This window comes from Rhamphochromis sp. 'chilingali' (assembly GCF_963969265.1).
Source record: "Rhamphochromis sp. 'chilingali' genome assembly, chromosome: 17".
NCBI lineage: Eukaryota > Metazoa > Chordata > Actinopteri > Cichliformes > Cichlidae > Rhamphochromis > Rhamphochromis sp. 'chilingali'.
The window spans coordinates 3,569,900-3,628,655 of record NC_137944.1 but is presented as its reverse complement, the minus strand read 5'-3'; the positions used below and the strand labels follow the sequence as shown (position 1 = coordinate 3,628,655).

The following is a 58,756-nucleotide window of genomic DNA, read 5'->3' as shown; positions in this document are numbered from 1 at the left end:
ATTGGTGGCACAGCTGTGGATGCATATAAGGCAAAACACAGAGCCTGTTTCTTTGACATGGGAAAATCCAGAGATATCAACCAAAACACCTGGAAAAGAATTGTGGAGCTCCATAAGTGTGGCTCAGTTTGAATACAATTTGGTGCCATTTGCAATTAAGAAATACAGATAGTTTCTCTCTTTACTCTTAAAGTTAACAAATATGTTTTTATATTTATCAATCTAAAAAAATAAACCTTTAGTCTGATTTGATGTTACAATTAAAAAAGTGTTTTTGTTTTTATCTGAAGAGTAAATATGTGGTTTCAACTGTATATTTGATGATGTTGGTGTTTGGCTTGATTGTCAGAACAAAGAGGGAGAGAGAGGAACAGAGAGAGAGAGGAGAATGAGGACAGAACAGAGATGAACAAGAGCAGGTGAGACACACATGTTAGTCAAATGGTTGTTTGCCAAAACTCATCAGAACATGTATCTATTACCTAGTGCAGAGCTTCCCAAAATGTGGGGCCCGCCCCCTAGGGGGGGCGCAGAGCCATTGCGGGGGGGGCGGTATGAAAAGGGGGGGGACCACCTGGACACTGCTAGCACGGGGCACCCACACAAACGCAAAGCAGGAGATGAAGCATAGCTGAATATGTTTCCAAACCAACTTCATTCTAAGCCAAAGACTAGAAAATATGGTGAAGCAAATCTTCCCTCTGGCTTCACCTGCACAACAAGTGCCGAGGTAGGTCTCCCTGCAGGATTGGTTTTCCCTGCGTCGGGAGCAGCGCTGGGCTGCTGGCTGTTTAAATCACGGACAAACAGGATCCCACATCCTTGATTTTTAGTTCACAAATACTTGTTGTAATGACTAACGACTCCTGACATGTTGGAGATGTTAGCTCTTTATACAGTAAAGTTACAGTGGGATACAAATAACATCAGGCTGATCCTGCCACGATTTGTCCCCCTGTTCAAATCACAGACAAACAGGATCCCACAGCTGTTTATGTTTTTAAACCCATTTTGCACAGAGAGGCATTTTTTGACAAATGTATTCATAGTAATGTTGAATATTATTCCACAGGAAAAAAACAACTACATGTAAAATAATCACACCGTGACACCTCTGCCTTTGTAAATGGAGGGACAGTAACTGTGTGTTTATATTTAAGTGTTTAAAAACTGAAGATAGTCAGGTTAACAGTATTTTGTCTCTATCTGCCATTCTGCAATTCATCTCATGTAAACAATAACGTGGCCACAGCGTGACGTGAAAAAAGGAACATACCTTTGACATTGTGTGACAAACTCTGTATTCCTCGTCCACACGTAAACGCAAAAAACGGCGTTTTTAAAAAATCTCAGTTTTCGGTGATTTGAAACGCTGTTTACGTGGACGAAAGGTCCAAATGCATAGAAACAGCTGCATTTTCAAAAATACCCGTGTAGGTGCGGATATAGCGTAACAGAGTTAGTAGTTTATTTTATTACTACCTGTAATTTATTGCAGTTTACTTGTATTTGCTTAATTGTTTACTAAATGTTTGAGGTGTGAAATAAACCGCAATGAAGCAAAATATGTGTGTGTGTGGTTGGAGGATGTGCTTGTGCGTGCGCGTGCGGGGGGGCAACATTTTTCTTGTAAAACAAAGGGGGGCCTAGCAAAAAAAGTTTGGTAACCACTGACCTAGTATATCTTTTTAGATGCCATTTGTTACTTTTCAAATTCTATATTTATTAAGTTATGCTGGCTTGTTTGCACAACAAGGCTAAATAATTATATAAACGTTTCTCAATCTAAATATTGTACTTTGGTAGAATTAAAAAATAAGTGTAGTGGTAAATGGTAAATGGCCTGTATTTGTATAGCGCTTTACTTAGTCCCTAAGGACCCCAAAGTGCTTTACACTACATTCAGTCATTCACACACACATTCACACACTGGTGATGGCAGCTACATTGTAGCCACAGCTGCCCTGGGGCGCACTGACAGAGGCAAGTGCAGGTCTATGATGATTTTTAGTGCCACTATCATCTAGTTCTGATTGTGGTTCTGTTTTGGTTAAGTCCTAAATAGTCCTGATTTTGAACTGTTGTAGTCCTGTTTTAATTCCGGATCAGTTCTGGGTCTGGTTGAATCGGGGTTTAGTCCCTATGTCTTGATACAGCCTTGACTTTGTTCTGCCTTGCTGCTTAATTAAAAAACTAGTTTAAGGTGTCCTGCATATGTGATATATATTTTTTCCTATATGAAGTCATTCTTTTTTTAAACAAAGCTCAAAACACAGCCTAATAAATCTTTCAGTCATTTCAAAAGCATCCGCTTTAAGAGCCGTGCTTAGAGAGTGCTTTGTAGTGAATCAGAAGAGTCAGAAGCCATTGAGCGAGAGCCGGCTCCTCACTTAATTTCCTTTCGCTGCTCAGCTCTCAGTGGCTCAGCTATGCTCCAATCCCTCCATATTGTGGCCAATCACATGCGAGGATATAGGATAATATCAGTATGTGAAAAACAGAGAGGGTGAGAGACGCGACAGTCAGGTGGAGAGTGCGTCTGTCCTCTCAGTAAGTGAGTGAGACAGTAGACAGCAGTGAGGAGGGCTGTGCGAAAGCAAAAACACATGAATATGCCTGAGACCCGTAAATGAAGCAGCATCTGGCTGCAGTTTAAAGACTTTTTGTCTCTGTCCTGGTTTCGTCTCGACTTGGTCTCGGTCTTGGTCTCGGTTTAGGCGGTCTTCACTACAAGCCTACACTGTACTTATTTTCTATAATTCTGACCCATCCAGCAATGAGCTGGTTTGCTCCTCTAGATTCAGTCATTTCAACATTCTACTTGAAGAACAAGACACCCATGAGTAAAACTGGCAACTATACAAAAAACAAAAACACAAAGAGTCCTAGAACTCCACATTTTTTATTCTTTGGCAAATCAACTGCAGTACATACTCAAATGGATCCATCTTCCCCCATCATATATTACTTGGTCAGACATACAACAAAAGCCTCGTGGAAACATTTTCTGGAATATCTAATATTTAACTTAAATCAGTTTTCCATTATTATTATTAATCACTCCTGTTCTTCCTTCTTGGCTTGTTACCAATGTCATTATTGTTGTTGCTGGTTGTTATTATAATCCTTAACACAATCCAATATTTGAATTATTAATTTTTACTACAAACAGCTATGCTAAAAGAAAAGACGATGATAGTGGCAATGACAGCTTAACATTATTGCCATTTTTTTGTGTTGCTTACATATTCCATTTAGTGTTGTTGTATTATTATATATTGTCATATTGTGTCACACACACAATAGCTGATTAATTAGAATAAAGATTCTATTCAACACTGGACACAGGTAATCACAGAGGATTGATCCCTGTAAGAGAGGAGAAGCGTATTACTCCGCTGAATTTGAACAGGTAAGTCAGGAGGATATTTTTTTAAGGAGTAAACATGGCAGATTTTCTTACTTTTGAAATTTTAAGAGCAGTGATTCTGGAAGCATGCATCCAGGTGAATGTTTGGTGGAGAGGTGAAGTGAGAAGCCAAGATGTCCTATCCTTGTTCTTTTCAGAGTCCGGAGGATTCAGGAGGGCAGGTGTAGCTGAGATATAATGTACTGAGTGAGTCACAGTGAACTTTCTCAAACTTTACTATTTAAATAGAATTTTTTTAATACTAAGGGTCCACATGTCACTGTTGTTTCCAGTGGGACACTGCTGTTAAGCATGTTGCATGTGTGGGGGTTCCCAGCCAGATTGCATGGACTCCACACTGGTAAGGCACATTCTCTGTAGCTCCTTACATTTGGTGTATTTTACTTTACTAAGTATTAGTTCTTAAGGCTAAAGGTCCCCAAAGTGCTTTTGATTACTTTGAATGAGAAAAACAGCATTCAAAACTGCCATCATTGTATCATGGACAACCCCTCCCACCCCATGCATGCCTCCATGATGGACTATCAGAGCAAACGCAGCAAAAGACTCATTGCCCCGAAATGCAGAACTGACCACCACAGGAAATCCTTCGTACGGGTGGCATTAAGACTGTACAGCTCTTCCTCACTCTGTAGCGGATTTTCCTGAGGATTAATACCAAAGTTATTCTGTTCCCATAACTATTTATTTTTCAGGATATAGTCATATAGTTACTTCGTTAGAGTTATTTGATATTATATTTTGCACTATCCTACGGTATATTACTGTATACTACTAATATATTCTTATTGTATATATTGTATATCTTATTCCTCTGTCTCTCTTGCTGCATTCAGCACGTGTATGATAAAAGAATTTCCCTTGGGATAAATAAAGTTCTTATGTTATCTTATGAAGAGAGGCCTACTGCTGTGTGTGTCGGCTGATTTTGCTGCTGCATTTTGTCTTTTAGGTATGTGTAAAGATCCGAGTCACATATAGATTTTGTTTTATGTGTATAACGAGTTCGTTCTACGGCTGCATGATAAATAGTATTTAACATTTAGAGAAAGTTCTCATAGCCATCTCCCAGGCGTAATATTATGTAGAGCTTCTTTCAATACTACTGACATTTATTTAGACTCTTCTTGTCTTCAATTGATCTTTCTGAATTAGCAATTACTTCTTCTAAACCAAATGTGTCAAACTCAAGGCCTGCAGGCCACATACATTTATATCCGACCTAAAGTGTGTAACTGAGTTTGACACACCTGCCCCAAACCATCACTGTGTCCTTTAGACTCCATTCCTGCAAGACTGCACAAAGAAGTCCTGCCATTAACAAATGTTTCAATCTTAAATATGATCAACCTATCTTTATTAATAGGCTATGTACCACAGGTCTTCAAGCTGGCAGCAGTTAAAGCATTACTTAAAAGGCCATCAGTTAACCATTAGCTAATTATAGGCCAATCTCCAACCTTCCTTTCATATCAAACATCCTTGAAAGAGTAGTTGTCAAACAGCTAACAGATCATCTGCAGAGGCTTATTTGAAGAGTTTCAGTCAGGTTTCAGAGCTCATCACAGCACAGAAACAGCTTTAGTGAAGGTTACAAATGATCTTCTTATGGCCTCTGACAGTGGACTCATCTCTGTGCTTGTCCTGCTAGACCTCAGTGCAGCGTTCGATACTGTCGACCATAATATCCTATTAGAGCGATTAGAACATGCTGTAGGTATTACAGGTACTGCACTGCAGTGGTTTGTATCATATCTATCTAATAGATTTGTTCATGTAAATGGAGTCTTCTTCACACACTAATGTTAATTATAGAGTTCCACAGGGTTCAGTGCTAGGACCAAGTCTGTTTACATAATAAATGTTTTCCTTAGGCAGCATCATCAGAAGCCATAGAATTACATTTCGTGCTATGCAGGTGACACCTAACTTTATCTATTCATGAAGCCAGATAAAATACACCAATTAGTTAAAATGCAGGAAAGACCTGGATGGCCTCTAATTTTTTGCTTCAAAATTCAGATAAAACTGAGGTTATTGTACTCTGCCATAAAAATGTTACAAATATAACATCTAACCAGATGCTTACTCTGAATGGCATTGGCTTGGCTTCCAGTAACGCTGTGAGGAAACTTGGAGTAAAAACTCATCTCACAGCCCATTGTTCGCCAGTGGTGATAGTTTCAGTAATTGTGCAAAGGTATGTTTTATAAAGCTGTGGAAACCTGCAGCCAGCTGAGACTAAAGAATTCACTTGGATAAGTGAGGAAACATTTCTCCCACTGAAAACATCCAGATGAACAGAATCAACTTTTTGGGATTAAAAAGTACGCTTGTCTTGACTGCTTGGCTGTCTCAGTCCACATCCTTGGGTTGCTTTTTCTGTGCTGTGTCACAGATGTTCAAAATATTTAAGAGATAAACAAGAAAACTGCTTAGTTTCTATTAGAGCTACCAATTTAGATAAACACAAACCTAGTGCAACTAAATTAATAGTGCTACAGCAAATGTAGTAATATTTACATAGCATTTTTCTAGTCTTACTAAGCACTCAAAGAATTCGATCCTACAAGCCACATTTTCATATTCACACAAATAGACTTTAATACATCACTTTACTCTATGCCTTTTAGCACTTGTGAAAAATCTAACATTCACACTCACGACTCTGATGAACTGGGAAGAATTTAGGATTCAGTACTTTGCCCAAGGACAATTGAGGACCAAAACACTGACCCCCCCAATGAGTAGATGACCCTACTCTAAACATGCTGGAGCACATTTACGTGGCAGACATTAAGAGCTGTCTAGAGATTTTAAAGGGCAGAAAATGCTGAAGAAATGCAGGGCAAAATGCAAACGGTCACTGGACAGCTGTACTGTGATACGGCTGGATGTGGAGTGACCATTATGCTTACATTACTAGCGTGCTAATGTACTTCAGGAGGAGCATGACATCACTTTTATTTGCACCAAAAAAGGGTCACACAAAGCAACACAGAATTAGTACACAGCATTTTAACGTAATCAAATATTCTTAAAAGACTCCTTAGAGCACCACCCTTTACCTAAAGCACTCACGAGTTTAAATTCATCATAGTCATATGTTGTTTGTTTTTGTCTTCTTTCTGTCCAAGCACTGCTCTCTGGCCTGCAGCTTCACTTCCTGTCCTCTTGTATGTCAAACTGTCTTTTGGATTTGGTGGATTCCACCATGAGTTCATACAGTTGGCTGATCTGTTCATCCTGGAAATCATTGAGCTTTTTCTGTGACAATTGGTCTCCAAACTTTACTGAGTTGTATCTTTCCCCAGCTGACTCCAGAACCTGAGTCTGCAGAGTGTTCTTGTAGTTCTGCAAGGGAGATTGGGGATGAAGGAAACAAACATCAGGTTTGAGCATTTAGCATCTGCTCTCCCACACACTTATTAAACATTGTGGCTGCTAGATTTCATTTATTGCCATGAAATGAAATATATGCATTAACATGAATGGAAAAAATCTTTATTGGGAATAATTATATTCAAATGATCTGAAATCCTGTCTTCCTTTTTGAATCAGTGAGAAACGTTTCATATATTTTTTATTGTTTCTTTGGATTAGGGCCTAATTTAAATCACACTAAATAACTACTAATCATCAAATCATTGCTAAAACAGCATCCAGTGGTGTAGGAAAATGAGGAAAAGCAGTAATATTAGTCAAATGACATGTATTTAAATGTTCTTGAGCAGTAACGGATATTCATGATGCACTTTTTGCTATGCTTGAGATCCTTGAGCTCAAGGTCACAGGTCATAAGTCACCAGAGGTCGAGAGGAGATCACCCAGAGTAAGTGAAATAGTTATAGCACCTTCTGGTAACTTTTTTTTTTTTTTTAATACACGTAGAATACTGTGAGAAGACAAATTATTTCATATTTTGTCATTTTCTGTCTCTATTTTCAACAATGCGTTAACATAAGGATGATAATTTATTCTATTTGCAAATATAACCAAATGTCTATTGGACTATGAAGTAAAATGGTGAAAATCTGCAGATAAAGAAGACAGTCGGCACCTGTACCGTAATATCTGAAATATAGTGCAACAAAAGTCTAGCCGCGGCTGGCTTGACCGCCGTGACCCGCCTTACCTCCCACTCTGTCATGAAGCTCTTGACCTCCTTGGGTCCTGCACTCTTATGTCTTCTAAACTCGTCCTTCACATATTGGTCACCAAGGGCTCGGAGCTCTATGGGCAGGAAGCGGTGCAGGACCAAAATTCTCTTGTAAAGTGAACGGACTCTGGAGACGTGAGCGCACACCGCCATCAAGTGCACAGAAACCGTATCTAACACGGCAGGATTAAAGAAATAAAGGAAAACGGCGACAGACAGGACACAGTACCAGACCACAACATTCCCAAGTACAATTACTCAACTGAAGTCCGGAAATTGGTCTTCTTCGTTTAGTCAACAAAGTAGATGACTGGCGCATTTTCGCCCCCTCCTGGGTGCAGTAGACTATTTCAGCCGAAAAACCTTTTTATTGGAAAGTATTTTCATCTCTTAACTTTTAAAAATTACTTCATCAAAATGAAAACTTCATGTTTGATTATGAACGAGAGAAGCAAGCAAGATCAGCAGCCAGTGTGGCTGATTCTTTGTTGCATCATGAAAAGTCTGCTATGAGAAAACTCTTATCATCTTTCTGTAATTTGATGATTTTTTTGTTTGTTTGTGTGCGTTTCTTTATAGGCAGTCCAAATAGACATTATTCATTCTCATTTGATCAAGTCCCAGAAACTACTTTCTTGTTGTTATTTCAGTTTTGGGCATTTAAGCTTTTATGTCTACAAACATCTATGACATGTAGTTTAGGTCCCATCTTCAATTTACAAAATATGTCTCTCTTTGAATTCCTGGCTAGAGATACAAAAGACATGATCATTTTTCAGTTTCCTCCAAATGACTCTCATTAAAATCACTGTAGTCACTGTTTAGCTTTTCTATCAGCCTCTTCAATCCACTGCAGTTCTTGATAGAGATTAAAAAAAAAAAAAAGTTGAATATCAGTTGACAGCTGGATTTGAAGGAACTTAGCCTCAAAGACCTGGAAATTCATTTGATTGCGATACATTTAGAGGAGTTAGAGTTTTCACTGAGTAAATATCATCAGATTGTCCTCAGTGTCTCTATTATCAAACCAAAGGCTTTAGAAAGGTAAAAATCTTCCTCACAACTGTAAATCTCTCATATAACTGAAATTTGGGGACACATGCACACATACTCTACTGCTAAGTTTTTATTGAAAATTATGCACTTTAATGTCTCATTGCACTCTGAAATGAAAAGCATAAGCAATAAGCAATTTGAGTTCAAAAAAGAAGTAATGTAATTTATAGACCAAAATATATTCTGAACTTTTGACTCATCAAAGTAGCCACTTCTTGCAGATATAACAACTGAACACACACGTGGCATTATTTCTACAATAGAAATCAAATATTCTTTAGAAAGTTCTTCCCAAATCTGTTGCAAAGTTCCCATAAATGTGGACCTTGTAGTTTGCTTTGCTTTCACTCTGAAACTGTAAATAAAAGTCGCCACTTTCAGGGATTTAAATAAAGCTGTCAGACCAGAATATGGATCACAAGTCCCCAAAATTCATAGTTTCTCTTCATATCTTAATTTTTCCTCCATGGATAGATGAAAAGAACATTACTTTAGGGTAGGGTAGTGCGTCGGGTATGTGTCTGAAACCTATGAATAATTATATAATGCACACTAGTATTCTGAGTCTTTAATTGAGCAAATCAGACTTAGCCCTTAGCGAATACACAATACTAGGAATAACATGATTTATGGGTTTGAAGTTCAACTAAATAAAAAAAAAACATAATTTGCAGTTACGTAATATTCTGAAGATGTCACTTGGATGAGTGACGAAATGTTTCTCCCACTGAAAACGTCCAGATGAACAGAATCAACCTTTGGGATTTACTGGATGATCGATCATGCATCAAGACATTAAGACTTTTACATTTGCTTGATACAAATTGAATGCAACTTAATCATTTTACATTTTATTAACTTTGAACTCAAGAGACTTCTAGTACAACACTTAATCAATATGAACACTGTAAGTATGATTTAAAAAATTAGTAAAAACACTTCTTATGATGCAGTTAAATCAGCCCAGTTTTGGACCATGTATAGCACCACTATTTTATCTAATTAAAATCTTCTATTTATATGTTACACAATTTAAAACAGCAATAACCTTAAACCAAGAGTCATATTTAATTATTTTGAAACTAAGTTTAAGTTTCCCATAACTCTGTATTTGATACGATCAATATAAAAAGTATTTATTGTTAAGTTACAAGTAAAGTCTCAAACAACACATTTACTGCGACACATCTCATGTCAACAACCCCTCCCTCCCAACTTTAATAGCACACTGTCATACTCATCCAGTACACTTTATACACTCACACTCACCAACAGACCCACTCAAGATATCACTTTCAACAATGAGTGACGTGGGGGGGGGGGGGTGGGGGGGGGGGGGGGTGTCTTCCTGCATCCCTGTTTCATACACCCTGCCCGGGACGAAGGTCCACTGGTGGTTTGGGTGCTGCTGGACGCTGGCTGGTTATTTGAGCACCTAGTGCCCTGTTCTCAGGTTGTGCCAGGGCGGCTGGCTCTGGTCGGCTCCTTGTTATCTCTCTCACACAATTTGGCCGTGGGTGCCCTCCCTCATTTTCCTGCTGGGATTAGATGTGCAGTTGTTGCTGAGATGTACTGTTATGTTTTCAGTAGTCCTGGGGGCTGCGGATGACCCGGATCTCCTGGATCTGTCTGCCTCTGGCTCCTGGGGAGCATTATTGCAGCTTCCCATGATCATTTCCAGAAAAGGAAAAAACAAAAAACAAGGAAAAAAGAATGACAATCAAGCTGCATTAATACACTGTTGCCAAAACAATATTGCAAATTTAATACAAACAAACAATAATTCCATCCATCCATTTTCTTCCACTTATCTGTAGCCAGGTCACAAGGAGAGCAGCCTAAGCAAAGAATCCAGACCCCCTGTCCCCAGCCACCTGCTCCACTTTACCCAGGGGAACTCCAGTTTGTCCTGGGTCTCTGGGGCCTCCTCCCGGTGGAACATGCCTGGAAAACCTCACCTGGGAGGTGCCCACCCCAACTGGCTCTTTTTGACGTGGACGTGCAGCAGCTCTACTCTGAGCCAGCCAGAAGCCACCCACCCCCAGGTGAAGGAACATTTCTGCTGCTTGTATCCGCAGTCTTGTTCTTTCGATCACTACCCAAAGCATATGCCCATAGGTCTGGGTAGGGACGTAGATTAACAGGTATGGAGGTGCAAAACATTGTCCATTCTGACTCAATGTCCTAAGCCTCCCTCACTCCCTCCCTGTTGAACTTCTTTCGGAGGTGGGAGTTGAAGATTTCCTGAACTGGGGCCTCTGCTAGGCATTCCCAGCACCCTCACAATACATTTGGGTGTGCCATGTCTGTCCAGCATCCTCCCCCCCCACCTGACCCAAAAGCGTGTGAACAGAAAGCAGCTGCCAGTTTTAAACAAAAACATTAATAACACAACAGCAGCAGTGATGATGACTCTGGCAGTTTAACATGGAGCTGGAGTCTGTTTACACGCAGCAAAGAGGAGGAGCCGTTGCAGAGATGTGAGCTCAGGCTGAGTGGAAGAAAAACGTGTTTCTAGCATTCTTCCTGTGATCACCATTTAAACCTTTCAACCACATTTTAACCAATTTTCACTTGATTGTCAAAACTACAAAAATCTGAATCGCTGTCCAAATACTTACGGGTTTGAGTTTGGGTGTCATACTTGACAGTACTCTCTCATTTCAGTCTCACATCAATTACATAACCCTTTCTGCATACTATCACTTACGTAACATTAACCGACTTCGTCCCTTCCTTACTCCCCATGCTGCTGCCATCCTCATCCATAGTCTTATTACTTCCCAGATCGATTATTGCAACTCCCTCTTATTTGGTCTCCCCAGTAAGTCCCTCCATAAAATTCAACTTCTTCAGAATTCTGCAGCTCGGGTCATAACTCGTACTCCCTTAAGAGACCATATTATCCCATTTCTTCAATAGCTTCACTGGTTGCCCATAGAAGCAAGGATAAACTTTAAAATCTTACATCTCATATGTAAGTGCATCCATAACCTTACCCCTCATCTCTGTGATCTGCTTCATATCACCACTGTTTCCTGCTCTCACAGATCTTCGTCTGTCACTCATCTTGTTGTTCCTTCTGCTCGTGTCATCACTGTGGGGAACAGAGCTTTCTGTCACTCTGCTCCTCGGCTCTGAAACTCACTTCCTTCAGTCTTAAGAAATATATATTTATATATATAAATATATACCCTGAAGCTCCCAGGTCTCTGGTACAGGACCTGAGCTTGAAGGATTGACCGCCCACAGGGGTGAGCGGGGGTATATATATATATATATATATATATATATATATATATATATATATATATATATATATATATATATATATATATATATGTACACTCTTATATAAATATAGATAGAAATATAGATTTCCTTTTTAAGTCACAGCTCAAAACCTACCTGTTTAAACTGGCCTACTTGCTTTAATACTGATCTTACTTGCTGTCAAATCGGGGCTGATGGCGCGATATGGCAGCCTCGCTTCTGTCAGTCTGCCCCAGGGCAGCTGTGGCTACGACTGTGGTTTGCCTTCACCAGTGCGTGAATGTGAGTGAATGAATAGTGGAATTGTAAAGCGCTTTGAGGGCCTCGAAAAGCACTATAAATGCAATCCATTATTATTAGAACTGTTCAGAGAACAGTTGTTCTGGAACCAAACAACCAATATGTGTTCATATTACAGGTCTTCACTTTAGCTTCTATGCTCCCATCATTTGTTGCACCCAAAAAATATTTTTCAACATAACAGAACCCGTTATTTTTAGGTACTTTTGGCCCATGCCTCTGTAACACTTCTCTGTTCAGGGTAAATTCTCTGATTATACTGTCCTCTGCTGCCAAGTACGCTCATAACAGAAGTGTTTACTGTTTTTGGCTGCTGTTGGGGGGGTGGGTGGGGGGAGTGTAGAAAGAAGGCAAAAAAATATTTTATTTATCCTAGCCTAGCTTTGGAAATTTGTTACAACAGTAATTTTAGTAATAAGGAATGTAGAGCAATACAGAACTTTGCTAAAACTGAGACTAAATGTATCGCAGCAGCAAAACATTTAAAATGGCTATTCCACTCCTTTCCAATACAATTACCTCGACGCAATTTCTTTTCCTGTTAGCAACTGGGTTTGTTAAACCCAGGGGTCGGCAACCTGCGGCTCCTTAGTCCTTATACTGCGGTTCCGCGTGGTTTGGGAAAATAAATTAGAAGTAATTGGCTGTATTTTATTTATGTTAGTTCTGTTTTTTTAACTTGTAGTTCTAAACTGGAAGATTATTGTGATATTGAAATATAAAAATAAAATTATATTCTATTATTTTTTTCATCGCTCAAAATAAGCGTCACACTCGCGGAAGCCGGTGTATCCGCCGAAACGGCGTGCCTTTATCGAGACTTTCAACCCCAGGTAGGCCAGTTATGGATCTTCGGATCCACATCATGTCAGCAGCTGTTCTTCACCGTGAACTATGTTAAAAACAAACACGCTCACGCCTCACAGATGACAGCTTACAGTCCTGCGTAAAGATGAAGTGACTTCGTACAGCCCCGATTTGCAGACGCTGTGCGCAGAGGTTCAGGAGCAGAAGTCTCATTGTAAACATATCACGGCAGGCCCGACGATGTTTCCATGAACACGCTTTTCAGCATCTCTTTATTGACCACTTTTCACACACGGTTGCTGTACGCATACAGCCGGCTGTAGCTTTTCAGCTCACAGCCCGACACACACCAACACAACAGCAGAGAGAGCACAGACGTTAAGGCGACGAGGCGTGATTGCGGGTGCAGCTCAGGTGCGTCGCCTCCCCTGCAGCGGCGCTGCAGACCACGCCCCGCCACACACATTAACCAGGTAAAATACATTTTTAGGCAGAATGTTTTTTTCTTCAATTATTTTTTAAAAGTCAGGTCAAGGCTCCAAAAGCCGATATAAGGGTGGCGGCTCACAACAGTTTTTGTTTGCTGGATCATTTTAGTTCAGCTTTCCTTTTGTTATATTTCTTTCAGTTCAAAATGTGTTAATTACATAAATAAAATGTCATTTTCTCTGTAGCACTTCATGGATTTCATAAGCAGCACACCTTAGTTGTTCACACAAAGCATAAATGTAAAAAACAATATATACAGTGTTATCTTCATTTTAGATGTCAAAAAGTATTTGCGGCTCCCAGTGTTTTCTTTTGCGTGGAAACTGGCTCCAAATGGCTCTTTGGGTGTTAAAGGTTGCTGACCCCTGGTTAAGCCATTCAGCTTCTATATTTTGTCTCTACATTTAACCTTTTTATGACTCTTAGTTCTTGTGCTGCCAAGAAAATGTATTACAAATGAATTATGAAGTGTAACGCATTCTACTCTCCGATTGGTTTGAAAGCTCAGCTAAACATAATGTGAAACTAGCTGAAACTGACAAGAGTAAAATTAGCCAGCTGAACACTTCCCATTCAAGTGTCAGTGCTGTAAATTCCAGTCTGTGCCACTGTGGACATGAAATTCTGCTGTTGCTGTCACTCTATTGTGTCTTTTAAATTTGTTTATATTTGAGTACATAAAGTATTACCCACTTATTTTACAGTTTATCATAAAAAAAGAACCTTCAGTGACATGTGATTAACAAAGGTTTTCATTTTAATGCAAATATTTTGTACCACACTATTCTCTCCAACATGTAAAATGAGACACAAAAACAATGAAGCCAATCTTCATCCACTTGCAGCCACTTCAAACGGGTAGTACTGAGGAAAGTCGTGAATGACCTTCAGGGCTTCATTATACAGCTCCAAATCTGTGGGATAAGCAGACACAGCACACTGTGAGTCACAGATCAGGAACAAAACTTTACTCAATCAGTCTAGAGAGACGTACCAAAGGGAATGCCTTTGTCCTCTCGTAGGATGTTGTATGTGGTGGTGGTTATTACTCCTTTGCTGGACACCATACCAATGACCTCCACAATGCCACTCAGCTCTTCTTCAAGCTAAGAAAAGAACCAAATAGTTATTGAAAGTTTCTGAATGAAATTTTAAACCAGCCATTTTGCCAACACTCCACCTTCATTTTGCATTAATATTTTAATCCCCCCTGTGTTTATTGAAAGTCAACAATCTCTGCTCAAGACTTTCAATTCAGTTAAATTTATTTATATTTTAATATACTTTTAAAACAATATAGATGTAGGCAGATTAATATAATAAAGCAAAGCTACATCTTTAGCAATCAAGGCTTGGTCTGTACTCATTTGTCCAGTAATCCTTAATCCTCTTAATCCTTAATGCTCTAATTGAATTTCATTCTTGCCTGAAATAGGACATACTTCTTTCCCCTGCTAGAGTAGGTTTCTTAACAGAAAACTCATTGTTGCAGCCATGGGCAGCCCACACTGACCCCTGTAGACTGTTTTTTGTTTTAGTCTCCTTGACTCCACTGTTCTCTTATTAGTTAGCTAACATAAACTAATGTGAGTCTATCAACTGCAACCAACTACGGGTGGGCGGATATATCGAATATGCTTGATGTATCTTAACTGATTTGTTTGTTTGTTTCAATTTTTATATGTTATAAGCACAAAAGAGCACCCTTTTTAATTTCAGTTCTTTTATTTTGTCTCGTGAATTCTTGCTTTTTTTTATTGATATGCTCTTTGTTAAATGCAGTGTTGGGCAAGTTACTTTGCAAAGGTAATTAGTAATAGTTACTTCTTTAAAAAAGTAAGTGAATTAGTAACTCAGTTACTATATTCTAAAAGTAACTAATTACTTGGTAAAGTAACTATAGCATTACTTTTAAAAAAAAAAGTTTAACCCTGTGGGGTCCAGGGTATAATTGGCTGTTTCTGACTACTTTTCATTTACCTCTAAATTTCACCTTTAAAAACTGTTTATCTTGGCTTGTTTGGTATCATTCTTTTCAGCACAACCTCACATGTCTGAATTTACAGTTAGTTTTTCCATTTTGGCATTCTGTATTAGCACAATAATCTAAAAATCAGACTTAAAAACATAAAATCCGAGTAGAAGAGTTACGTTTTTTTACTGTTTAACAAATCATTTTCATAACTTGAAATGCAAACAGAAATTGTACATTTTAAAAACCTATGCACAGTTTTTGCAAACAACAAAGTTAAATGCAGCTATTTACCTAAAAATGCAGCCAATGCATTTTTCTAACAACCATTTCAAACTATTCAGAACAATCAGGTATTCTGCATCAAATAAGATGGGACATAAATTATTGGTGCTTCTTCAAAATATAATTTCTGTCCACTATAAGATAAAGGCCCATATGGAAAAGAAATAGTAAAAACTTATGATTTACTCATGAAAGTGGCCACTTTCTCATTACTTTCATATATTGTTTTAGTAAGTATCCAAAACATACAAGTTTCATTATATAATTTTTCAAGGGATCTTATATCTGTTTTCACTCTTGTATGCTTTTCATACAAGTTTCACACAAGACAGATACAAACTTTATAAGATTTATATATATTTTTTCTATATGGGCAAGCTTGCAGGTATCAGGCTTGTGATGTTCCCCACGCTCTTATTCCCATCACTGATTAAATGTGTAGTGTTGACCACGGAAAGAAACATACTGTGACTAACTACATAACTATGACAGAATAAAGTTATGAGTGCTGTATTTGGGAGGAAATCTATCTAGGAATTGATCATTAACACTGAAATCTCCCCTCATAATTACAGTCACAGCTGTATAGTTGAGCTTATCCGACACGTCGTTCAGAATACTGCAGCGACTCCCTGTGCGGGCAGGCATAAATAGAAGTGACTGTGTGATGACGATGCGGCGGCGAGCGAAGCTCCTACGCGGAGAATATGACCAACAACAACGGTACAAGCAAACAAGAGTGGTCCACAGACCAGTTGTACCACATACTTCGTACCACCAGCACCGCTCACCCTGAAACGTGTAGGCAAACTGATGCCATAAATTATGGCAGTACTCACAGGTTCGTTCAATTCTACCGTAGCGCTCTTTCCTTCTCCATCAGACACACTGAACGTTTTTCCTGTTGGGTGAACCTGGTCAAGAAAAGCAAAACTAATACTTTATGTCCTTGCTGTTAACAGAGTGGGCCAGTGCATATATGCAGGTGTAGGTTAATCCATATTTATAATTGTTAAAAATAGTTTAACTAGCACCAGCCAAACCCACCTTTTCAACGCGCCCAACGAAGCAGACACCTCTGCCAATGTGCTGTGACAGCATAGAGCAGTTTATTCTTGGTTTAGAAGCGTCCAGTAGACTTGCCATCTTTACAGTTAGCTTCTTTCACGTTCCTGGACCTTCGACAGCGCAACACAGCGCGGGAAACGCGTAGTCCTGACCTTTAGTACAAAGGCGCAGCTCAGGCGGGCGGCTTACCCACATTACATGAAAAAACGCGGCACTTGAAATTACGGCCAAAGGGGAATACAAAACAAGCGCCTCTCATTTTTCCAAGCCATATCCGTTGTGCTCTAACATTTTCTTCCGCGGAAACGACAACGAATCATTCCGCTACATATTGCTGACAGCACGAATTTTACAAAAAAAGAACACTGATAATTTCTACGTGGACAAGGACCGCTTTAAGGTCAGTGAATTCACCGTCATAATAACTCGGGTGATCCTAAAGGGCGAAAATATGATAGAATATTCTGATATTTTTTGTAATGCTGAGCGAAGGTAACACGAACAGGAAGTAAACGAGTGGCACCAATAACTGGCAGTAAACACTAAAGGAACAAGAACTGACTTTATTAAGGCTTTCTGAATTCGACAAGTAACGATAGTAAGAGTGCCATTTTCACTTTCTATAGAGCCATGGCTGTTGTTTGGGCTCTCAAAACACGACCGAAGGGTAGACAGCGACCAGGGTCACTTTAAAAGAAATGTATCACTAATAAGTTGTGATGCATTTCTACATTCATATGCCCATGAAAACCTTAAATACGCCCGTTTGTTTAAAGTGATTCAACGTCGTTCGCCTTGGCTTTCTCTTTGACTAAATTATGTGTAGAACGGATTTGACGTTTATCGTCAGTTTTCAGAACAAAGATGTGAAGTCTCAACAAACAAGGACGTTCTGTGAACGTTTTTTTTTTAGCGAAACTCCATTCTTGATAATATCAGGCAATAGTCCTGTAGAGCACCGAGACTGTAAATATGTAGTGAGATCTCAGCAGAATACACATTTCACAAGTCGTTAGCAGACTTCTGTGAAGTTAAAGAGATGCGTCTTTCAAAATGGGATTCCACACATTGGAGATACCGAATGAAATATACTGTGGTTCACTACGCATAATGTATTTTTATTTTTGTGGTTCCAATACAATGACTGGAAAAAAATAAACTGGATTGAGACAAAACAATGGCCCAAAGATGGGATCCAGAACCGAAATACGTTACCTGCACTCACTCTTCAGCATAAAATCATTTCTTAATATATTTGTTTAATATTTTCCTGGTTGCTTCTCTAAATGTTTGCTGCAGTTCAACCAGCATAAACTTTGAACAAATGCAAGTGCAATATTTCTGTAATTTCTATTAATGAATTTATTTGTCACTAACAGATATTCACAGCACTGATCACATGAAATGTCAGCCTATAATAGTTATGGTGTAACAACACAGTGGTTTAGTAGCACAGTGTGGCTGCTCAAGTCAAAGAATGGATGTTGATAAATTATATATATTATATAAAGGCGGGTAGAAAGATATATTCTGTGTGGCAGAACATCTAGGCATGGCAGAACGATAAGTGAATGACAGAACCGGATGCATATATCGTGGCGAAGTTACGGTGTGGTGTAGTAGATGTCTTTATGAGGAAGTATTTTTAGATGACTTGCTGAAGGACTCATTTCTATCTCGTGTTCTTCCTGTCACGCGGCTCCTTGAGATCTTCTGTAAACAGTGATATACCTGATATGTATGGGATACATAGTCAGACCTCTTCAATAGCAGACCATTTGACTTCAAAGTAGAAAAAAAGAACAATATTGGTTGCATTCCAATAAGAATGGATTCTGCTTTTTGGATCAGAGCTAGTTTTAAAGCCTGCTGTGTTAGGGTGGACAGCTACAAGTAACAGGTATAGCCTAAAAGGTAGATCAACTGAAGGTTTTCAGTTTGAATCCAGTTTCAGAGGCTAAATGAAAAAGAAAAATTGTGTTTCTTAACATTGGAATGGGTGTGACAGCAGAGGATGCTGGGTATAGAGTGAGATAGAGGCAGATGATCTGTTGTTAAAATCCCTAAAAGAGGGAGCAGCCAAAAAAAAAGAAGGCGACCATTAAGCTGGGATGAGGAATACATTTTTTTACAAGTGCAAATAGTGTACTCTGTAGTGCTATTTGTTTGCTGGAATTCATAGGTGCCAACAGAGAGACATTTATCTTTAAACAAATATTAAGGATTCTGTGCTGCTGCTCTCACACTGGTAAAAGTCACAGATAGGTACACCTTCAGGGCTGCACCAAAACACACAAAGTAAGGAACACATGACAGAATCATCAACTTGTTAAATTAGCAGCACCAAAAATAGTTAAATTTAAGCAGTTTTCCCTTAAAATGTTACCCTTGTTGTTCTGAAGGTAATGCCTGTGAACTCACATGTTGGAATTCCAGACCTGGCACATCCAAACATATTTTGAGGGTGTGCTGGGAGACCCTTTTCTAGACTAAAAATTGGTACACTACCTGACTGTGGTAGAAGTGGTAGAACTTACAGATTTAAATGTCTAGTAGCAAATTCAGTGATTTCAAACAAAGAAAAAGGGGGAAACTGTCTCCTCAGTTAACTGAGTTATTCAAAGACATGGGTATATTTTTTCATGACATTATTACATTTATCACTTGCATTTGCATACCACACAAGAAACTAAAGCACAATCCTAAAACTTTTCTCAGGTTATGTAAAAACCTGAGAACATTCCTAAGGGTTCCCTGAAGCTTCTACAAAACTAACCTTCAGATAACAACCTGAAGGTTGCTGTTTCTGTTTACTGACATTTGAACTTCGAGTGAATCAGTCTGTTGTTATGCTTTCTCGACAGTAAGCATGATAAAATGAATGAATGCGAAACGTATAATGCACTGGCTCTTCATCTAACCCAGTAGTTCCCAAACTACCGTACGCGTACCCTCGGGGGTACGCAAGTGGCTGTAGGGGGTACGCGTGGGTTGGGGTTGGAGTGGGGATCAAAAGTTTTAAAAGCCGAAATTTGCGCTAATGCAGTTTTTTTTGCCTGTCAAATACATGACTATATACCACCCTCTGGTGTTCAGCAAAAAAATAGCTCTGACAAAATACATGGGCGTGATTTGCCCAAATGACTGACACCTAACAGTTGAAGTTGCCTCCAAGCATTCAGTGCAGCGCGAAAATGGACAAGTGGTTAACAAGAAAAAAAGGCCCTACCACAGAGACACCGGCCACAACAACCAATAAGCTCATATCTGAAGATGCATTTTCCAGTGACCGCACAGGTGATTGTTCAACAACAATGTGTTCGTCAGATTTGGATGCTAGCAGTGCTAGCAGGGATGTATCTGTGGTTACTAGCCAAGTGGCTAGCATAGCTGGAGCCAGCCATGTGGAAAGTGATGAAGTGTCTGATGCGGAGCGTCAAAGTGGGAGAAAGCATGACAGCACGGACTGTAACACAACCTCATCAAAGAAGCGCAAATATGATGACAATTATATTTCGCTGGGGTTTACGTGTATAAATATTGGTGGATTTTCCCGGCCACAGTGTGTTATTTGTGCAAAAGTATTGTCTCAGAACTCAATGAAACCTTCACTTTTGCGCAGACATTTAGAGACAAATCATCCCCATTTGAAAAATAAACCAAGGGAATATTTTGAGCGACAGCTAAAATCACTTTCAACAAGTAAAACCTGCATTCAGGTGCCAGATCTTATGAATAAAAACAGACTACAAGCATCTTACATGGTCAGTTACAGAGTGGCTAAAAACAACAAACCCCACACTATTGTGGAGGACCTCATTCTCCCTGCTGCTTTAGATATGGTAGGGACAATGTTGGGGGAAAAGGCAAAAAAGACGATACAGTCCATTCCATCATCAAACAATACTGTCTTACGGCGCATCAATGCAATGTCAGAAAATGTTTTACAGCAGCTACTTCTGCACATACGCCACAGTGAATGTTATGCAATACAGCTAGATGAGTCCACGGATGTGGCTGGCCTGGCGCATCTTCTCGTATATGTGCGCTACATTCATGAAGGAACCATCAAGGAGGACATGCTGTTCTGTAAACCGCTGGAACAAAGGACAACTGCTGCAGATATTTTTCAAAAGCTGGACACATTCATGAACACACATGGACTCGTGTGGGACAGATGTGTTGGCATCTGTACTGATGGCGCACGGGCCATGACTGGGAGACACGGAGGTGTGGTTTCGCGTGTGCAAGCAGTCGCGCCAGATGCCTCCTGGGTACACTGCAGCATCCACCGAGAGGCTCTTGCTGCAAAGGGAATACCTGTCCGTTTGAAACATGTTTTGGACACGAGTGTAAAAATGGTTAACTTTGTGAAAGCCAGGCCGCTGAACTCCCGCTTATTTGCTGCGTTGTGCAATGAGATGGGCAGCGAGCATGAGACATTATTACTCCACACAGAGGTTCGCTGGCTATCTAGAGGGAAAGTGCTGACCCGTTTCTTTGAGTTGAGGGATGAACTTAAAGTTTTCTTCAGTAACCATCCCTTTGAGCTGTCTGAACATTTGCATGATGAAGAGTACCTTACCTGCCTGGCTTATCTGTGTGATATATTTTCTCGTCTGAACGAGCTCAATCTCGGATTACAAGGCGTTTCTGCAACTATATTCAATGTTCAAGATAAAGTTGAGGCCATGATAAAGAAGTTAAACCTTTGGAAGAACTGCTTGGATACAAACAACACTGAAGTCTTTCCTGTGCTGCATGATTTTCTGTGCTCTAATGATCTCACACTATCTAAAAGTGTAAAGCGCGAATGTAACGTGCACCTTGAGGAGCTGGCGGTGCAGTTACGCCGATACTTCCCAGAGACGGACGGCTCAAATGATTGGATACGTCACCCGTTCACCGCCGTGCCTACTTCGTTATCACCGTCTGACCAGGAGAGCCTAATTGAAATCGCCACAGATGGATCTCTAAAAGTTGAACACGCTCAAAAGAACCTGGCGGATTTCTGGATAGGGCTGCGCACTGAACAGCCCGCGCTGGCTAAGCGCGCTGTCAAGACTCTGATGCCTTTCGCCACCACATACTTATGCGAAAAGGGATTTTCTGCTTTAACAAACATGAAAACAAAATACAGAGCAAGACTTTGTGTGGAAAACGATTTAAGACTCAGCCTTTCCCAAATTGAGCCAAACATTGAAGAGCTGTGTGCCTCTGCTCAAGCACATCCATCACATTAAATAAAGTTCTGTTTAATGAAAGTTCATGGCCTTTATGCTCTCGACAAAAAAGTGAATTCTAATAAATCCTTTGATACACTGCTAGTATTAAGTAGTAAAGTTTGTTATTAAAACTCTGTCATTACTAAAAAATATTGATAAATTCATTTGGTGGTGAGAAATAATCGACTGTGCAGTATTTATCTTTATGCATGCGATATTGCAATGTATTTATAGACACTAATTAAGAGTCGTTCGTAGTAGGGGGTATGCGGCTGAGGGTGACATGTCTCAAGGGGTACGTGGCTGGAAAAAGTTTGGGAAGCACTGATCTAACCTATTGCTTCTTCTGTTTTTGGGTTTTTCTTTACACAGGTTTATCATGTGGAGCTTGTTTGGACTGCGTAAGGACTCAAAGAAGTCAACCCCAGACAAGGAAGTAGATGGAGGATTTGTTATTGTTGGTAAGGAACATATTAAAATGAAACTATATATAAAGCTGAAGTTTACAACTTGTTTTACAAATTTTTAAGAGTTTTTCTTAGTGATGTATGGTTATCTGCACATTCACATACAGGTATGCACCTCTGACAGGAAGCACTGTAATGTTAAAATGAACTCACAACTCCAGAATGTCAAATCAAATCAAATCACTTTTATTGTCACATCACATGTGCAGGTACATTGGTACAGCACATGTGAGTGAAATTCTTGTGTGCGAGCTTCACAAGCAACAGAGTTGTGCAAATACAATAATGTAAACAAGCAAAATACAAGAATGGCTACATTCATTCAAACTAATAAATATATGTACAATATATAATAGTATAGGCATTTCTGGATGAATGTGGTTGGAGTTGTGTGTTTTGTTCCTTTCAACCATCATCATACCCTGTAGCATGTACTGCATGACAAAAGACCAGTGGTGTTGTGCATTGCTCTTATGTAGAGCCTACACACAGTTTTACTGACTGGTGTCTCAAACTTAAATGAGTTGTGAGCCACTGCTGGCACTGTCACCTCTTGTGAGGGCCACTGTTCAAGTGGTACAAAAAGCAAACAAACAAGAAAACACCCACAAATATTTCCAAAAATGTTTTGTTTGTTGTTTTAAAATTTTAAATATTGTATAACAAGACAAAACTGCAAATGTGAACGCACAGAACGCACAATTTAGATAGATCTCTAAATTGCTCTTTCTCTCTAAGGTGCTATAGAAAGTTGTCTTCCACTAGCTTTAGGCTTTTCTGAAAGCTAATAGTGTCACATTTCAGTCTGGTTTCAAACCACATCATAGCACAGCACAAGCACTTTTAAAAGTTTTTAATGGTCATTTATTAATTACCGACTTGGGCGATTCTCACGCTTTTAGACCTAAGTGCTGAGACAGTTATCCTAATCTCTAGACTAGAGAGCTGTGTTGAGTCACTGCTTTTGATGGTTTAGATGTTATTTAACAGACAGAAGCTTTCTGTCAGGTTAATTGAGTTTTCTTCAACACCTGCTCGCCTCACTTGTGGGATCCCCCAAGGATCCATTTTTAAGTCCAATACTCTTTTTAACTCTTAATACTCCATTAGTTTAAAAAAAAGAGAGAAAAAACAGAAGTGGTACCTTTTGGACTTCCTGACACTCACTCCTCTTTTAAATGTCATCCCCTATTGATCAGTAGACCCACAAAACCCCTATACAGAAAGTTGATTCCAGCTGTCTCATTAAAACATCTAATCCCTGATCCTGTTATCCGTACCCAGATAGTGCAGGTTTCTGGAGTCAATGTGGCTGAGGCCACTTGCTCAGCCTGACTCCCTTGACGTCCAAGTGTCTTCCCTGCTTGGCCTGATATGAACAAACCAGAGTAGCCTTGCAGGTCAGATCTTATAAGTAACACCTGTTATTGCAGCTCCCGTGTCGTTTGTGGCACTTGTTAATCTGAGTTGGTTTTAGAGGCCCATACAACAGGCCCAAGGGAAAATATTACTTGGAAAGGCTTGAGCAGCGAATCAGAGCTATTTGGACTAATATAGATTAATACTTAGATTTATACCTTTATTGTTCCACAAAGGGTCAAAAAGGGAATGTCGACAGTTTAGACTTTAATTGCAGGTTTTTATTAAAGCAGCTGGGCAGGAGCAATAAAATAATAAAAAGAAAAACATTAAAAAAAAATAATCAAATCACTTAAATTCTATTAATTTAATTAACTCACTTTAAGGTTATATGCATGTTTTGTTCTTGTCTTTGAGGGGAGAGAGGTTGGTGGTGTGGTGGCCACTTCCAGCACTGAAGATGTGCTCCACTTCACTGCTCTGTGTTAATGGGAATAATCAGTAAACCAGGTTTCCTTGATAGATTCCACATCTTCTCAAAGATGGTAACAAAGCAGGTAACAGCTTGGAAGTCTTGAGAAGCTGCAACTTCCACTTAGAAAACGATGGAAGTTCAAATCCTTCTCAGAATTATAATCCAACCCTGATGATGATCATAATGATGAAATAGGGCCAAATGCAATCTGTGAGTCCACCGTGGACAAACTCCCCTTGGCGCCTTTGTTGGAATCTCCAACGGTAAACTTCTGGAATCCAGTCCTTTGAACTGCTCATCACGCAGGGCTCCGGAGACTGACCCCCAACGCCTCCAGGCATCCCAGTTTATACTTGTTATGTGCCCCACTCGCCCCACCCTTCTCTCTCTCTCTCTAATATCTATTTAACCCATCAGTTGTTTACATAAGATTCACTAATCTTCAGCCCCACCTTATCTCTCTCTCTATCGTTCTCTGTTAACATGGAAAATTTAATTACATTTGATCATTCAGTCACATATCAATAAGATTTACTTCACATTTCATTCAGTTCAGATTTTATTAGCACGTTCTTTAGCATACTCCCTTTATGTCTAAATGCTTTAAAAATCTGTGTTTGTTAACCACAATTTACTCAACACAATATACTGAGTACAATCCCCCTTTCACTAAATCACACACTTTAAAAGTCAGACATCCAGAAATCAGCGTGTTGTGTCCTGTATGTGCTCTCATTCACTCTCTTTCTCTCTCTCTCACACACACACACACACACACACACACACACACACACACACACAGCCACTCTCACATCTCTCAAGGCTGTTTCTACACAGGCTGTCAGTTAGGTCTGAGTTAGGCGTGTCTCAAAAAATCATTATTTTATTTTCTTACTTTTATTCTTATTCATCATTTTAGCCAAACTCAAACATCTTTATATTTAACTGATTATGTGCTGATCAGTACTGAGCATAATTAACTCTCAGCAAATTCACATAATTCACATCATAATTCTGTGTTTAACCCTTCCAACATTTAACACTGTTTTTCTTGTTCCAAAATATAATGATGGGTCGGCCACACAGTTCTTATCATCTCAAACTCAGACATGAGTAAAAAGGGCTGATGATGGATCAAGTCTATACACACAAAATCTAGACAACTAGAATAGACATTTCCTCTACTCAGACTACATTTCTCTACTAACAAGTTGATCAGACTTGTATTTTTTATTTGTCTTTGATTACGAATAATCATGATCTGCTTAGCTCTGTTTTAGCACTCTGACCACTTTCATCAAATTGTTATCCCCTCAGCTTTGATAGTAAAGGCAGCCAGGGGGATTTCAGTCTTTTCCAAAGTTGGCCCTTTGGAAAATTCCAAAACCTGCGGGTGATTTTTGACAGCAGCTTCACATTTGATAAACAAAGAAATGCTGCTGTTAGTGCCAGTTTCTCCCAGCTAAGGATCCAGATTCAGATGACATATACCAATTAGTTACACTACATGAATGTCTTAAAGACAAAGAGAGGATGATTTCTAATTTATAAATTAGAAGTAATTTATATAATTTATAATTAATTATAAATTCAGATAAAACTGAGGTTATTGTATTTAGACCTAAAAAATCTCAGAAACACAGTGTCTAACCAGGTATTGCATTGCCTTGGCTTCTAGTAACACTATGAGACATCTTGGAGTAGTTTGTGACCAGGATAAGTCCTTTAATTTGCTTATTAAACAAATTTGTAGGACTGCTTTCTTCCATTTGCACAATATCATCCTGTTCATGCATTTTTACCTCTAGTTTGGACTACTGTAATTCTTTTTTGTTTGTTGGTTTTTAAAGAAAAACTCTCCATATAAACTCTCTGAGCAACCTTTAGTTAATTTAAAACGATACAGCAAGAGCACTGACAGGACTCGACACAGAGGCCATATTTGTCTCATTTTGGCTTCTCTTTATTGTAGTTTTTTGAAGATTGGTGGATCTCTGTCTAGCTTTACTTTTCTGTGACGGTCTTTTTGTACCAATCACGTTACTGACCTGTAATGTGACTCTGTGCTATACACTGGTCTCCCAGTTTTGCCGACTTTTAAGACCTCTTGCTGCCATCAAATTCTGAATTCCCTTATTTGTTACCTCAAAATCAGAGGTCCAGTTTTCTGAAAATCTTCTGAACGCGTTAACTCAAGAACGAGGGAATGTATGATTTAACTTTTTAATTAATTAATTAATTTGTTTGTTTTATAATTGATACCATAGCTGTTAATTGTGTTTGCTGATTATGATGTTTCATGTTCACATGCATCTTGAAAATGAGGTAAATAAATATTTATTAATGAATAGAATATATATTTTTTTGGGTGAGAAGCCTTATTTCTTCTTGTTTCTTCAGTATTTGTTTCTAGTAAACATTAAGCTGTCTGTCCTGTTTGATCTCCAGCCGAGACAGTTGAAGAACAGAGACAGAAGCTGCAAACCATGAACGTCACACAGCCCTCAACAAATGTCATAGTGCAAGCATCAAAGGTGAGCAGCATGCCACGATCACTCTTCAAGCCCTTTAACACTGAGCTTAAGCAGAAGCCTCATCGCTCGCCTTCTGATCATTTCACATTTACTTCCCAAGCCTCACTACTTTAGCATTGACTGCTTTATGTCTAATTGGGCACTTTGCTTTAGACTCTAATTATACTTGTAACTGCATGTTTGTGAATTACTGTTTGCGCCATTGTCTCACTGTACAGAAAACTGTGAGATGCATCTATTCAGAGCCTCCACATTAACACAAATGTCTGACACAACCCAGTAATCTAAATCTTATCCAGCAGAATAAGACATAAATTGAACTTCAGGGCAGAATTCGGGCAGAATGTTGCACAAAACTGGTTTCAACATTGTACACTCACAAGGAACATCTCTCCTTTTCTTCATAGTCGTCCTGCTCAACTCCAGATCCGCAGTATGACACAAAGTTCCCAGCAACTTCACACAACACGGGGACAACGATGAGACCTCGAGCAGTGGAAGCACATTCGACTCTTCCAGATCTCCTCGGGGATGTCCCCTTCACTTTGGCTCCTCATGTCCTGGCCATGCAGGCAGGATTCCCCCTCATCCCTGATATATTGCTGTCCCGGGACATAAATTATAATCTAGCCAGCTTTCAATACGACTTCACTTTAGAGAATTCTATTCTTCACAACACCTAGTTTCTTTGAACTGCAATATTCCATAGTTTACACTATGGGGAACAGAGCTGGTAGGCTGCCATAGCTGACTTTATAACATATTGAAGAGAACAAATCAAACCTCATCTAAATGACACAAAATTAAATTAATTTAAATGTAGGGTTACTGAAATATAATGAATATATGGTCAAATTGTACTGTTGATCCCAAAAAGGTCACAGTTTTATAGGAAATGAAAGGCTTTCTTAAACTCTGTGTGTTGCTCATGGTGTGCTGCTTAACTTAAACGCAGACGGACAGTTTAGGTTGTGATTGCCTAAAACATGGTAAGACATTTTTTCAAGTTACACTCTGTAGATATAATGAAGTATAGGGTTACTGTGATTAGCAAAAGGAAAACTCCAGGTTATTACAACTCTGGCCCCATTGTCAGCGCTTCAGCTATCCCTTTGAGCAGTTAAGATCATGTTTTTTTCACCTCCATGTAGCTGTTTCCAGCCCCACGGGCTAAGGCCCAGCCAGCGGCCACTCCCCGGGCCTGGCTTCAGGGTGAGAGCCCAGAAACCTCCCCCCAAGTGTAGACTTGTTCCTTGGTTTCTTTGCTTAGACAGCAAAGAAACCAATGGTTTCTGAATTGCTCTTTATTGGTCTCCTCACCCAGGAACAATTGGGAAAGCGTATCATGGCAAATTGACCCAACCACATAGCTCCTAGGATCACGACATACAAACACCTCCACCACAATAAGATGTCGCAATTTCTGCTCTAAAATGAAGAGATTCTGTGTCTATTTTGTTTTCCTTATAAACATGCAATGACCGTTTTGTTGGTCATTGCATGTTTATAAAGTTTGCTGTACTGCATAACCAGTAAAGCAAACAGTTTGGTTTTTTTTGCTATTCTGCTGTTTTTCTTTTTCTAATTTTATTTGTTTCTTCTCTTTTGTACCAGAGAATCTGTTTGAGGCACATTGGCTCATTCCGACTGTTGGAACCGCTGCTGTAGGACATTTCTTCGTTATGGTTTTTAAGATAAGATAAGATAAGATAAGATAAGATAAGATAACTCTTTTCTTCTTCAGGAAGAAAAACCATAACATAAAATGGGTACCTCCAAGCATCCATTACCAGGCCACCTGCTGGCTGGGGCTCAAAACAGATTCCTTAAAAATCAGAGCCACTACAATTTTTGAGAAACCAGCAGTCTCTCATAAAACAGACTGCTGCTGTCTATAACTATGTAAAAGTCATTATATAGGCAGACAACAAACAGACATGCAGCAGACAGCTTGCAACCATTCACGGTTGTTGTAGAGCCATAGCTACATACCTTATATCTTTAGCCTGGATTCCACTGCAATGAAAATAGAATGGCTGCTGTTAATGCGAATGTTCGCACCATCTTCCACGTGCAGAGTTCCTGCACAACTGCCTGACAATATGTGACAGTCTAAGTGAGGACTGACATTCTGTAAAGATCGAGATACACTTTGGATTCAGGTCTCAGCACATCTGCTCTGAGACCTAAACCCACTGTTACTGGTTCCTGTGCCATAAAGGGGCAACTTCTGCCTTGGTGTCTTCCAAGAACTATCCATTATTTTGACAAAGAACTGAATGTTACATAGTAGCAGAATCCACATCACTGGTAAATTTACATCCCCATAACAACTGATGTCACTGATTCCAGTTTAGTGCTCAGCAACTCTGTGGTTCCAGGCCAGTGCCAGCTGCTTGGTGTGTTTTCTGGCACTGGATCCAGCCTTTAATATCCAGTTAAGTAAATTATCTTTGGATATGCCCAGAACTGCCTTCTTGCTTCACAAGACTAATGTCCCTATTTTTCCTCATCAACATTTTTAACATGTCAAGTTTGTTGTTGTTGTTGTTGTTGTTTTTCTTTTTTTCTTTTTTTTTTTGGGGGGGGGTTGAACATTTGCATGGTGGCCCCTGTTACAAAAATGGCCTAAGTTATGAATTCGATTTTTCCTCCAAGAAAGAACTAATTTTTGTATTTGTCTGTTTGCCAACAATTCAAACACTATGAAATGTAAACCCTCGTCATGTGAGGATGTTGAACTTGGTTGAAAAGGCACTGACTTGGTCAGTAACATGGTCACTTGAACAGATTTTGAAATTCATACCCTAGGTGCAGTTACTAAAAAATCTTGAATGACTTTCAAGACCTTTTAGGTCAAGCTCTCAGTGAGCTTGACCTTAAGGTCAGAGGTCAAGTTTTCTAAAACTTCAGAAGGAAGTCACCTGGGAAATTCAAATTCATACCATGGATTCATCTAATAAAACTCTCAGATTGAGTCTCTGTGACCTTAACCTCAACGTCAGATGTCAACTTTTCTGAAATTCTCTTGGGATTTTCATTATCATGGATATTTTTACTAGGAGGCTGAGAGGTAGACCTGGCAGCCCCCAGTATTTTTAATCCAGTAAATGTACATGCTAATGGTACCTTGCCTTTCCTGAGCTAGTGCACATTTTACTCTGCAAAACATCTTGTGAGCATTGAATATATGCTATACACGGGTTAATTGTATCCCACTTTTTGCATTTAAACATTCACTGCTGTAATCAGCATTAATATATTGATACTTGTACTTCAGATGTCATGAGGATTCATGCAAGTCATGGGTGACACTCAAACGTTACCTTTAGGTAAATTCATATTAAATTATCAATATGCTGAATTCACAGATGGGTTTCTACAATGGATGTAGTTTCAACATCCTGTAAGCTTTTTAACCAGTTACTAGTGGCACTCCGTCACTGTGTGTGTGTGTGTTCCTGTCTAGCTATCTTTGTGAGTACCAAAATCTGCATTCTACTATAATTTTGAGAACCAACAGTCACTTGTGAGGACACACACACCTCACACATTTTAAGGCCTTTTTGATGCTCAAAATGTGGTTTTAGTGTCAGGGTTACAATTAGGTTATGGTTAGGGTTAGGCATTCATTTTTAATGGTTAGGGTTAGGGTAAGGGGCTAGGGAAACCATTATGTCAATTAAGGTCCTCACTAAGATAGCTGAACGGGCGTGTGTGTGCTGTGTGTGTGTAGCAGTGGTCAGATTGACCTCTTAAGTTGAGGTTTGCTGAGATGGAATCTTTTTTTGGCCCATCCTATTCCTCGAGAAATCTGTTGGTAATGTGTGGCCTTGATTGTGACTGGGGACATTTTTTTTTCACCATTAAATTGTTGTTGAGCATTGTTTACCTTGTGTCCTTATAGTTATTTTGTCTCCTTTTTTAAAATATCTGGACATTTTATTGCTACTCTTTATATTGCTTTCTTTGGGGAATGTCATAGTTTCAAAAATAAACTTAGAACTTTACCCGTCTTCATACTGACCTGCTTACTTGTTTGGTTTTGGGACCTAATCTTTCTCGACCTGGAACTTGATTACTTTACTCTATAAAATGTCTTGTGAGCCATGAATGGAAGAAGGTACAACATGTATCACTAAACATCACACACACATCTCCTTGTTCAGCTAGCAACATGCCTTTCTGTTCTGCCATGTTGGGAGATTAGTTGGATGCATTTGTTGTCACAGAGCTTCAAGTGAATGTCTAGTCCATCCATTCATTCGTTCCATTTGCCCTTATGGGGTCATGAGGGGGCTGAAGCTTATCCCAGCTGCCATAGAGTGAGCGGCAGGGTACATCCTGGACAGGTGTGGTAATCTGACACAGAGAGACAGGTAACCATTCGCACTTGCATTCACCTCTTGGGCATTTAAGAATCATCAATTAACCTAACCCCACTAATTGCCTGTCTTTGGACTGTGAGAGGAAGCCGGACTATCTGCAGACAACCCACACAAACACAGGGGAACATGCAAATTCCACACAGAAAGGCCCGGTGAGATAATAATAATGGATTGCATTTAGCGCTTTTCGACACCCTCAAAGCGCTTTACAATGCCACTATTCATTCACTCTCACATTCACACACTGGTGGAGGCAGCTACAGTTGTAGCCACAGCTGCCCTGGGGCAGGCTGACAGAAGCAAAGGCTGCCATATCGCAGCATCGGCCCCTCTGGCCATCACCAGTAGGCGGTAGGTGAAGTGTCTTGCCCAAGGACACAACAGCCGAGACTGTCCGAGCCGGGGCTCGAGCTAGCAACTTTCCGATTACAAGACGAACTGCCAACTCTTGAGCCACGAGATGGTGGACTCGAACCTGAGAACAGTGCTAACCACCATGCCACCGTGCAACCATGCAAATGAAGAGAATCTAGTAAATCTTTGCTAGTTATAATAGATGTAATTTATCAACTCTGTTTTTGTTGGTTTCTATAGTATGTCCAAAGAATGTGAATCCTGCAGCAATTTGAGTGCGTGTTTATACTGGTCAGGGATCCCTTGAGACAGAACTGTGGCATCTTTATACATTTCAGAGTCAGCCTCTAAGAAATCCTTGGAACGTTTAAACCTGCATTGCTTCTGTGTGTGTGTGTGTGTGTGTGTGTGTATTAGTAGGCTTTTTAATGCATTCCCTATATGTGTGCGTGTGTGTCTTATTTTCATTTTTTACTTTTTGTTGCTATGCTGAGGACCCTTCTCTTTCTCAAGTTCTGCCCCGAGTCACTCGGCCTGAGTGTTGTGCTTTTCATGACAACCTTTAACCCAGTGATTTGTGTCCCACACTAAAAACAGACTTCATTCATTCTCCCTCCACCTTCTGCAGCTGTCTGTCTCTCCAAAATCCTTCATCTCTGTAGCCATAGGCTGGTGAAGTTGCTATATAGCGTGATTTTGGCATTTGTATATGCTGCTGGTAACCCTGTAAGGCTGAGGGTGATGCCATTTTCTGACCACCTGCCATTGACTCCTGATGAGGTGGTGTGTCTCCACTTTAAAATAATCAGTCTTTATTTTAGTTTCTGTTGGTTTAAATTCCACTTCAGGAATAATGAGTGTTGTGGTTCATTCATTCCTGGAAGAAAAGGAAGTAGCTTCTAAGTCTGCATTAAAATCAGAGCAGTTCCTCTATTGTGCTAGCTGGGGGAGATTGGTTGATGTTGAAGCTTGTTTTTCAGGTTTAGAGTGGGGTTGAGGTGAAGCTGTGGAATTTTTACCAAAATCTGCCCTTGGATGTAAGTCTGACGGTGCTGATGGTGCTTGTCTGTCATTTTGCTCCAGCCTTTGTTCTCAAGGAGAAGGTTGACCCAGGGCCGGGTCTATCTGCTTCTGACACTGAGACGTTTGATTAATATCATTTTTCATCCTGCCTGTCAACACTTTCTCTCCCTGATTCCTGCTTTGTCATAAGAAAATAATCTTTCTAACTGCATTAAATGACAATATTCATTTCTTCTAATTAATTTGCTTTATACATATCTTGATTTTTCACTTTTTTAAGTTTCATTTCCCTTTATTGGATTATTTTATCTTATACTGAAATACTTTGTTACACTTAATTTCTGTTGGCTTTTGTAATTTGAGCTCCCCGTGTTGTTCACGTTTAATCTCAGAGACCGAGATTCTCAGTGATTCTCAGTCAGTCATGACTTATGTAACCCACAATGCCACTAACATGAATCTGCCTGTGGTAACATTACCCTTAACTAAAGCTTGGTTTTAATCTTTTTGTTGTTCTTATTTAATTTTTCTGGATAAAGTTTGGAACGATGTCCCCTTGCTAGAAGACATCAGTTCAGCTCTGTTGTAAATGGGTCAATATCTACAACACTGTAGAAGAGGTGGATAATATCTAAAATATTTGTTTTAAAAGCCCAGAAAATAAATAAATGAATAAATAAAAATAAAAAAACGTGGGAAAGAATAGCTTTAAATTTTAAATTTTTGTACAAGAAAAAAAGGTTGGAAACATTTTTAGCCATGGAACTGGAGCATTTAGTTTTATTTGGTTTGCCTATTTTTGCTCAAGCCTCATTGGATTTAAATCGTCATTTCTGTTTCATGCATGTTTTGCAGATTGTTTAAAAGGTATTTTATAAGAGTGCTATTTATGTGTTTTTACTTCTCTTGCCATCATATTCCAATCTTATATGCAATAGCAATTACAATGTTCAAGAGGGCTAAATCGCAAACTGCAACTTTTAAATATCATGAACTGTGATCTCTGTAACATTTTATTTATTTTCATTTGTTTATTTCATTTGCAATCGGTTCCTCTCAAAGGAACAAGTACATATTTATTTGATGAGTAACTCAAACCCATGCAGACTGCCTTGTTTTCCGAGATTTGGTGAGATAGTTCTTTGTGTATAGCTAGAGAACTGCCTCCACAGGTGACTACATTACATGAAAAATGTAGATTTGGATATACACTTCTTTTATATATTATCAGTTCTTTTTTTTCTTTTTTTTAAAAAAAAGATGTAAATAGCAAATTTTAAAATAAGTTCATACACCAATAAAAATACTTTAAAAGGTCATTCTGATTATGATTCAGATTTCAGGATGGACTGCGAACACTTGCACAATCTAAGCTCACCCAGAGACCTTTGACCCCCTTCAATCCTCACAGCTGACCTTCTTGACAGCCTCTTCACCTTTCTCAAGTTGGCAGTAATAGAAGGCATGCTAAAGAAGTTTTCATTCCTTTCTGGAGAGATACCGAACAGAAGCAGAAGTTGCATGTAGGGTTTGACGTGTTGTGTCAATCAGAATCAGAGAAACTTTATTAATCCCAGAGGGAAACTGAGTTGTCATAGCAGCAAATATACAACAAACATCACACACTCTTATAAAATGAGTGTAGAAACAGAGATATTGATAGAAGTTAATATTGATAGTCTTAAGTTAAAAGTACGTGTTTTTTGTTTTGTTTTTAATGACATTTTTGACAGTTGCTCCAACTGTTTGCTTAAATGTTACTGTAGGTTATTTTTCTACAAGCAGGCAAATGGTCATAAATTGAATGCCAAACTAATGAGAATGTGGTTAAGATTTGCAGGGCATGGCATTTCTTTCTAAAAGAGATCTTAACAGTGATATTATATTACACAAGTCAGGTCCAATACTGTATGTTAGTGCAACTAACCATGATTTTCCTCTTGCACTCAAATCAGGCTTTAACTTACAGCAAAATGTATACAAATCAAATTTCCTATGTCATTTTGTTTCTGTGTTGAGGATACCCTCTTTACTGTGAGGACATCCTTACTCCTGCATTTTACTTGTTCCAGAATCTTGTAGTGAGATGATGACAATAACATCTTCTGAGAACCTTATATTCAGTAGTTCTGAGATTAAAGTAAGCATGTTCCAATTTCTTTTTAGATTTGATTTAAAAAACAAAAAGCAAAACAAAATCAATGCATTTTTTTCAGTGAATCAATATGTAAGTTGTTTTTTCTTTTCTTGCTTGTTTGTGAGTTGTTTTTGTTCTCTGGTGTTCTGCTTTAAAATTGTTTATAGAACTCTTGATTCTATTTGATACAAAATCCCACTGTTTAATGTATTTACTGACTGTATTAACACTCATGGTGTCAGTTTTAGTCTTGTTAATGTGTCAAAGAGGCCACATCAGTTGGTAAAATGACCACTGATTTCTTTATTTCTTATTGAGTTCTACATAGTCAAAAAACTTTAGAATTTTAGTAGTATTTGATTTCTGAGTCATTTAACACTGTGTTTTAACATGAAATGTGGTTGTAAAATGTAAAGACAAAGGTTTGGAGCTCATATAGTCAGTGTTGGGAAGGTTACTTTTAAAATGTATTCCACTACAGATTACAGAATACATGCCCCAAAATGTATTTTGTAACGTATTCCATTACATTACTCAATGACAGTAACGTATTCTGAATACGTTGGATTACTTAATATATTATCATGCTTTTTACAACTTCATGAATGTACTATTGCTGTGTGATTTATTACGATTACTGAAGGTCCGCAACACCAGACTGCAGATGAGCTGCACACAGGGCTGGACTGGGACAGAAAATTGGCCCGGGCATTTTGACTAGAGACCGGCCCACCATTATAGGAAAAATCATAAAGCCTTTGAATGAAAATAAACACTGTTGTGACAGTAATGTACACTGTTCTGATGGTATATATGTATCAATCTATCAATTGTTTGTTGTAAGACTCAGATAATTATTTTTGTAAAAGTGAGACATTTTAAATGGGAATAAGAAAGTATTTCCTTGTGCCCCCCTTACCCTTTTAATGCCCTACATGGACCCCTGGCAACACTTTGCTAGACCCGCCCCTGCACAGTTACCAGCTGTCAGCTACTTAGAAAAGGATCCTGGTGTTATTTGTCTCTCAGAAACAGTTCATAACTTCCCTTCAACTCATTCATGTCACCTAAAAGGTAAACCTGTTTCTCCATCACAGCTCTGATGATTCAGTAAGGACATCTCCTGGTTTCATCTTCATGTTTCCCTCTCACCAGATAACCAAACCATATCATGACCAGCAGGTTTACAGCTGTGGCTCCAGCAAACATCAGCTGATACTAGAAATTAATATTAAATAAATTCTAACAACAGCTGATCAAGCTTAAAAGTGCTGCTGTTGTTTAGCGCGACATCCGCTGGTTTCCTCTTTCTGGCGCAAAGTGGGCAATAAATAAACAAGAGAGAAAAGCCGATCAGTTGATCATTGATCAGTTTCATGATTGAAGTAGAAACAGGAGAGGGAGGGTGAGAGGATGAGAGAAGAAGAGCCAGCTGTGCAGCATAAACACAGAATAACTCCAGCTTTGTGTCTTTTTCATTGTAGCTGAAGTCCGGGACAAACTGTTCCTTTTCACCTCAATACGAAACGCATGATATTTTCTCTGAATACGAGATGATTCCGTTTTCACGGGACAGTTTGAAACTCTAATAATTAACCTTATGAATAAAATAAAGTTCAACATCAGTAACATAGCACCCACCCAGCTGTATAGAAACTCCATCATGCTAGCTAGTACGCAGTACGAAAAAGTCAGCATAACGAAAATAAACTCCACCTAAACTTGGTTCATATCTGACCCAGATGGACTGCAGGTCATAACTTCTTACCTGAAGTTCAGTTCACGTGATACTCAGCCCGGTGGCCGCTTCGGGTCTCTCCTCTTGCCTCCCTTTTCCTTCGTCCACCTGCTGGCTTCCACCACTTGCTAATGTTATTGAATCTGTGGAAGCGCCGCGATAGCCACCACACGAAGTAACGAGTAACCATCCATCCATCCATCCATCTTCATCCGCTTTATCCGGGGCCGGGTCGCGGGGGCAGCAGCCTAAGCAAAGAGGCCCAGACCTCCCTCTTCCCAGCCACCTCCTCCAGCTTATCCGGGGGAATACCAAGGCATTCCCAGGCCAGCCGAGAGATATATTATCTCTCCAGCGTGTCCTGGGTCTGCCCCGGGGCCTCCTCTCGGTGGGACATGCCTGGAACACCTCACCCAGGAGGCGCCCAGGGGGCATCCTTGTCAGATGCCCGAACCACCTCAGCTGGCTCCTTTCGATGTGGAGCAGCAGCTGCTCTACTCTGAGCCCCTCCCGGATGGCCGAACTTCTCACCCTATCTCTAAGGGAGAGGCCAGCCACCCTTCGGAGGAAGCTCATTTCTGCCGCTTGTATCCGCGATCTCGTTCTTTCGGTCACTACCCACAGCTCGTGGCCATAGGTGAGGGTAGGGACGTAGATCGACCGGTAAATTGAGAGCTTTGCTTTTACACTCAGCTCCCTCTTCACCATGACGGACCGGTGCAGCGTCTGCATTACTGCAGCTGCAGCCCCAATCCGTCTGTCGATCTCCGGCTCCCTTCTCCCATCACTCGCGAACAAGACCCCGAGATACTTGAACTCCTCCACTTGGGGCAGGAACTCATCCCCGACCCGGAGTGGGCACCCCACCCTTTTCCGGCTGAGAACCATGGCCTCAGATTTGGAGGTGCTGATCCTCATTCCCGCTGCTTCACACTCGGCTGCGAACCGTTCCAGTGCGAGCTGGAGGCCCTCATCCGATGAAGCCAACAGAACCACATCATCTGCAAAAATCAGAGATGAGATTCTGAGGCCACCAAAGCGAAAGCCCTCCGCCACTTGGCTGCGCCTAGAAATCCTGTCCATAAAAATTATGAACAGAACCGGAGACAAAGGGCAGCCCTGGCGGAGCCCATCACCCACCGGGAACGAGTCCGACTTATTGCCGGCAATGCGAACCAAGCTCTTGCAACGGTTGTATAGGGATCGAATGGCCCGTAGCAATGGGCCAGACACCCCATACTCCCGCAACACCTCCCACAGGACACCCCGAGGGACACGGTCGAATGCCTTCTCCAAGTCCACAAAACACATGTAGACTGGTTGGGCAAACTCCCATGCACCTTCAAGTATCCTGGAGAGGATAAAGAGCTGGTCCAGTGTTCCGCGACCAGGACAAAAACCGCATTGTTCCTCCTGTATCCGAGGTTCGACTAGCGGACGAACTCTCCTTTCCAGCACCCTGGCATAGACTTTCCCAGGGAGGCTGAGGAGTGTGATCTCCCTGTAGTTGGAACACACCCTCCGGTCCCCCTTCTTAAAGATGGGGACCACCACCCCGGTCTGCCAGTCCACAGGTACTGCCCCTGATCTCCACGCAACATTGCAGAGGCGTGTCAACCAAGACAGCCCTACAACGTCCAGAGCCTTCAGGAACTCGGGGCGGACCTCATCAACACCAGGGGCTCTGCCACCAAGGAGTTGTTTAACTGCCTCAGTGACCTCGCCCCCGGAAATTGGCGGGTCATTCCCCTCATCCCCAGACTCTGCTTCCTCCTCGGAAGACGTGTCAGTGGGATTAAGGAGGTCCTCGAAGTATTCCTTCCACCGCCTGACAATTTTCTCAGTCGACGTCAGCAGCGCTCCGCCAGCACTATACACAGTGCAGGTAGAGCACCGCTTTCCCCTCCTGAGACGCCTGACGGTTTGCCAGAATCTCTTCGAGGCAGTCCGAAAGTCTTTTTCCATGGCCTCTCCGAACTCCTCCCACACCCGAGTTTTTGCTTCAGCCACTGCCCGAGCCGCATTCCGCTTGGCCTGTCGATACCTGTCGGCTGCCTCTGGAGTCCCACAGGCTAACCAAGCCCGATAGGACTCCTTCTTCAGCCTGGTGGCTCCCTTCACCTCTGGTGTCCACCATTTGGTTCGGGGATTACAACCACGGCAGGCACCAACCACCTTGCGGCCGCAGCTCAACGCAGCAGCTTCGGCAATGGAGACGCTGAACATGGTCCATTCGGACTCAATGTCCCCAGTCTCCCTCGGAATGCTGTTGAAGCTCTGCTGGAGGTGTGCGTTGAAGATCTCGTGGACTGGGGCCTCTGCTAGACGTTCCCAGCACACCCTCACTACGCGTTTAGGTGCACCAGGTCTGTCCAGCGTCCTCCCCCGCCACCTGATCCAACTCACCACCAGGTGGTGATCAGTTGACAGCTCAGCCCCTCTCTTTACCCGAGTGTCCAGAACATATGGTCGCAGGTCTGCTGATACGATTACAAAATTGATCATCGACCTACGGCCTAGAGCGTCCTGGTGCCACGTGCACTTATGGACACTCTTATGTTCGAACAGGGTGTTCGTTATGGCCAAACTGTGATTAGCACAGAAGTCCAATAACAAAGCACCGCTCGGGTTCAGATCAGGGAGGCCGTTCCTCCCAATCACGCCTCCAGGTCTCGCTGTCGTTACCCACGTGAGCATTGAAGTCTCCCAGCAGGACAACAGAGTCTCCAGGTGGAGCACCCTCCAGAGCCCAAGCCATGTGCCGAGGTGAGCCCGACTATATCTAGCCGGTACCTCTCAACCTCAAGCACTAACTCAGGCTCCTTCCCCACCAGAGAGGTGACATTCCATGTCCCTATTGCCAGTCTTGGCAGCCGGGGGTCAGTCCGCCAGGGCCTCCGCTCCTGGCCACCACCCGGCACACAATGCACCCGACCCCTATGGCGCCTCCTGCGGGTGGTGGGCCTGCGGGAGGATGGGCCCATGTCTCCTCTTCGGGCTGTGCCCGGCCGGGCCCCATGAACTAAGGCCCGGCCACCAGACGCTCGCCCTCGGGCACCCTCCCCGGGCCTGGCTCCAGGGCGGGGCCCCGGTAACCCTATCCCGGGCAGGGTAAACTGTTCCCTCGGTATCCTTTTCATAAGGGTCTTCTGAATCGCTCTTTGTCTGGTCCCTCACCCAGGGCCAATTTGCTGCTGAGTAACGACCCTATCTAAATCCCAGTAACGAGTAACGCATTCCTGGTTTTGGCATAATAACTAGGTACCGTGCTCGTTACCACAATAATAACGTAGTTACTGTAACGCGTTACTTAATAACGCGTTAGTTCCAACACTGGTTATTATTATATTTACATGCTTCCAGCTCCCATTTCTGCTCGATGACAACTCGTACTTTTCCACTCACCTTTTTCTCCCTCCTCGCGCTCACAGACACATAACGGGTATGGCAGTCCATTCTCCCTGCAGCACGGACTACAGGGAGTGCAGAATTATTAGGCAAATGAGTATTTTGTCCACATCATCCTCTTCATGCATGTTGTCTTACTCCAAGCTGTATAGGCTCGAAAGCCTACTACCAATTAAGCATATTAGGTGATGTGCATCTCTGTAATGAGAAGGGGTGTGGTCTAATGACATCAACACCCTATATCAGGTGTGCATAATTATTAGGCAACGTCCTTTCCTTTGGCAAAATGGGTCAAAAGAAGGACTTGACAGGCTCAGAAAAGTCAAAAATAGCGAGATATCTTGCAGAGGGATGCAGCAGTCTCAAAATTGCAAAGCTTCTGAAGCGTGATCATCGAACAATCAAGCGTTTCATTCAAAATAGTCAACAGGGTCGCAAGAAGCGTGTGGAAAAACCAAGGCGCAAAATAACTGCCCATGAACTGAGAAAAGTCAAGCGTGCAGCTGCCAAGATGCCACTTGCCACCAGTTTGGCCATATTTCAGAGCTGCAACATCACTGGAGTGCCCAAAAGCACAAGGTGTGCAATGCTCAGAGACATGGCCAAGGTAAGACAGGCTGAAAGACGACCACCACTGAACAAGACACACAAGCTGAAACGTCAAGACTGGGCCAAGAAATATCTCAAGACTGATTTTTCTAAGGTTTTATGGACTGCTGAAATGAGAGTGAGTCTTGATGGGCCAGATGGATGGGCCCGTGGCTGGATTGGTAAAGGGCAGAGAGCTCCAGTCCGACTCAGACGCCAGCAAGGTGGAGGTGGAGTACTGGTTTGGGCTGGTATCATCAAAGATGAGCTTGTGGGGCCTTTTCGGGTTGAGGATGGAGTCAAGCTCAACTCCCAGTCCTACTGCCAGTTTCTGGAAGACACCTTCTTCAAGCAGTGGTACAGGAAGAAGTCTGCATCCTTCAAGAAAAACATGATTTCCATGCAGGACAATGCTCCATCACACGTATCCAAGTACTCCACAGCGTGGCTGGCAAGAAAGGGTATAAAAGAAGAAAAACTAATGACATGGCCACCTTGTTCACCTGAGCTGAACCCCATTGAGAACCTGTGGTCCATCATCAAATGTGAGATTTACAAGGAGGGAAAACCGTACACCTCTCTGAACAGTGTCTGGGAGGCTGTGGTTGCTGCTGCACGTAATGTTGATGGTGAACAGATCAAAACACTGACAGAATCCATGGATGGCAGGCTTTTGAGTATCCTTGCAAAGAAAGGTGGCTATATCGGTCGCTGATTTGTTTTTGTTTTGTTTTTGAATGTCAGAAATGTATATTTGTGAATGTGGAGATGTTATATTGGTGTCACTGGTAAAAATAAATAATTGAAATGGGTATATATTTGCTACATTCTTTAGGGTGACGCCTGTAGCATTCAGCTTAGCACAACAACAACGAAAAAAAGGTGCTGGGCCTTTCTCAATATGTATACTTGTGCGTACTTGCGTTCTCGTGTACTCGTGATACGTCATCAGTCGGAGACCAAGTACTGTTCCAATTCGAAGTCCGCATCAAGCCGAGAACGCGAAAAAAATCCCGGATGTGTTCTCGCTCCGCCCGTTTTGTCGAGCATGCATCGGTGGTGACTTGTGTGGACTTGGTACAGCTAAATATCCCAGAATGCATTTCATCCAAAACTCAAACACGGCAATGGCGGACGAGCGGGGCTAAAAACATTTAAATATTACTCTTTCTGGGTCACAAAATACATGTACACTATTTTTATTCAATTCAATTCAATTTTATTTATATAGCGCCAAATCGCAACAAAAGTCGCCTCAAGGCGCTTCATAGATACAGAGAAAAACCCAACAATCATATGACCCCCTATGAGCAAGCACTTTGGCGACAGTGGGAAGGAAAAACTCCCTTTTAACAGGAAGAAACCTCCGGCAGAACCAGGCTCAGGGAGGGGCGGAGCCATCTGCTGCGACCGGTTGGGGTGAGAGAAGGAAGACAGGATAAAAGACATGCTGTGGAAGAGAGACAGAGGTTAATAACAGATATGATTCAATGCTGAGAGGTCTATTAACACATAGTGAGTGAGAAAGGTGACTGGAAAGGAAAAACTCAATGCATCATGGGAATCCCAATTTGTGCATGTAAATGAAGAGTCCTCTTCACACACTGAGGTTAATTATGGAGTTCCACAGGGTTCAGTGCTAGGACCAATTCTGTTTACATTATACATGCTTCCCTTAGGCAGTATCATTAGAAGACATAGCATACATTTTCACTGCTATGCAGATGACACCCAGCTCTATCTGTCCATGAAGCCAGATAACACACACCAATTAGTTAAACTGCAAGAATGTCTTAAAGACATAAAGACCTGGATGGCCGCTAACTTTCTGCTTCTTAATTCAGATAAAACTGAGGTTATTGTACTCGGCCCTGAAAAGCTTAAAAATATGGTATCTAACCAGATTCTTACTCTGGATGGCATTACCTTGGCCTCCAGTAACGCTGTGAGGAACCTTGGAGTCATTTTTGACCAGGACATGTCCGTCAATGCACATATTAAACAAATATGTAAGACTGCGTTCTTCCATTTGTGCAACATCTCTAAAATTAGAAATATCCTGTCTCAGAGTGACGCTGAAAAACTAGTTCATGCATTTATTACTTCCAGGCTGGACGACTGTAATTCATTATTATCAGGATGTCCAAAAAACTCACTGAAAAGCCTTCAGTTAATCCAAAATGCTGCAGCAAGAGTCCTGACAGGGACTAGAAAGAGAGAGCATATTTCTCCTGTTTTGGCTTCCCTTCATTGGCTTCCTGTTAAATCCAGAATTGCATTCAAAATCCTTCTCCTCACATACAAGGTCTTAAATAATCAGACCCCATCTTATCTTAATGACCTTGTAGTACAATATCACCCTATTAGAGCACTTCGCTCTTGCTCTGCAGAACTACTTGTTGTTCCTAGAGTATTTAAAAGTAGAATGGGAGGGAGAGCCTTCAGTTTTCAGGCCCCTCTTCTGTGGAACCAGCTTCCAGTTTGGATTCAGGAGACAGACACTATCTCTACTTTTAAGATTAGGCTTCAAACTTTCCTTTTTGCTAAAGCATATAGTTAGGGCTGGACCAGGTGACCCTGAATCCTCCCGTAGATATGCTGCAATTGTCACGGATTGCCGGGGCAAGCCGTGTGGAATGTAGGAAGGACCCAAAAGGCAGCAGCTCTGGTGCAGGTGAGTGTTTATTAACAGGGGTGGGTAAGTACAAACAGCGGTGGCGACAAAACATGAAACTGGAAACCTAAACTGAAAACACTCACATAAGACGCAGACCTTCACAATAAAACAGGAACACACGGGCAGAACAGAGTAAACACTAAACAAAGGAAGAACAGAACCAAAATCGAAGAGAAAACACAAAATGCTGGGTCAAAAGGACCCAGGATCATGACAGAACCCCCCCCCCCCCCCCCCCCCCTCAAGGGCTGGCTCCCGACAGCCCAAAAACAAAACAAAAAAAACAGAAAACAACCCGACCAGGGCGGGAGGAGGGGGTCCAGGACGGAGGGCTCGAGGCAAAACAAAACAGGAGCACCAGAAGGCCAGAAGACAAAAAGAAAAACAAAACACAAGTCCAAAACCAAAAGAAAAGCACACCAAAGCACAGGAAAACCGAGTCCAAAACAGAAAAGACCAGGGGGCCGGCCAGGGGGCCGACAGCACAGGAGTCCAAAACAGAAGAGTTCAGGGGGCCGGCCAGGGGGCCGACAGCACAGGAACCCAAACAGTCCAGGGGGCCGGCCGTGCGAAAGGCAACGGCGGCCACTCAGGCGATGGCGGTCCGGGGGCCGGCCGCGCGGAAGGCAACGGCGGCCACTCAGGCGAAGAGGGTCCGGGGGCCGGCCGCGCGGAAGGCAACGGCGGCCACTCAGGCGATGGCGGTCCGGGGGCCGGCCGCGCGGAAGGCAACGGCGGCCACTCAGGCGATGGTGGCCGGCCAGTAGCCTAGCCAGCGGTCTAGAAAACGGCCGCTTAGCTCCAGACCCAAACGAGGCCGGGCCAGGCGAGGCTGAGGCCACAGCAGGCGGAGATGATGAAGCCGGGCCAGGCGGAGATGATGAAGCCGGGCCAGGCGAGGACGATGAAGCCGGGCCAGGCGAGGACGAAGCTGAAGCCGGGCCAGGCGAGGACGAAGCTGAAGCCGAACCAGGCGAGGATGAAATTGGACCAGGCGAAGCTGGAGCTGAAGCTGAAGCTAGACCAGGCGAGGATGAAACTGGACCAGGCGAGGCTGGAGCTGAAGCTGAAGCTAGACCAGGCGAGGATGAAACTGGACCAGGCGAGGCTGGAGCTGAAGCTGAAACTGGACCAGGCGAGGCTGGAGCTGAAGCTGAAGCTGGACCAAGCGAAGCACAGGCAGAAGCTGGACCAGGCGAAGCACAGGCAGAAGCTGGACCAGGCTAGGATGAAGACTCTGATGAAGCTGGACCAGGCGAGGATGAAGACTCGGATGAAGCTGGACCAGGCGAGGATGAAGGCTCTGAGGCTGGACCAGGCGAGGCTGAAGGCTCTGAGGCTGGACCAGACGAGGCTGATGATGAAGCTGCAGCCGGCGAGGAGGATGATGAAGCTGCAGCAGGCGGCTGGACGGGCTCCTCGGGCCCCCCAGCTGATGAGGTAGGAAGCTGGACGGGCTCCTCGGGCCCTCCAGCGGAGACATGAGACGAAAACCGGAGCGGTCCTTCGGACCCTCCAGCGGAGACAGGAGACGAAGGCCGGAGCGGTCCCTCGGACCCTCCAGCGGAGACTAGAGACAAAGGCCGGAGCGGTCCCTCGGACCCTCCAGCAGAAGTCAACACTAAGCCAGCAGTCATGGAGTCTTCTGGCAAACACGAAGGCAACTGGCAATGCACTGAGCACTGGCTCTGCCCAGGCAACGCTGACATGGTGCAGTTCTCAGGTGGCTGCATAGACTTCAGGGGTCCAGAATCAGCTGGGGACTGAGACCTAGCCTCTGGGGAAGCCCTGGAGCGGCAAACTGTGCCAATGGCGGCTGAACCGCGAAAAGCCCCTTGAGGTGATATTAGACTTTCTCCCTGCATGGAGTGAATGAGTGAAACCGGGGATACTGGAGCCGGAGCTACTGGGACCTGCGCTACAGGCGGCACTGGAGCTACTGGGGCCTGCGCTACAGGCGGCACTGGAGCTACTGGGGCCTGCGCTACAGGCGGCACTGGAAGGGACACGGGTGGCTCTGGGGCCTGGGGCCCAATTCATGTTACGACCCGTCTAGGGCCAGGCCATAACATGAGCGAGGCACTCGCTTCCCCCCCCAAGACCCAAGCAGTCACACGCAACAAATCCGTTAGATGTGAAGTGATTTATTTACAAGGTGAATAAAGAGAACCAAAACGGGAGTGTCAACACTTCAGGGTGAGCCAAGGCCAAATCAATAAACAAAACAAACCTACACAAATCCCGCACCCCTGACCTCACCAAAATAAAGTCAAAATAAAGACAGAGTCTGACCTCCTTAACCAACTCAAAAACAGGAGAAAACGGGTGATCAAAATAAACGGCAGCTCACCCCTACCCACTCCACTTCCACAATTTTCGCACGTATACTGCAGCTGAATTGGGGGCTCGTCCTCTGCCTTTTTCTGTGGGTTTTTGCGTGTGTTTGGTCTGTTGGCGGTTTTCTTGGGTGTGGGGGTGGTAGGTGTGTGGAATTATGGAGTTTTCTTTGGATGATTTTGTTACTTCGCCTTCGTGGGATAGAATTGTGAAGTGCAGGAAAGCGGATTTGCTTATCATTGCTAGTTGTTATGATGTTCAAGTGTCCTATGGTGCCCGCAAAGCGGTGGTTAGGGACGCTTTGTGTGCAGAGTTGGTGGAGCGAGGCGTTCTTCCTGCCCCGCAGGCAGCTGTAGAGCAGCCTGATGGCGGGGGTGTGAAGGTGGCTCCGGAGGCTGAGCCGGGGTCGGATGCCAAAGGGCCTGTTAACGTGCTACCAGCCGAGGCGGACTCTGATGCGGCTGAGGCGGGCTCTGACACAGCCGAGGCGGACCCTGATGCTGCTGGGGCGAAGCCTGAAGCAGCTGAGTCTGGTACGGCCGGGGAACCCCTGGCGGGGCGGTCTACGGAAGATCTCCGTTTGACCCTCCGTATTAGGGAGGTGGAAGCCCGTGCTAAAGAGCTTGAGGTACAAGCAATGCACCTCCGTGTCAGAGCTTTGGAGCTGGAGCGAAAGCCCTCCACATCTGCCTCTAGTCATCCTAGTACGTCCACCGCGGTCCCGACAGGTTTTGACATCACCAAACACGTTAAACTGGTTCCCCCGTTTCGTGAGGCTGAAGTGGATTCCTATTTTAACGCTTTTGAGCGTATAGCGGCCGCGTTAAGTTGGCCGAAGGAATTTTGGCCGCTGCTGTTACAATGCAAATTGGTTGGCAAAGCCCAGGAGGTGTGTACCAGTTTATCAATTGAAGATAGCCTGGATTATGACGTCATGAAGAAGACTGTGTTGCAGGCATATGAGCTCGTCCCAGAAGCCTACCGTCAAAAATTTAGGAAGTGTGAAAAAACCGCCAATCAGACATTTGTGGAGTTTGCCCGTGAAAAAAGTCGCCTGTTTGAACGATGGTTGCAGGCCAGTAAAGCACAGGATTTCGAGGGGCTGAAAGAGCTTCTTTTGTTAGAGGAATTCAAAAACTGTTTGCCGGACCAAGTAGTTATTTATCTGAATGAGCAAAAGGTGCCCTCACTTGCTAAAGCGGCAGTGATGGCTGATGAGTTTACTCTCACCCACAAAACTATATTTTCAGCCGCTGTCTCACAGAATATTAGGGTGGGACAGGAAAGGAAGATAAAGTCACCAAAGATAGGACTGAAAGATAGACAGGAGGATGGTGTTAATCGCGACTGTTTTTATTGTCGCGGACCCGGACATCTAATCGCTGCCTGTCCTGCGCTCCGGAGGAAAGAGCAGCGCAAAGGCTCTAGAAATCCAGCGGGCGTAGGTCTCATCAAAGTTGTCCCTTTGCCTAAATCGCATTCCACTCTCACCCGTGATTTGCACCATGTGGATGCAGAAATAGAGCCACGTTTTAAACCGTTCATCACGAAAGGCTTTGTTTCTGTGACGGGAGAAGAGGGGGACAAAGTGCCTGTTACTATTCTTCGGGACACAGGTGCGCATCAGTCGTTTATGTTGGATAGTGTACTACCATTGTCAGATAAAACTGCTTGTGATTCGGATGTGTTGGTTTGGGGAATTAAGATGAGCGTTCTTTGGGCGCCGTTACACAAAGTCCATTTACATTCGCCCGTGAAAACGGGGCATGTCAAAGTTGCGGTGAGTTCCCAGTTGCCGATTAAAGGGGTTTCGTTTATTTTAGGAAATGACTTGGCTGGTGGGACAGTTTTCCCACCGCCTGAAGTGGTGGAAACGCCTATTTCTTCTGTCACTGAGGTTGCAGCCCCTTTGTTAAATGTGTTTCCTGTTTGTGCAATCACTCGTGCGCAGTCACGCAAATTTGATGACGTTATGGATGTTGCTGACACGTTTATGGCGACGCCAGACGAGAGAATATCTCCCAGCCGTGAGAGTGACAGAACAAAAAGCGATGTGATGAAACTGATGCCAGAGCTGGATGAGAAATTGAATAGGGATGCATTGATAACCGCTCAGCAGAATGACTCATCACTGGCTCCCTGTTTTCTATCTGCAGCTAAGAGTGCAGGAAGTGAATCACCCACTTCTTATTTTTTGCAAGATGGAGTTCTTATGAGGAGGTGGTCCTCTGACCGGTGTGGTTTGCCTGGTGCTACGCAGGTGGTGGTGCCGAAGCCACATCGAGGGCAGGTGCTTAGCTTAGCGCATGATGCCAGCATGGCTGGACATCTTGGGGTGAACAAAACATATCATCGGGTGTTGCGCAACTTCTTTTGGCCAGGGTTGAAAGCTGATGTGGTGGCATATTGCCGTACCTGTACCACATGTCAGATGGCGGGGAAACCTAACAGACCTATTCCACCTGCTCCGTTACATCCTATTCCAGTAATAGGTGAGCCGTTTGAAAAAGTAATATTGGATTGTGTGGGTCCCCTGCCAAAAACCAAATCCGGACACCAATACATACTTACAATAATGTGTTCAGCAACAAGGTACCCAGAGGCAATTCCACTACGCACGCTGAAAGCAAAACCGGTGCTAAAAGCACTACTTAAATTTTTCTCTACTTTCGGGCTTCCAAAGGTTGTTCAAACAGACCAAGGAACGAATTTCACCTCAAAATTGTTTGCACAGGTTGTGGAGGAGTTGCACATAAAACATGTAAAATCCAGTCCATACCACCCGGAAAGTCAAGGTGCTCTGGAAAGATTCCATCAAACCCTCAAAGCTATGCTGCGCAAGTTCTGCGCGGGGTCGGATAGAGAATGGGATGAGGGTCTGCCGTTATTGTTGTTTGCAGTCAGAGAAACCACTCAGGAATCCTTGGGATTCAGTCCGATGGATCTGGTGTTTGGACACGTGGTCCGCGGTCCCCTCCGCCTTCTGAAGGAGAGGTGGTTGTCAGAAACTTCTGAAACTCAGCATAATGTTCTGGATTATGTTAGCGGACTTCGGGAAAAGCTTCACCTTGCATGTCAGGTAGCTCGAGAGAATCTGTCACATACGCAAGCTAAAATGAAAACTCGCTATGATAAAAAGGCTGTTTGCAGAAGTTTTCAGCCGGGAGAGAAAGTGTTGGTGTTGTTGCCTGTGGTAGGGTCCAGCTTATCAGCTCAGTTCGCTGGCCCATATGTGGTGGAACAAAAACTCAGTGACAACAACTATGTGATCCAGACCCCAGACCGCCGGAGAAAGTCTAGGGTTTGTCATATTAATCTGTTAAAATCGTTTCACTCGAGGAGTCCTTCGGGTGCGCCGTCTCCAGTGTGCGCCGCTAGTACTGTTTCTCCCTATGAACCCTCTGATGACGGGCTACTCCAGAAAAGTGAAGCGCTGGGTAGCGGCCGGTTGAAAAATTCGGAGATCTTAAATGATTTAGACGCATATTTAGTCCACCTATCTGAACCCGCTCGAGCTGACATCACTGATCTGATAGAAAAGAACTTATCACTTTTTTCTGATCACCCTCGTCAAACTGCGGTCCTGTGCCACGATATTGATGTGGAAGGACATAAACCGATTAAGCAACATGCTTACCGAGTGAACCCAGTGAAAAGGGCGATAATGCAGAAGGAAGTTGACTATCTCTTAGAACACGGTTTAGCCTTTCCGAGCGCCAGCGCATGGAGTTCGCCGTGTGTGCTAGTACCAAAATCCGACAACACTCCTCGGTTTTGTAATGATTACAGGAAAGTTAACGCTGTTACCAAACCTGATTCATTTCCTCTTCCTAGAATGGAGGATTGTATTGATAGAGTGGGATCGGCATCGTTTGTAACCAAACTTGATTTGTTAAAAGGTTACTGGCAAGTACCTTTAACTCCCCGAGCCTCTGAAATATCTGCTTTTGTTACACCGGACCATTTTCTCCAGTATACGGTTATGCCGTTTGGGTTGCGTAATGCACCCGCTACTTTCCAGCGCCTTATGGCCAAAGTACTGGCGGGCGTGAATAACTGCGATGCCTACCTGGACGATGTTGTCATTTACTCATCCACCTGGTCTGACCACTTACAAACACTCTCTCTCGTTTTCAGCCGTTTTCAGGAGGCCTCGCTTACGTTGAACCTAGCCAAATGTGAATTTGGCAGAGCCACCATCACATATCTGGGAAAACAGGTGGGTCAGGGACAGATACTGCCGGTGACCGCGAAAATACAGGCGATCGTTGAGTTTCCAGTCCCACAAACGAGAAGGGCGCTGCGCCGATTTCTAGGAATGTGTGGTTATTATAGAGGGTTTTGTAAGAACTTTGCCACTGTCGTCGTTCCTCTCACCGATTTGATCAGTCCGATGAAGCCTTTTGTGTGGACGCCTGTTTGTCAGACTGCTTTCGAGTCTGCGAAAGCATTACTGTGCAGTTCCCCTGTTCTTACGGCCCCGAAGTTTATGTCCCCTTTCAAGCTCGAGGTTGACGCTAGTGCGGTTGGTGCAGGAGCTGTCCTTATGCAGGAAGACCATTGCGGCGTGGATCGCCCAATTTGTTACTTCTCAAAAAAATTCAACAAACATCAGATGAACTACAGTACCATTGAAAAGGAAGCCCTTGCCTTGTTGTTAGCCCTACAGCATTTCGAGGTGTATATCGGATCCAGCTCTATCCCTGTTCAAGTGTTCACTGACCATAACCCATTGGTTTTTCTCTCCCAGATGCAGAACTCAAATCAGAGACTTATGCGTTGGTCCCTTCTCTTGCAAGACTTCAACACGGGAGACTGAGCTGAAAGGGACACGGGAGACTGAGCTGAAAGGGACACGGGAGACTGAGCTGAGGGGGACACGGGAGACTGAGCTGAGGGGGACACGGGAGACTGAGCTGAGGGGGACACGGGAAACTGAGCTGAGGGGGACACGGGAAACTGAGCTGAGGGGGACACTGGAAACTGAGCTGAGGGTGGCTGCCAGGGAGCTAACTGAGCTGAGGGTGGCTGCGAGGGAGCTAACTGAGCTGAGGGTGGCTGCGAGGGAGCTAACTGAGCTGAGGGTGGCTGCGAGGGAGCTAACTGAGCTGAGGGTGGCTGCGAGGGAACTAACTGAGCTGAGGGTGGCTGCGAGGGAGCTAACTGAGCTGAGGGTGGCTGCGAGGGAGCTAACTGAACTGAGGGTGGCTGCGAGGGAGCTAACTGAACTGAGGGTAGCTGCGGGGGAGCTAACTGAGCTGGGAGTAGCTGCACAGGCGATACGCAGCTCGCGTTGACATCCGCCACACAAAACACAGCCCCTGAATGAACAGTCACGTTGTCTGGAAAAGACACAGAGTCCTCACTCACCACAGCCGGTAAATTAGAAGTCCGAACGTCCGGCTGTGGGGTGGCGCGTCGGCGGCGCGATCGGCATTTCCTCCCCGCAGACGGCTCCGACGGGCCGGGCAAGATCATATCCGGCGAGTCGGGCAGCGAGGCAGGAGTGGCTGAGAGAAGGTGAGGTGTGTGCTGGAGAAAAGCCTGCATGGTCGGAGGAAGCGATTTTAGAAGCCATGGCAGGCCGGAAAAGAGCCGTTGTAGCCGGCTTTCGACGGTGCGGCGAAGCTCCTCTGGAGGGTTTTCAAGCCACAGCCCGAGGAGAATCTCCACGTTATATGTAACGTCGTCCTGGAGCTCCTCGGACGGATTTACTGCTGCTGGGTCCATGGTGGCTGGTTCGTACTGTCACGGATTGCCGGGGCAAGCCGTGTGGAATGTAGGAAGGACCCAAAAGGCAGCAGCTCTGGTGCAGGTGAGTGTTTATTAACAGGGGTGGGTAAGTACAAACAGCGGTGGCGACAAAACATGAAACTGGAAACCTAAACTGGGTAAACTAATAAGACAAACCAGAACGAGGATGCAGGGAGGTCCGGAGAAATACATATGGGAAGACGCAGGGAGACCAAGGGGAAACAACACAGACGAACCAGCAATTACTAAGACAGAAAATACAACTTAAATACACTCAGAGAACACAGGGAGATTACACACAGGTGGGAAACACAGCTGGGAGTGATTAACATAACGAGACTAGGGAGGCAAACTGAAAACACTCACATAAGACGCAGACCTTCACAATAAAACAGGAACACACGGGCAGAACAGAGTAAACACTAAACAAAGGAAGAACAGAACCAAAATCGAAGAGAAAACACAAAATGCTGGGTCAAAAGGACCCAGGATCATGACAGCAATAGACATAGGCTGCCGGGGGATTGCCATGATGCATTGAGTTTTTCCTTTCCAGTCACCTTTCTCACTCACTATGTATTAACAGACCTCTCTGCATTGAATCATATCTGTTATTAACCTCTGTCTCTCTTCCACAGCATGTCTTTTATCCTGTCTTCCTTCTCTCACCCCAACCGGTCGCAGCAGATGGCCCCGCCCCTCCCTGAGGTTTCTTCCTGTTAAAAGGGAGTTTTTCCTTTCCACTGTCCCCAAAGTGCTTGCTCATAGGGGGTCATATGATTGTTGGGTTTTTCTCTGTATCTATGAAGCGCCTTGAGGCGACTTATGTTGTGATTTGGCGCTATATAAATAAAATTGAATTGAATTGAATATATAAGTCACTTAGATCACTTCTAAATGTTAATGTTTGGTTTATTTCAGTGTTTTATTTGTTCCTGAGTATACCGGTTTGGCTGTGATTAAAGTTAAGCTTCATAACATATTACTCACAGTTAAATTAAGAGGGGACGGCAGTAAAAACTCTGGACCTGTGACATCATCAAGTACGCTGGTGTTCCAATTGTACAAAACGCGAGTCCGTGCTCGCGTTCTCAGCAAGTACGTACTCCCGTGTGATCTCGGCAAGACCGGTCTCGCCGAGAACGCGAGTACGTACTTGCGTACTTAGAATTGAGAAAGGGCTGGTCTCTCTTCCAGGAAACACACAGTCGCAGAGAGAGCGCGTCACCCTGTAACCATGGCAACCGTAACGCTGCCGCCTGCAACAACAGAACGACAGAACAAACAAAACCCAAACAATATGAAACAGGAAAATACCGCCGTGTAATCCATTTATTTCGTTAAAGTAACTGTATTCTAAATACCACCTATTTAAACGGTAACTGTAACAGAATACAGTTACTCATATTTTGTATTTTAAATACGTAACGGCGGTACATGTATTCCGTTACTCCCCAACACTACATATAATTATACTGATAAATGTCTTAAAATAATATCCAAACTGGCAACATGCATGAAATGGACGATAACTTTAACTAGCTTTAACTGTCTTTGAGTTTAAATCGGTGACAACATTTCTAATGATACTAGACTAACAAAAATCTGTGCACAATCATACGGAGCCCCACAAGGGATATGGGAGGGGAAAAAATTAAGATGAACTTTTGCGAGATCTCGCAAAACTAACTCGGGATCTCGCAAAAGTTGAATTCCAACAATGGCGGCAGCTACTTAGTTGTAATATTACTCTTTCTGGGTCACAAAATAAACTTTTAAGATATTTTGAGGCGTGAATGTAGCTGTGTAAATGTCAAATATCTGCTCGATTTACAAGACATCACATATTTGCAAAAGTGCTCCGACGTTTTCGGAGACGTCTGACACCCACCATCTCGAAGCTAACGGGAGGTCGAGACCTACTATAGCCGGGGGGAACACCGCTCACCCGGCACATTGTTTTGTGAGATCTCACAAAAGTTTATCTTAATTTTTTTTCTCCCATGTCCCTTGCGGAGCTCCATACAATCACAACTACCATAAATTAAATATCCTTTGTGGTCCTTCTTCCAACATAATGGGTCTCTTTTGTTAATGTTGTGGTGGACCACTAGAGGGCTCCACTCACACCCAGTGTAGAGGAAGTGTGTTCCTGTGTTTTGTGGCGCGATATGCGCAGTTGATGTTGGAGACGAATAAAGAAGGAGTGAGAACTGAGAGCTGTGTCGTTGATGCTTACCTCCACATTGGTGACCCCTGACTCGAGCATGCAACGGGCCGTAGATAACGCACACTCCGCTATGGATGCATCAGCGGCCGCCGGACCTCCACCTCCTGTTGCAGCTACGTTCGCTGTGGCGCTGAAACTGCCGGACTTTTGGCTCCATGACCCCCCGTCATGGTTCGTACACGTGGAGGCTCAGTTCGCCCTTCGTGGCATCTCGGCTGACGACACAAAGTATCACCATGTGGTGGCCTCGCTCGACCCGCTGGCCACCCGTCGCGCGATGGCGCTCCTCCGGGACCCACCTGCCCAAGGGAAATACGCCGCCCTCAAAGAGCTGCTTCTTCGGCGCTATGCCCTCTCCGACGCCGAACGAGCCGAAAAGCTCCTCAACCTGTCAGGCTTGGGTGGCGGTACCGCGCTCGAGCTCATGGAGAACATGCTATCGTTGCTCGGGCCGGATGACGGTGGTTTCCTCTTCGTGCACCTCTTCCTTCGCCAACTACCGGCCGCCGTGAGAGCTGTCCTCGCGAACTCTCCGCTTCTGCCTGCGAAGGATTATCGCTCCCTGGCTGAAGAAGCGGATCGTATTCTCCTGGCTAGCCGCACTTTCGACGTTCACGCCCTGGCTACGGACACGCCGGCGGCACCTTCCACGCCTCCACCTGCCTCCCCCGGAGCATCCGCCCCCTTGCTGACGGCAGGGATTGCTACACGCCGGCACCGCGGAAAGAGCATCTGTTTCTACCATCAGCGTTTTGGCGACAGAGCGCGTCGCTGCCTGCCGCCTTGCGCTTTCACGGCCCAGGGAAATGGACCCGCCAGCGCGCCGTAGCAGCCGCGACCGCTGGCAATACAGAAAGGCTGCTCTTCATAGAGAACTCGCGCTCCGGGAGACGTTTTCTCGTGGACTCTGGCTCCCAGAAGAGCCTCCTTCCCCCTACCGCTGCCGACGGACTAGCAGCGAACTGTGGGCCGCAGCTCATTGCAGCTAACGGCTCTCCCATCAAAACGTTTGGGGAAAGGTTGGTGACTGTTTGTTTTCATGGCCGGGATTTCCAGTGGAACTTTGTTGTTGCTGCTAGCTCTGTACCTATTTTGGGTGCTGATTTCCTGTGTGCTCATGGACTACTTGTCAATGTCGCTAACAGACGTTTAATCGATGCTCTCTCGTTTTCTTCGCTACCCTTTTTTACTCGGGCCGCCGAGCCCCTGATTCGGGCTAATGTAGTGACCTCCGGGGATGCTTTTCAGCGTTTGCTTTTAGAGTTTCCATCGCTGTCTGTCCCTAATTTCTCTAGCACGGTAACGAAGCATGGGGTTGAGCATTATATTCCCACGGTCGGGCCCCCGGTGTTCGCGCGCGCGCGCCGCCTCGACCCTGCGAAACTGTCCGTCGCTCGGGAAGAGTTTGCAGCCATGGAGCGCCTTGGCATTGTACAGCGTTCGAACAGTGCATGGGCCTCTCCGCTTCACATGGTGCCCAAATCGGACGGTCGGTGGCGGCCATGCGGAGATTTCCGCCGTTTAAATAATGCCACGGAGAATGACCGTTACCCCATCCCCCACATTCAGGATTTTTCTGCCAATCTCGCCGGAACGTCGATTTTTTCTAAAATTGACTTGGTGCGGGGGTATCACCAGGTTCCCGTGCGCCCCGAAGACGTTCCTAAAACCGCTGTCATTACCCCCTTTGGCTTGTTCGAGTTTTTGCGCATGCCGTTTGGCCTGAAAGGTGCCGCCCAGACCTTTCAGCGGCTGATGGACTCCGTTTTGCGTGGGCTGCCGTTCGTTTTTGTTTATCTGGACGATATATTGGTGGCCAGCTGCTCAGCGAGCCAGCACGAGTCCCATCTGCGCCAGGTTTTCCAGCGTTTGGAAGCGCACAGCCTGATCATCAACCCTTCCAAGTGCCAGTTTGGGTTGCCTGTTCTGGATTTCCTCGGGCACCGCATTTCCGCTGAAGGTGTGGTTCCGTTGCCCGACAGAGTCCAGGCCGTTTCGGCTTTTCCGCGTCCCACGTCGGTTAAAGCGTTGCAGGAGTTCTTGGGGATGATAAATTTTTACAACCGCTTTCTCCCCAGAGCTGCCCACCTGCTACAGCCACTCTATGCTGCCTTAAAAGGTAAAACAGCCAAAGATCCGGTTGACTGGCTGCCTGAACGCGTCCGTGCGTTTTCCGCAGCCAAGTCTGCGCTGGCTGACGCCGCCCTGCTGGCCCACCCGCTTCCGTCGGCGGAGATCGCGTTGACCACCGACGCCTCGGACGTGGCAGTGGGCGGAGTGTTGGAACAGCGGGTTTCAGGTCTCTGGCAACCGCTCGCCTTTTTCAGTCGTACGCTCCGGGATGCTGAACGCAAGTACAGTGTTTTTGACAGGGAGTTGCTGGCCCTGCACCTCGCGACACGGCATTTTCGTTTTTTCCTCGAGGGTCGCAACTTTGCTGCGTACGTTGACCACAAACCTTTGACGTTTGCGATGTCCAAGGTCTCTGACCCATGGAGCGCACGCCAGCAGCGCCAGTTGGCGGCCATTTCTGAGTTTACCACAGACATTCAGCATGTGGCTGGTAAGTCCAATCACGTCGCTGACTGTCTCTCACGTGTGTTGGTTTCTCCGGTGTATGTCGGCATCAACTACGCTGCCATGGCCGCCGAGCAACGTGCTGACCCGGACGTCCTTGCCCTTCAGTCAACAAAAACGGGCCTCGTGCTGGAGGACACCCCGGTGTGGGACGGCGGTCCGCACCTTCTTTGCGACGTTTCCACCGGCCGCCCCCGCCCGGTGGTTCCCCTTTCGTGGCGTCGTCGTGTTTTTGACTCGGTGCATGCCCTCTCTCATCCCGGCGTCCGGGCCTCGGTCAAGCTGGTCAGCGCCAGGTTTGTTTGGCCGGGCCTTCGCAAGACGGTGAAAGAATGGGCGGCAGTTTGTATCCCATGCCAACGCTCGAAAATCCACCGGCACACACAGGCACCCCTCGAACCTTTCCGTGTCCTGGGTAGGCGTTTCGATCACGTTCATGTGGACCTGTTTGGTCCCTTGCCGCAGTCACAGGGTTTCACGCACCTTTTGACTGTGGTGGACCGCACAACCAGGTGGCCGGAGGCGGTACTCGGACAGGGGCCCCCAGTTTGTTTCCGAGCTTTGGTCTGCTATGGCTGACGGCCTGGGAGTCAAGGTCCACCGCACCACAGCATACCACCCGCAAGCTAATGGGATGTGCGAACGGTTTCACCGGTCACTTAAGGCCGCACTCCGTGCTTCCTTGACAAGTGGCGACTGGGTCGACCGTCTTCCGTGGGTTTTGCTGGGTTTGCGTAGCGCGGTTAAAGAAGACCTTGGGGTTTCCCCGGCTGAACTGGTCCTCGGCCAGCCTCTCCGGGTCCCCGGGGAATTCTTACCTGAGAGCCCTCCCCCATGTTTCGATACCTCTTTGTTGCCTTTTCGCCCCCCAAGAAACTCATTTCCTGTTCCTGGTCCTGTGCACCACTGCCTGCCTGACACCTTTGTTCCGAGTTCATTGGACTCTGCTCGTTTCGTTTTCGTCAGGCACGGTGCCCATAGGACTCCGCTGCGTCCACCATATGACGGGCCATACAGGGTTCTTAAACCAGGCAACAAACATTTCGTTTTGGACTTTGGCGGTCGGCAGGAAGTTGTCTCTGTTGACAGACTTAAGCCTGCACATGTTATGCAAGAGGATCAGGTGGTCCCGGCCCAGGCCCCTCGCCGCGGCCGCCCACCTGCCACCGGGCTGATGGATTCTGTTTTTTCCCCCAGGAGCGACCCAAAATCAACGGAGTCCGAGTCGTCTTCAGCTTTTTCTGACCGCCAGTGCCAGCCTCGCTCCCGGGCTGGGTTGCCCTCTGTCAGTTCCCCACCCCCCCAGTTCAGCCGCTCCGGCCGTTTGCTTAAGCCCCGGGTCCTGGACTAGTTCTGCTGGGTGTTCGGGGGGGGGGGCATGTGTGGTGGACCACTAGAGGGCTCCACTCACACCCAGTGTAGAGGAAGTGTGTTCCTGTGTTTTGTGGCTCGATATGCGCAGTTGATGTTGGAGACGAATAAAGAAGGAGTGAGAACTGAGAGCTGTGTCGTTGATGCTTACCTCCACAATGTAATGTGTTTTTCTCTCAAGAAAATGAACAAGGTTGCAATACAATACTGTGACTGCCATCATCTTCGTCATCAAGTGTAACAACATTGTCTCCAACTGATAGTGCTCTGTATTCACCAGTACCACAGTCACTTTTACAAATACCATTCATATCTGGGTTATCCATTCCTGCATTGTTGACTATGCCCTGACACATCTGAAGAGGGGATTACCCTCCTTGTGGTGAAAGTGCACAAGTATTCTACCGGTTCTGAAAAAAGAAATTCCAGAAAAGGTTTGAATGTGATCAACTAGTTATTCTGAAGAACAAAGAATCTGTAGTCTCTCTTTGAATTTGTTCAATACATTCTAATACATTATTTAAAAAAATCTTATGGCATTTCCATTGCTACTTACTCCCCAAATTAAAAACAATACTAGTAAAGAAAACTGAATGATTTTGAATAGCTTCTTTGCTTAGTTCTTCTGGTCAGGTCTTGATTAGTAAAACAAAGTTCCAAGTGTATATTACTGTGTGGTTTAATAGTGACTTCCTGCTTAGAAAATGCATTTATGTGAGAGTCAAAACGTATATCTGTAAGAGTAAATGATAAATACTGTGTGTGTGTGTGTGTGTGTGTGTGTGTGTGTGTGTGTGTGTGTGTGTGTGTGTGTGTGTGTGTGTGTAAAATAGGTAGTGTTAATATATTTGCAAGACAGTATGTGAGGATCCAGATATATGGATGTAAAAGAAGAATGTATGTGTGAGAATGAGGGACTAGATTTTGGCTTGTACAACCCCTCATATATCTATCTACATAACTTTTGTATTAAATAACTACTTGGATCATCCATCCATGGAGGCAAAAGGAAGATATGAAGAGAAACTATGCATTCTGGTAATTTGTGGCCCACATTATATCACAGCAGCTTTATTTTAATCCCCGAAAGTGGATACATGTCTCACACAGCTCCAGTCCGGTGACATCTACATGTATCTTGTAGACAATCCCTCATATTACCCTGTTACCAGAGTGAAAGCTTTCAAAATACGGACAGCTACATTTTTTTATGTGGATGGGTAAATAACGCCACCATGTGGGAGGTGAACAACAAGAATTTCCCCATCATTAGCA

General features: G+C 43.8%; 3 protein-coding genes across 3 annotated transcripts; 1 reads left to right on the top strand and 2 right to left on the bottom strand.

The window, feature by feature from the left end:
• Positions 1 to 3,471: 3,471 nt before the first annotated feature.
• Positions 3,472 to 7,860, bottom strand: sdhaf3 (succinate dehydrogenase complex assembly factor 3). Its single transcript, XM_080863162.1, has 2 exons — positions 7,566 to 7,860; positions 3,472 to 6,784 (listed from the first exon to the last, which is right to left on the bottom strand). The coding sequence occupies exons 1-2, from the start codon at positions 7,740 to 7,742 to the stop codon at positions 6,590 to 6,592; spliced, it is 372 nt and encodes a 123-aa protein (XP_080719288.1). The 5' UTR covers positions 7,743 to 7,860; the 3' UTR covers positions 3,472 to 6,589.
• Positions 7,861 to 14,253: 6,393 nt separating this feature from the next.
• On the bottom strand, positions 14,254 to 16,976 carry rpa3 (replication protein A3). The gene is made up of 4 exons (XM_080863775.1): positions 16,819 to 16,976; positions 16,611 to 16,685; positions 14,509 to 14,620; positions 14,254 to 14,428 (listed from the first exon to the last, which is right to left on the bottom strand). The coding sequence occupies exons 1-4, from the start codon at positions 16,915 to 16,917 to the stop codon at positions 14,346 to 14,348; spliced, it is 369 nt and encodes a 122-aa protein (XP_080719901.1). The 5' UTR covers positions 16,918 to 16,976; the 3' UTR covers positions 14,254 to 14,345.
• Positions 16,977 to 17,097: 121 nt separating this feature from the next.
• umad1 (UBAP1-MVB12-associated (UMA) domain containing 1) lies at positions 17,098 to 30,790 on the top strand. The gene is made up of 4 exons (XM_080863776.1): positions 17,098 to 17,239; positions 22,437 to 22,525; positions 26,814 to 26,899; positions 27,307 to 30,790. The coding sequence occupies exons 2-4, from the start codon at positions 22,444 to 22,446 to the stop codon at positions 27,580 to 27,582; spliced, it is 444 nt and encodes a 147-aa protein (XP_080719902.1). The 5' UTR covers positions 17,098 to 17,239; positions 22,437 to 22,443; the 3' UTR covers positions 27,583 to 30,790.
• Positions 30,791 to 58,756: the final 27,966 nt, after the last annotated feature.

What these genes read in the sequence shown, in the direction of transcription:
- rpa3 (XM_080863775.1), bottom strand. Translation starts at nt 16,917, where the DNA reads ATGGCAAGTCTACTGGACGCTTCTAAACCAAGAATAAACTGCTCTATG. An exon ending in CGGTAGAATTGAACGAACCT is followed by an intron (nt 14,621 to 16,610) that starts GTGAGTACTGCC and finishes TTCTTTTCTTAG; the next exon opens with CTTGAAGAAGAGCTGAGTGG. An exon ending in GGACAAAGGCATTCCCTTTG is followed by an intron (nt 14,429 to 14,508) that starts GTACGTCTCTCT and finishes CTTATCCCACAG; the next exon opens with ATTTGGAGCTGTATAATGAA.
- sdhaf3 (XM_080863162.1), bottom strand. Translation starts at nt 7,742, where the DNA reads ATGGCGGTGTGCGCTCACGTCTCCAGAGTCCGTTCACTTTACAAGAGA. An exon ending in GCTTCATGACAGAGTGGGAG is followed by an intron (nt 6,785 to 7,565) that starts GTAAGGCGGGTC and finishes TCTCCCTTGCAG; the next exon opens with AACTACAAGAACACTCTGCA.
- umad1 (XM_080863776.1), top strand. Translation starts at nt 22,444, where the DNA reads ATGTGGAGCTTGTTTGGACTGCGTAAGGACTCAAAGAAGTCAACCCCA. An exon ending in TGGAGGATTTGTTATTGTTG is followed by an intron (nt 22,526 to 26,813) that starts GTAAGGAACATA and finishes TTTGATCTCCAG; the next exon opens with CCGAGACAGTTGAAGAACAG. An exon ending in TCATAGTGCAAGCATCAAAG is followed by an intron (nt 26,900 to 27,306) that starts GTGAGCAGCATG and finishes TTTTCTTCATAG; the next exon opens with TCGTCCTGCTCAACTCCAGA.